The 69,098-nt window shown below is 43.1% G+C and overlaps 1 non-coding gene and 32 pseudogenes across 1 annotated transcript; all 33 read left to right on the top strand.

The window, feature by feature from the left end:
• The first annotated feature begins 28,779 nt into the window (after nt 1-28,779).
• LOC149721934 (5S ribosomal RNA) lies at nt 28,780-28,898 on the top strand (annotated as a pseudogene).
• Nucleotides 28,899-29,277: 379 nt separating this feature from the next.
• On the top strand, nt 29,278-29,396 carry LOC149721933 (5S ribosomal RNA; annotated as a pseudogene).
• A 581-nt stretch (nt 29,397-29,977) lies between these two features.
• LOC149721932 (5S ribosomal RNA) lies at nt 29,978-30,096 on the top strand (annotated as a pseudogene).
• A 601-nt stretch (nt 30,097-30,697) lies between these two features.
• Nucleotides 30,698-30,816, top strand: LOC149721931 (5S ribosomal RNA; annotated as a pseudogene).
• A 123-nt stretch (nt 30,817-30,939) lies between these two features.
• On the top strand, nt 30,940-31,058 carry LOC149721930 (5S ribosomal RNA; annotated as a pseudogene).
• A 342-nt stretch (nt 31,059-31,400) lies between these two features.
• Nucleotides 31,401-31,519, top strand: LOC149721929 (5S ribosomal RNA; annotated as a pseudogene).
• A 360-nt stretch (nt 31,520-31,879) lies between these two features.
• On the top strand, nt 31,880-31,998 carry LOC149721928 (5S ribosomal RNA; annotated as a pseudogene).
• A 134-nt stretch (nt 31,999-32,132) lies between these two features.
• LOC149721927 (5S ribosomal RNA) lies at nt 32,133-32,251 on the top strand (annotated as a pseudogene).
• Nucleotides 32,252-32,388: 137 nt separating this feature from the next.
• On the top strand, nt 32,389-32,507 carry LOC149721926 (5S ribosomal RNA; annotated as a pseudogene).
• Nucleotides 32,508-32,630: 123 nt separating this feature from the next.
• LOC149721925 (5S ribosomal RNA) lies at nt 32,631-32,749 on the top strand (annotated as a pseudogene).
• A 377-nt stretch (nt 32,750-33,126) lies between these two features.
• Nucleotides 33,127-33,244, top strand: LOC149721924 (5S ribosomal RNA; annotated as a pseudogene).
• A 123-nt stretch (nt 33,245-33,367) lies between these two features.
• Nucleotides 33,368-33,486, top strand: LOC149721923 (5S ribosomal RNA). The gene has a single exon (XR_016381422.1). It is a non-coding gene; the product is annotated as a 5S ribosomal RNA (ribosomal RNA).
• Nucleotides 33,487-34,085: 599 nt separating this feature from the next.
• LOC149721922 (5S ribosomal RNA) lies at nt 34,086-34,204 on the top strand (annotated as a pseudogene).
• Nucleotides 34,205-34,566: 362 nt separating this feature from the next.
• LOC149721921 (5S ribosomal RNA) lies at nt 34,567-34,685 on the top strand (annotated as a pseudogene).
• A 137-nt stretch (nt 34,686-34,822) lies between these two features.
• Nucleotides 34,823-34,941, top strand: LOC149721920 (5S ribosomal RNA; annotated as a pseudogene).
• A 347-nt stretch (nt 34,942-35,288) lies between these two features.
• Nucleotides 35,289-35,407, top strand: LOC149721919 (5S ribosomal RNA; annotated as a pseudogene).
• Nucleotides 35,408-35,767: 360 nt separating this feature from the next.
• Nucleotides 35,768-35,886, top strand: LOC149721918 (5S ribosomal RNA; annotated as a pseudogene).
• Nucleotides 35,887-36,020: 134 nt separating this feature from the next.
• Nucleotides 36,021-36,123, top strand: LOC149721917 (5S ribosomal RNA; annotated as a pseudogene).
• Nucleotides 36,124-36,246: 123 nt separating this feature from the next.
• On the top strand, nt 36,247-36,365 carry LOC149721916 (5S ribosomal RNA; annotated as a pseudogene).
• A 137-nt stretch (nt 36,366-36,502) lies between these two features.
• On the top strand, nt 36,503-36,621 carry LOC149721915 (5S ribosomal RNA; annotated as a pseudogene).
• Nucleotides 36,622-36,744: 123 nt separating this feature from the next.
• Nucleotides 36,745-36,863, top strand: LOC149721914 (5S ribosomal RNA; annotated as a pseudogene).
• Nucleotides 36,864-39,454: 2,591 nt separating this feature from the next.
• LOC149721913 (5S ribosomal RNA) lies at nt 39,455-39,573 on the top strand (annotated as a pseudogene).
• A 361-nt stretch (nt 39,574-39,934) lies between these two features.
• LOC149721912 (5S ribosomal RNA) lies at nt 39,935-40,053 on the top strand (annotated as a pseudogene).
• A 137-nt stretch (nt 40,054-40,190) lies between these two features.
• Nucleotides 40,191-40,309, top strand: LOC149721911 (5S ribosomal RNA; annotated as a pseudogene).
• A 134-nt stretch (nt 40,310-40,443) lies between these two features.
• On the top strand, nt 40,444-40,546 carry LOC149721910 (5S ribosomal RNA; annotated as a pseudogene).
• A 122-nt stretch (nt 40,547-40,668) lies between these two features.
• LOC149721909 (5S ribosomal RNA) lies at nt 40,669-40,786 on the top strand (annotated as a pseudogene).
• Nucleotides 40,787-40,921: 135 nt separating this feature from the next.
• LOC149721908 (5S ribosomal RNA) lies at nt 40,922-41,024 on the top strand (annotated as a pseudogene).
• A 123-nt stretch (nt 41,025-41,147) lies between these two features.
• LOC149721907 (5S ribosomal RNA) lies at nt 41,148-41,266 on the top strand (annotated as a pseudogene).
• A 361-nt stretch (nt 41,267-41,627) lies between these two features.
• Nucleotides 41,628-41,746, top strand: LOC149721906 (5S ribosomal RNA; annotated as a pseudogene).
• A 137-nt stretch (nt 41,747-41,883) lies between these two features.
• Nucleotides 41,884-42,002, top strand: LOC149721905 (5S ribosomal RNA; annotated as a pseudogene).
• A 134-nt stretch (nt 42,003-42,136) lies between these two features.
• LOC149721904 (5S ribosomal RNA) lies at nt 42,137-42,239 on the top strand (annotated as a pseudogene).
• A 346-nt stretch (nt 42,240-42,585) lies between these two features.
• On the top strand, nt 42,586-42,704 carry LOC149721903 (5S ribosomal RNA; annotated as a pseudogene).
• A 4,908-nt stretch (nt 42,705-47,612) lies between these two features.
• On the top strand, nt 47,613-47,731 carry LOC149721902 (5S ribosomal RNA; annotated as a pseudogene).
• Nucleotides 47,732-69,098: the final 21,367 nt, after the last annotated feature.

Raw genomic sequence — 69,098 nt, 5'->3', positions numbered from 1 at the left:
CGTGAAACGTCGATTTTGAAAATGTTATTAAAAATCGAGGTACATTTTTATTTATTGTCCTGACGAACATTTAATTTTTGGGCTTCCGTGGCTCAATGTTAGCGCGTTCGGCTGTTAATCGAAAGGTTGGTGGTTCGAGCCCATCCGGGAGCGGTGTTTTGGGATCTCAAATGTAACGTAAATAGCCAAAGTTTTTCCACAATACCTGACGACCATTTAATTTTTGGGCGTCCGTGGCGCAATGGTTAGCGCGTTCGGCTGTTAACCGAAAGGTGGTGGTTCGAGCCCAGCCGGGATCGGTGTTGTTAGGTCTCAGATGTGAAGTAAAAAGACAAAGTTTTACCTCAATACCTGACGACCATTTAATATTTGGGCTTCCGTTGCGCAATGGTTAGCGCGTTCGGCTGTTAACCGAAAGGTTGGTGGTTCGAGCCCACCCGGGAGCGGTGTTGTGGGATCTCTAATGTAACGTAAAAAGCCAAAGTTTTTCCACAATACCTGACGACCATTTTTTTTTGGGCGTCCGTGGCGCAATGATTAGCGCGTTCGTCTGTTAACCGAAAGGTTGGTGGTTCGAGCCCATCCGGGAGCGGTGTTGTGACGTCTCAGATGTTACGTAAAATGTCAGAGTTTTTCCACAATACCTGACGAACATTTAATTTTTGGGCTTCCGTGGCGCAATAATTAGCGCGTCCAGCTGTTAATCGAAAGGTTGGTGGTTCGAGCCCACCCGGGAGCGGTGTTGTGGGATCTAAAATGTAACGTAGAAAGCCAAAGTTTTTCCACAATACCTGACTACCATTTAATTTTTGGGCTTCCTTGGCGCAATGGTTAGCGCGTTCGGCTGTTAACCGAAAAGATGGTGGTTCGAGCCCACCTGGGAGAGGTGTTGTAGGGTCTCAGATGTAACGTAAAAAGTCATAACTTATTGTTGTGTGTTTGTACGACTACACAGGAGTTGATACTTTAAAACTATGGTTTTATTTACAATGATTTATACATGATCGAGGTCCGAGATAGACTGAATTTTTAACACAGAGAGGGGGCCTTTTTATACACGAGAGATTAGATAAATAATAGACATTAAGCTAATATGGGGCTGTTCATAAACTGGCCTACTAATAATACAAAGCATAATGTCACATCCCCTTTTTTTATACAAATAAGAATGCGTTTTATAAATTTAACTTAGTCGATGGCTTTGAGATTCTTCCGGATCGTGTTACTGTCCCTTTGTCGTCTTTTGGCAATTTGCTTCTTGTCTTTCTCTTATTCGTACTTTCCGGTGACCTCGTGGTATTGGACTCAGATGGATCAGCTCGCAAGTTCTCTCTGTCGGTATCTTGAATGTTTTCAGCATTGCATGGATGATTGTCGTGGGCTGGCTCAGAGACAGGTTCCTCTCGATCAATGATGTTTGGTGGATCTATGACGTCCTCTGGGCCAATACTTGATTCCGGAGTGAAAGACTTGATTCCGTGATTTTGATGACTGTCCGGTAGGGGAACTAGATGGAACCGGTTTCTTCGAATCCTTCCTTTAGACGTCTCGATTATATATGATCGGGGCTCCTCTGCTTTCTCGACAACGGTTCCTTCTTTGCGTAAATCGGTTATCCATACCCTTTTCCCAAGATCTAATTTGTGTAGCTCTCTGACTCTATGGCGTTGGTCGTAATTTCGTTTCTGAGTTTTTTTCTGCGTTAGTGATGTTTCTTTGATACGTTCTGCTGATAAGATCGTCGGGACAAGCATGTTTGACGGTAATGGGAGCGTTGTTCGGAGATGGCGACTCATAAGCATTTGTGCTGGACTGAAACCATTGGACGTCGGTGTAGATCGGTACGCCAAGAGTGCCAAAGGGATGTTGTCAGATTTCTTTAAAATGGATTTCGCTGTCTTTACTGCTGCTTCTGCGAACCCATTACTTTGAGGATATCTTGGGCTGCTCGAAATCCATATTTCTTGGAGGATGCGATGAATTCCAAGGTTCTTGTCGCTGATAAATTAGTGCCATTATCGTTGCGGACCACCTCTGGAATTCCGTGTCGTGCAAATATATCTTCGATGATCTCGATGACAGTTTTTGTAGTTTGATCTTTCATTCGAGCCAATTCCAGATATTTTGAGTAGTAGTCCATCATGACCAGGTACCATTTTCCCCCATGATGTAGCATATCTATGGCAACTGCTTGCCATGGTCGTTCGAGTAAGCTTGTTGGCTTTAAGGGCTCATGAAAGTTGACTGATTCTTTGAGACATCGTTCGCATCTTTTCACCTTATCTTCGATTTCCCGTGAAATTCCAGGCCACCAGACGGATTGTTTGGCTTTTTCTCGACATTTGACGATTCCCATGTGACCTTGATGAATTCGATCCATTATTTCTGGACGCATGGAACTTGGAATGAGCAGTCTGCTGCCTTTCATGATGATTCCGTCTTGGATGGTGATTTCATGCCTGTAGCTGAAGTAGTCATTACAACTACTGTGTACGCGTTTTTTCTCCGGCCATCCATGTTCGAGGTAACGTTGTAATGTTCTGCATGTAGCATCTTCCTGTTGTTTATGAAGAATTTCCGCAAGCTTTGGATCTGTAGTGGGTAGGTTCATCATTACTAACTGTACGTGAGCAGAAATTTCTTGTTGTAGCTCGTTGTCGTCAACGTCTATCAACGGAGCTCTAGACAATGTATCAGCGGCAACTAAGGATTTTCCAGGCACGTAGGAGACCTTGTACGAGTATCGCATCATGCGTAGACGTAGCCTTTGCAGTCTCGGAGATAAATCGTCCAGTTGTTTCGAATGCAATATGGAAACAAGGGGCTGATGATCAGTTTCTAGCTTTATTGTTATACCCGTTATGAAATCCTCAAATCGCTGGCATGCCCACGTTAATGCTTACGCCTCCTTCTCGATCTGCGCATAGCGTTGTTCTGTCGAGGATAACGTCTTCGAGGCATAGGCAATGACTTTGTAAGTTCCATTGGCTTGTTCTTGTCGAAGTATTGCTCCAATCCCATAGCTTGACGCATCGGCGGATACTACTGTTGGCTTCCTCAGATCGAAGATACCCAAAACAGGCTTGCTTGTGAGCGTCGTCTTGAGGTATTTGAAGGCCATTTCTTGACTTGGGCCCCAAATCCAGCTGTTCTTGGTGCTCAATAGACTACTTAGTGGTTTAAGCTGCTCGGCCATTCGGGGAATGAACTTTCCAAGATAATTTACCATTCCTAATAGACGACGTAGCTCTGCGACATCAGATGGTGATTTCATCGCGACTATGGCTCGAACCTTCTCCTCGTCTGGACTGATCCCGGCACTGTCTATTACGTGCCCCAAAAACTTGATCCTTTTGACTCCAAAGAGGCATTTGCTTTCATTGAGCGTGACTCCTTGGTCTTTCAATCTTTCGAGAACTTCCTTTAGGTTTTCATCATGTTCGGCCATGTCCTTGCCCCATACTAGAATGTCGTCCTGATGACAAACTGTGTTCTTGACGCCTTCAATATACGAAGACATTTGGCTTTGGTAGTGCTCGGATGCAGATGTTAAACCAAAGGGCAGGCAATTGCAGCAATATCTTCCAAATGGCGTCATGAAAGTCGTTAGTAATATGGAGTCCGGATGTAGCGGTATCTGCCAATAACCGGAATTACAATCAAGTTTTGAGAAGATCTCGGCTCCAGCCAGTCGTCCAAGCGTATGGTCTACAGCCGGTATCTGGTACCGTTCACGTTGTACGTAGTTATTCAGTTGCGTATAATCCACGCATATCCTTAATTCGCCAGAATCCTTTCTCACGACCACCATGGGAACGCACCAGTCTGTGGGGTCCTCGACTCTCCGGATTACTCCCAAGTCCACCATTCGTTTCAATTCAGCTTCGACTTGTGACATCAAAGGAATCGCAACTCGACGTGGAGTCGTCACTGCATACGGTACTGCGTTCGGTTTCAGCTTCAGTTTGTAGCTTCGTTTGACTCGTCCTAAGCCGGTAAATAGTTGAGGATAATGGTCCTTTGGTCTTATACTCGTCTCCGTGAGTTGCAGCTCATCGATTCTTTGAACTATTTTCAGGTCTTCACTTGCTCTGAGGCTTAGAAGTGGAACTTGCAATTGGTCGATGACATAGACCTTGTCATGGATGGTGGTATCTCTACTTGACAGGTAGGCTTCAATGAAACCTTTGCAGTTAATCAAGGTCTTCCCTGGTCCAAACAGACGTCCGTCAGATTTATTCAGTGCTAAGTCTTGAAATTTCGCCTTGTACAGCGAGTCTGGTAATACGCAAACGTCCGCGCCGGTATCTATCTTGAATTGAACTTGTTTTGCATTAATCCTAATGTTTACCATCCAACGATCTTGTATCTCGTCGCTGCTGACTTTTCCCAAGAACGTATCCATTGGCGTTGAGTCATCATCATCCACAGAGATCATTTGCGATGTGACCTCACGATTGTAGTTGGTGGTTGACCTTTGACACACACACTCGTAGTGGCCAATCTTCTTACACTTCCTGCAAACTGCTCTATATGCTGGGCATCGCTCTCGATTGTGTTTCTCGAACATTCCGCATTTCTTGCAGGTATCTGAAGTAACCTTTTGATCGCGTTGAATTGGTCTTGAAGGATGAGTTGCTCTTGGTCGCCTGTTCTCCTTCGTCTGAGAGATGTTTCGAGAGCCAAGCTTTTCGACAACAGCCGGAGTTCCGTTTTTATAACTTCCTGCGTTTAATTCTTGTTGTTGTCGGCGAACTTCTTCGGCATGGCGGGCGGTTGAGATCGCTTTCTCCAGTGTAAGGTTTCCGTCTAATTGCATTTTTTCCGACAGGGCTTTGTCTCGCACCCCGACTACTATTCGGTCTCTCAGCAATTCGTCTTGGAGAGTTCCGTAGGCACATTTCTCAATCTGGGCTCGACACGCGGTGATAAACTCTTCTACCGGTTCGCCATCTTGCTGAACTCGTGAGTTGAAGGTTGCTCGCTCGTAGATAACGTTCCTCCGGAGAATGAAATGTCCTTCGAATTTATTCATAACGACATTGAAGTCAGACTTCTCTGCATCGGTGGCAAACGTAAATGACAAGAATACGTCATCAGCTTTGTCGCCCATCATGTATATTAACGCGTTGACTTGTTCCTCTCCTGTCTTGGAACTAAGACCGGACGCGGATCTGAATATATCGAACCTCCTCCTCCATCGGGGCCACTCATTGGAATTCGAAAAGTTGAATTGGCAAGGCGGTTGCACTTGAAAGGCTGCGGCATTCTGCATTTTCCGTGTCGAGGTAGACCGCAAATCTAGTCGATTACTGATTAACGAATTAAAGCTAACCGTGATATCGCGCGACTAAATACCAAATTAACGAACTTCTGACACCATGTTGTGTGTTTGTACGACTACACAGGAGTTGATACTTTAAAACTATGGTTTTATTTACAATGATTTATACGTGATCGAGGTCCGAGATAGACTGAATTTTTAACACAGAGAGGGGGCCTTTTTATACACGAGAGATTAGATAAATAATAGACATTAAGCTAATATGGGGCTGTTCATAAACTGGCCTACTAATAATACAAAGCATAATGTCACACTTATCCACAAAACCTAACAACCATTTAATTTCTGAGCTTCTGTGGCTCAATGGTTAGCGCGTTCGGCTGTTAACCAATTGGTTGGTGGTTCGAGCCTATCCGGGAGAAGTGTTGTGACGTCTCAGATGTAACGTAAAATGTCAGAGTTTTTCCACAATACCTGACGACCATTTAATTTTTGGGCTTCCGTGGCGCAATGGTTAGCGCGTTCAGCTGTTAACCGAAAGGTTGGTGGTTCGAGCCCAAAAGAGAGGTTTTGTGGGGTCTCAGATGTAGCGTGAAAAGTCGTAACTTTTCAACAAAACCTGACAACCATTTAATTTTTGGGCGTCCATGGCGCAATGGCTAGCGCGTTCGGCTGTTAACCGAAAGGTTGGTGGTTCGAGCCCATCCGGGAGCGGTGTTGTGACGTCTCAGATGTTACGTAAAATGTCAGAGTTTTTCCACAATTCCTGACGAACATTTAATTTTTGGCCTTCCGTGGCGCAATAATTAGCGCGTCGAGCACTTAATCGAAAGGTTGGTGGTTCGAGCCCACCGGAAGAGGTGTTGTGGGGTCTCAGATGTAGCGTTAAAAGTCAAAACTTTTCCACAATACGTGACAACCATTTAATTTCTGATCTTCCGTGGCTCAATGGTTAGCGCGTTCGGCTGTTAACCAATAGGTTGGTGGTTCGAGCCCACCCGGGAGCGGTGTTTTTGGATCTCAAATGTAACGTAAATAGCCAATGTTTGTCCACAATACCTGACGACCATTTAATTTTTGGGCGTCCGTGGCGAATGGTTAGCGCGTTCGGCTGTTAACCAATTGGTTGGTGGTTCGAGCCTATCCGGGAGAAGTGTTGTGACGTCTCAGATGTAACGTAAAATGTCAGAGTTTTTCCACGATACCTGACGAACATTTAATTTTTGGGCTTGCGTGGCGCAATGGTTAGCGCGATCAGCTGTTAATCGAAAGGTTGATGGTTCGAGCCCACCCGGGAGAGGTGTTGTTGGGTCTCATATGTAGCGTAAAAAGACAAAACTTTTCCACAATACGTGACAACCATTTATTTTCTGAGCTTTCGTGGCTCAATGGTTAGCGCGTTCGGCTGTTAACCAATAGGTTGGTGGTTCGAGCCCACCCGGGAGCGGTGTTTTTGGATCTCAAATGTAACATAAATAGCCAAAGTTTTTCCACAATACCTGACGACCATTTAATTTTTGGGCGTCCGTGGCGAATGGTTAGCGCGTTCGGCTGTTAACCGAAAGGTTGGTGGTTCGAGCCCATCCGGGAGCGGTGTTGTGAGGCCTCAGATGTGAAGTAAAAAGTCAAAGTTTTACCTCAATACCTGACGAAAATTTAATTTTTGGGCTTCAGTGGCGCAATGGTTAGCGCGTTCGGCTATTAACCAATAGGTTGGTGGTTCGAGCCCATCCGGGAGAAGTGTTGTGACGTCTCAGATGTAACGTAAAATGTCAGAGTTTTTCCACAATACCTGACGAACATTTAAATTTTGGGCGTCCGTGGCGAATGGTTAGCGCGTTCGGCTGTTAACCGAAAGGTTGGTGGTTCGAGCCCTCCCGGGAGCGGTGTTGTGACGTCTCAGATGTAACGTAAAATGTCAGAGTTTTTCCACAATACCTGACGAGCATTTAATATTTGGGCTTCCGTGGCGCAATGGTTAGCGCGTTCAGCTGTTAATCGAAAGGTTGGTGGTTCGAGCCCACCCGGAAGAGGTGTTGTGAGGTCTCAGATGTAGCGTGAAAAGTCAAACCTTTTCCATAATACGTGATAACCATTTATTTTCTGATCTTTCGTGGCTCAATGGTTAGCGCGTTCGGCTGTTAACCAATAGCTTGGTGGTTCGAGCCCACCCGGGAGCGGTGTTTTTGGATCTCAAATGTAACGTAAATAGCCAAAGTTTTTCCGCAATACCTGACGACCATTTTTTTTGGGCGTCCGTGGCGCAATGGTTAGCGCGTTCGGCTGTTAACCGAAAGGTTGGTGGTTCGAGCCCATCCGGGAGCGGTGTTGTGAGGCCTCAGATGTGAAGTAAAAAGTCAAAGTTTTACCTCAATACCTGACGAAAATTTAATTTTTGGGCTTCAGTTGCGCAATGGTCAGCGCGTTCAGCTGTTAACCGAAAGGTTGGTGGTTCGAGCCCTCCCGGGAGCGGTGTTGTGACGTCTCAGATGTAACGTAAATTGTCAGAGTTTTTCCAAAATACCTGACGAGCATTTAATTTTTGGGCTTCCGTGGCGCAATGGTTAGCGCGTTCAGCTGTTAATCGAAAGGTTGGTGGTTCGAGCCCACCCGGAAGAGGTGATGTGGGGTCTCAGATGTAGCGTAAAAAGTCAAAACGTTTCCACAATACGTGACAACCATTTAATTTCTGAGCTTCCGTGGCTCAATGGTTAGCGCGTTCGGCTGTTCATCGAAAGGTTGGTGGTTCGAGCCCACCCGGGAGAGGTGTTGTGAGGTCTCAGATGTAGCGTGAAAAGTCAAACTTTTTCCATAATACGTGATAACCATTTATTTTCTGATCTTTCGTGGCTCAATGGTTAGCGCGTTCGGCTGTTAACCAATAGCTTGGTGGTTCGAGCCCACCCGGGAGCGGTGTTTTTGGATCTCAAATGTAACGTAAATAGCCAAAGTTTTTCCGCAATACCTGACGACCATTTTTTTTGGGCGTCCGTGGCGCAATGGTTAGCGCGTTCGGCTGTTAACCGAAAGGTTGGTGGTTCGAGCCCATCCGGGAGCGGTGTTGTGAGGCCTCAGATGTAACGTAAAATGTCAGAGTTTTTCCAAAATACCTGACGAGCATTTAATTTTTGGGCTTCCGTGGCGCAATGGTTAGCGCGTTCAGCTGTTAATCGAAAGGTTGGTGGTTCGATCCCACCCGGAAGAGGTGTTGTGGGGTCTCAGATGTAGCGTAAAAAGTCAAAGTTTTACCTCAATACCTGACGAAAATTTAATTTTTGGGCTTCAGTGGCGCAATGGTCAGCGCGTTCAGCTGTTAACCGAAAGGTTGGTGGTTCGAGCCCTCCCGGGAGCGGTGTTGTGACGTCTCAGATGTAACGTAAAATGTCAGAGTTTTTCCAAAATACCTGACGAGCATTTAATTTTTGGGCTTCCGTGGCGCAATGGTTAGCGCGTTCAGCTGTTAATCGAAAGGTTGGTGGTTCGAGCCCACCCGGAAGAGGTGTTGTGGGGTCTCAGATGTAGCGTAAAAATTCAAAACTTTTCCACAATACGTGACAACCATTTAATTTCTGAGCTTCCGTGGCTCAATGGTTAGCGCGTTCGGCTGTTAATCGAAAGGTTGGTGGTTCGAGCCCATCCGGGAGCGGTGTTGTGAGGTCTCGGATGTGAAGTAAAAAGTCAAAGTTTTACCTCAATACCTGACGAAAATTTAATTTTTGGGCTTCAGTGGCGCAATGGTCAGCGCGTTCAGCTGTTAACCGAAAGGTTGGTGGTTCGAGCCCTCCCGGGAGCGGTGTTGTGTCGTCTCAGATGTAACGTAAAATGTCAGAGTTTTTCCACAATACCTGACGAGCATTTAATTTTTGGGCTTCCGTGGCGCAATGGTTAGCGCGTTCAGCTGTTAATCGAAAGGTTGGTGGTTCGAGCCCACCCGGGAGAGGTGTTGTGAGGTCTCAGATGTAGCGTGAAAAGTCAAACTTTTCCACAATACGTGACAACCATTTAATTTCTGATCTTCCGTGGCTCAATGGTTAGCGCGTTCGGCTGTTAACCAATAGGTTGGTGGTTCGAGCCCACCCGGGAGCGGTGTTTTTGGATCTCAAATGTAACGTAAATAGCCAATGTTTGTCCACAATACCTGACGACCATTTAATTTTTGGGCGTCCGTGGCGAATGGTTAGCGCGTTCGGCTGTTAACCAATTGGTTGGTGGTTCGAGCCTATCCGGGAGAAGTGTTGTGACGTCTCAGATGTAACGTAAAATGTCAGAGTTTTTCCACGATACCTGACGAACATTTAATTTTTGGGCTTGCGTGGCGCAATGGTTAGCGCGATCAGCTGTTAATCGAAAGGTTGATGGTTCGAGCCCACCCGGGAGAGGTGTTGTTGGGTCTCATATGTAGCGTAAAAAGACAAAACTTTTCCACAATACGTGACAACCATTTATTTTCTGAGCTTTCGTGGCTCAATGGTTAGCGCGTTCGGCTGTTAACCAATAGGTTGGTGGTTCGAGCCCACCCGGGAGCGGTGTTTTTGGATCTCAAATGTAACATAAATAGCCAAAGTTTTTCCACAATACCTGACGACCATTTAATTTTTGGGCGTCCGTGGCGAATGGTTAGCGCGTTCGGCTGTTAACCGAAAGGTTGGTGGTTCGAGCCCATCCGGGAGCGGTGTTGTGAGGCCTCAGATGTGAAGTAAAAAGTCAAAGTTTTACCTCAATACCTGACGAAAATTTAATTTTTGGGCTTCAGTGGCGCAATGGTTAGCGCGTTCGGCTATTAACCAATAGGTTGGTGGTTCGAGCCCATCCGGGAGAAGTGTTGTGACGTCTCAGATGTAACGTAAAATGTCAGAGTTTTTCCACAATACCTGACGAGCATTTAATATTTGGGCTTCCGTGGCGCAATGGTTAGCGCGTTCAGCTGTTAATCGAAAGGTTGGTGGTTCGAGCCCACCCGGAAGAGGTGTTGTGAGGTCTCAGATGTAGCGTGAAAAGTCAAACCTTTTCCATAATACGTGATAACCATTTATTTTCTGATCTTTCGTGGCTCAATGGTTAGCGCGTTCGGCTGTTAACCAATAGCTTGGTGGTTCGAGCCCACCCGGGAGCGGTGTTTTTGGATCTCAAATGTAACGTAAATAGCCAAAGTTTTTCCGCAATACCTGACGACCATTTTTTTTGGGCGTCCGTGGCGCAATGGTTAGCGCGTTCGGCTGTTAACCGAAAGGTTGGTGGTTCGAGCCCATCCGGGAGCGGTGTTGTGAGGCCTCAGATGTAACGTAAAATGTCAGAGTTTTTCCAAAATACCTGACGAGCATTTAATTTTTGGGCTTCCGTGGCGCAATGGTTAGCGCGTTCAGCTGTTAATCGAAAGGTTGGTGGTTCGATCCCACCCGGAAGAGGTGTTGTGGGGTCTCAGATGTAGCGTAAAAAGTCAAAGTTTTACCTCAATACCTGACGAAAATTTAATTTTTGGGCTTCAGTGGCGCAATGGTCAGCGCGTTCAGCTGTTAACCGAAAGGTTGGTGGTTCGAGCCCTCCCGGGAGCGGTGTTGTGACGTCTCAGATGTAACGTAAAATGTCAGAGTTTTTCCAAAATACCTGACGAGCATTTAATTTTTGGGCTTCCGTGGCGCAATGGTTAGCGCGTTCAGCTGTTAATCGAAAGGTTGGTGGTTCGAGCCCACCCGGAAGAGGTGTTGTGGGGTCTCAGATGTAGCGTAAAAAGTCAAAACTTTTCCACAATACGTGACAACCATTTAATTTCTGAGCTTCCGTGGCTCAATGGTTAGCGCGTTCGGCTGTTAATCGAAAGGTTGGTGGTTCGAGCCCATCCGGGAGCGGTGTTGTGAGGTCTCGGATGTGAAGTAAAAAGTCAAAGTTTTACCTCAATACCTGACGAAAATTTAATTTTTGGGCTTCAGTGGCGCAATGGTCAGCGCGTTCAGCTGTTAACCGAAAGGTTGGTGGTTCGAGCCCTCCCGGGAGCGGTGTTGTGTCGTCTCAGATGTAACGTAAAATGTCAGAGTTTTTCCACAATACCTGACGAGCATTTAATTTTTGGGCTTCCGTGGCGCAATGGTTAGCGCGTTCAGCTGTTAATCGAAAGGTTGGTGGTTCGAGCCCACCCGGGAGAGGTGTTGTGAGGTCTCAGATGTAGCGTGAAAAGTCAAACTTTTTCCATAATACGTGATAACCATTTATTTTCTTATCTTTCGTGGCTCAATGGTTAGCGCGTTCGGCTGTTAACCAATAGCTTGGTGGTTCGAGCCCACCCGGGAGCGGTGTTTTTGGATCTCAAATAAAACGTAAATAGCCAAAGTTTTTCTACAATACCTGACGACCATTTAATTTTTGGGCTTCCGTGGCGCAATGGTTAGTGCAATCAGCTGTTAACCGAAAGGTTGGTGGATCGAGCCCAAACGAGAGAGGATTTGTGGGGTCTCAGATGTAGCGAGAAAAGTCGTAACTTTTCAACAATACCTGACAACCATTTAATTTCTGGGCGTCCGTGGCGCAATGGCTAGCGCGTTCGGCTGTTAACCGAAAGGTTGGTGGTTCGAGCCCATCCGGGAGCGGTGTTTTGACGTCTCAGATGTTACGTAAAATGTCAGAGTTTTTCCACAATACCTGACGAACATTTAATTTTTGGGCTTCCGTGGCGCAGTAATTAGCGCGTCCAGCTCTTAATCGAAAGGTTGGTGGTTTGAGCCCACCCGGAAGAGGTGTTGTGGGGTCTCAGATGTTGCGTTAAAAGTCAAAACTTTTCCACAATACGTGACAACCATTTAATTTCTGATCTTCCTTGGCTCAATGGTTAGCGCGTTCGGCTGTTAACCAATAGGTTGGTGGTTCGTGCCCACCCGGGAGCGGTGTTTTTGAATCTCAAATGTAACGTAAATAGCCAAAGTTTTTCCACAATACCTGACGAAAATTTAATTTTTGGGCTTCAGTGGCGCAATGGTCAGCGCGTTCAGCTGTTAACCGAAAGGTTGGTGGTTCGAGCCCTCCCGGGAGCGGTGTTGTGTCGTCTCAGATGTAACGTAAAATGTCAGAGTTTTTCCACAATACCTGACGAGCATTTAATTTTTGGGCTTCCGTGGCGCAATGGTTAGCGCGTTCAGCTGTTAATCGAAAGGTTGGTGGTTCGAGCCCACCCGGGAGAGGTGTTGTGAGGTCTCAGATGTAGCGTGAAAAGTCAAACTTTTTCCATAATACGTGATAACCATTTATTTTCTTATCTTTCGTGGCTCAATGGTTAGCGCGTTCGGCTGTTAACCAATAGCTTGGTGGTTCGAGCCCACCCGGGAGCGGTGTTTTTGGATCTCAAATAAAACGTAAATAGCCAAAGTTTTTCTACAATACCTGACGACCATTTAATTTTTGGGCTTCCGTGGCGCAATGGTTAGTGCAATCAGCTGTTAACCGAAAGGTTGGTGGATCGAGCCCAAACGAGAGAGGATTTGTGGGGTCTCAGATGTAGCGAGAAAAGTCGTAACTTTTCAACAATACCTGACAACCATTTAATTTCTGGGCGTCCGTGGCGCAATGGCTAGCGCGTTCGGCTGTTAACCGAAAGGTTGGTGGTTCGAGCCCATCCGGGAGCGGTGTTGTGACGTCTCAGATGTTACGTAAAATATCAGAGTTTTTCCACAATACCTGACGAACATTTAATTTTTGGGCTTCCGTGGCGCAGTAATTAGCGCGTCCAGCTCTTAATCGAAAGGTTGGTGGTTCGAGCCCACCCGGAAGAGGTGTTGTGGGGTCTCAGATGTTGCGTTAAAAGTCAAAACTTTTCCACAATACGTGACAACCATTTAATTTCTGATCTTCCTTGGCTCAATGGTTAGCGCGTTCGGCTGTTAACCAATAGGTTGGTGGTTCGTGCCCACCCGGGAGCGGTGTTTTTGGATCTCAAATGTAACGTAAATAGCCAAAGTTTTTCCACAATACCTGACGAAAATTTAATTTTTGGGCTTCAGTGGCGCAATGGTCAGCGCGTTCAGCTGTTAACCGAAAGGTTGGTGGTTCGAGCCCTCCCGGGAGCGGTGTTGTGACGTCTCAGATGTAACGTAAAATGTCAGAGTTTTTCCACAACACCTGACGAACATTTAACTTTTGGGCTTCCGTAGCGCAATGGTTAGCGCGTTCAGCTGTTAATCGAAAGGTTGGTGGTTCGAGCCCGCCCGGAAGAGGTATTGTGTGGTCTCAGATGTAGCGTAAAAAGTCAAAACTTTTCCACAATACGTGACAACAATTTAATTTCTGAGCTTCCGTGGCTCAATGGTTAGCGCGTTCGGCTGTTAATCGAAAGGTTGGTGGTTCGAGCCCATCTGGGAGCGGTGTTGTGAGGTCTCAGATGTAGCGTGAAAAGTCAAACTTTTTCCATAATACGTGATAACCATTTATTTTCTGAGCTTCGGTGGCTCAATGGTTAGCGCGTTCGGCTGTTATCCAATAGGTTGGTGGTTCGAGTTCACCCGGGAGCGGTGTTTTGGGATCTCAAATGTAACGTAAATAGCCAAAGTTTTTCCACAATACCTGACGACCATTTAATTTTTGGGCCTCAGTGGCGCAATGGTTAGCGCGTTCAGCTGTTAACCGAAAGGTTGGTGGTTCGAGCCCAAACGAGAGAGGATTTGTGGGGTCTCAGAAGTAGCGTGAAAAGTCGTAACTTTTCAACAATACCTGACAACCATTTAATTTTTGGGCGTCCGTGGCGCAATGGTTAGCGCGTTCGGCTGTTAACCGAAAGGTTGGTGGTTCGAGCCCATCCAGGAGCGGTGTTGTGACGTCTCAGATGTGACGTAAAAAGTCAAGGTTTTTACACGATACCTGACGAGCATTTAACTTTTGGGCTTCCGTGGCGCAATGGTTAGCGCGTTCGGCTGTTAACCAATAGGTTGGTGGTTCGAGCCCATCCGGGAGCGGTGTTGTGAGGTCTCAGATGTGACGTAAAAAGTCAAGGTTTTTACACAATATCTGACGAGCATCTAATTTTTGGGCTTCCGTGGCGCAATGGTTAGCGCGTTCAGCTGTTAATCGAAAGGTTGGTGGTTCGAGCCCACCCGGGAGAGGTGTTGTGGGGTCTCAAATGTAACGTAGAAAGCCAAAGTTTTTCCACAATACCTGACAACCGTTTAATTTCTGAGCTTCCGTGGCTCAATGGTTAGCGCGTTCGGCTGTTAACCAATAGGTTGGTGGTTCGAGCCCACCCGGGAGCGGTGTTGTGGGATCTGAAATGTAACGTAGAAAGCCAAAGTTTTTGCACAATGACGACCATTTAATTTTTGGGCTTCCGTGGCGCAATGGTTAGCGCGTTCGGCTGTTAACCAATAGGTTGGTGGTTCGACCCCATCCGGGAGCGGTGTTGTGAGGTCTCAGATGTGACGTAAAAAGTCAAGGTTTTTACATAATACCTGACGAGCATTTAACTTTTGGGCTTCCGTGTCGCAATGGTTAGCGCGTTCGGCTGTTAACCAATAGGTTGGTGGTTCGAGCCCATCCGGGAGCGGTGTTGTGAGGTCTCGGATGTGACGTAAAAAGTCAAGGTTTTTACACAATACCTAACGAGCATTTAACTTTTGGGCTTCCGTGGCGCAATGGTTTGCGCGTTCGGCTGTTAACCAATAGGTTGGTGGTTCGAGCCCATCCGGGAGCGGTGTTGTGAGGTCTCAGATGTGACGTAGAAAGCCAAAGTTTTTCCACAATACCTGACAACCGTTTAATTACTGAGCTTCCGTTTCTCAATGGTTAGCGCGTTCAGCTGTTAACCAATAGGTTGGTTTTTCGAGCCCACCCGGGAGCGGTGTTGTGTGATCTCAAATGTAACGTAGAAAGCCAAAGTTTTTACACAATACCTGACGACCATTTAATTTTTGGGATTCCGTGGCACAATGGTTAGTGCAATCAGCTATTAACCGAAAGGTTGGTGGTTCGAGCCCAAACGAGAGAGGATTTGTGGGGTCTCAGATGTAGCGAGAAAAGTCGTAACTTTTCAACAATACCTGACAACCATTTAATTTTTGGGCGTCCGTGGCGCAATGGTTAGCGCGTTCGGCTGTTAACCGAAAGGTTGGTGGTTCGAGCCCATCCAAAAGCGGTGTTGTGACGTCTCAGATGTGACGTAAAAAGTCAAGGTTTTTACACGATACCTGACGAGCATTTAACTTTTGGGCTTCCGTGGCGCAATGGTTAGCGCGTTCGGCTGTTAACCAATAGGTTGGTGGTTCGAGCCCACCCGGGAGAGGTGTTGTGGGGTCTCAAATGTAACGTAGAAAGCCAAAGTTTTTCCACAATACCTGACAACCGTTTAATTTCTGAGCTTCCGTGGCTCAATGGTTAGCGCGTTCAGCTGTTAACCAATAGGTTGGTGGTTCGAGCCCACCCCAGAGCGGTGTTGTGTGATCTCAAATGTAACGTAGAAAGCCAAAGTTTTTCCACAATACCTGACGACCATTTAACTTTTGGGCTTCCGTGGCGCAATGGTTAGCGCGTTCGGCTGTTAACCAATAGGTTGGTGGTTCGAGCCCATCCGGGAGCGGTGTTGTGAGGTCTCAGATGTGACGTAAAAAGTCAAGGTTTTCCACAATACCTGACAACCATTTAATTTCTGAGCTTCCGTGGCTCAATGGTTAGCGCGTTCGGCTGTTAACCAATAGGTTGGTGGTTCGAGCCCACCCGGGAGCGGTGTTGTGGGATCTGAAATGTAACGTAGAAAGCCAAAGTTTTTGCACAATAAATGACGACCATTTAATTTTTGGGCTTCCGTGGCGCAATGGTTAGCGCGTTCGGCTGTTAACCAATAGGTTGGTGGTTCGAGCCCAAACGAGAGAGGATTTGTGAGGTCTCAGATGTGACGTAAAAAGTCGTAACTTTTCAACAATACCTGACAACCATTTAACTTTTGGGCTTCCGTGTCGCAATGGTTAGCGCGTTCGGCTGTTAACCAATAGGTTGGTGGTTCGAGCCCATCCAGGAGCGGTGTTGTGACGTCTCAGATGTGACGTAAAAAGTCAAGGTTTTTACACGATACCTGACGAGCATTTAACTTTTGGGCTTCCGTGGCGCAATGGTTTGCGCGTTCGGCTGTTAACCAATAGGTTGGTGGTTCGAGCCCATCCGGGAGCGGTGTTGTGAGGTCTCAGATGTGACGTAAAAAGTCAAGGTTTTTACACAATATCTGACGAGCATCTAATTTTTGGGCTTCCGTGGCGCAATGGTTACCGCGTTCAGCTGTTAATCGAAAGGTTGGTGGTTGGAGCCCACCCGGGAGAGGTGTTGTGGGGTCTCAAATGTAACGTAGAAAGCCAAAGTTTTTCCACAATACCTGACAGCCGTTTAATTTCTGAGCTTCCGTTTCTCAATGGTTAGCGCGTTCAGCTGTTAACCAATAGGTTGGTGGTTCGAGCCCACCCGGGAGCGGTGTTGTGTGATCTCAAATGTAACGTAGAAAGCCAAAGTTTTTCCACAATACCTGACGACCATTTAACTTTTGGGCTTCCGTGGCGCAATGGTTAGCGCGTTCGGCTGTTAACCAATAGGTTGGTGGTTCGAGCCCATCCGGGAGCGGTGTTGTGAGGTCTCAGATGTGACGTAAAAAGTCAAGGTTTTTACACAATACCTGACGAGCATTTAATTTTTGGGCTTCCGTGGCACAATGGTTAGTGCAATCAGCTGTTAACCGAAAGGTTGGTGGTTCGAGCCCAAACGAGAGAGGATTTGTGGGGTCTCAGATGTAGCGAGAAAAGTCGTAACTTTTCAACAATACCTGACAACCATTTAATTTCTGGGCGTCCGTGGCGCAATGGTTAGCGCGTTCGGCTGTTAACCGAAAGGTTGGTGGTTCGAGCCCATCCGGGAGCGGTGTTGTGACGTCTCAGATGTTACGTAAAATGTCAGAGTTTTTCCACAATACCTGACGAACATTTAATTTTTGGGCTTCCGTGGGCGCAGTAATTAGCGCGTCCAGCTCTTAATCGAAAGGTTGGTGGTTCGAGCCCACCCAGAAGAGGTGTTGTGGGGTCTCAGATGTTGCGTTAAAAGTCAAAACTTTTCCACAATACGTGACAACCATTTAATTTCTGATCTTCCTTGGCTCAATGGTTAGCGCGTTCGGCTGTTAACCAATAGGTTGGTGGTTCGTGCCCACCCGGGAGCGGTGTTTTTGGATCTCAAATGTAACGTAAATAGCCAAAGTTTTTCCACAATACCTGACGAAAATTTAATTTTTGGGCTTCAGTGGCGCAATGGTCAGCGCGTTCAGCTGTTAACCGAAAGGTTGGTGGTTCGAGCCCTCCCGGGAGCGGTGTTGTGACGTCTCAGATGTAACGTAAAATGTCAGAGTTTTTCCACAACACCTGACGAACATTTAACTTTTGGGCTTCCGTGGCGCAATGGTTAGCGCGTTCAGCTGTTAATCGAAAGGTTGGTGGTTCGAGCCCGCCCGGAAGAGGTATTGTGTGGTCTCAGATGTAGCGTAAAAAGTCAAAACTTTTCCACAATACGTGACAACCATTTAATTTCTGAGCTTCCGTGGCTCAATGGTTAGCGCGTTCGGCTGTTAATCGAAAGGTTGGTGGTTCGAGCCCATCCGGGAGCGGTGTTGTGAGGTCTCAGATGTAGCGTGAAAAGTCAAACTTTTTCCATAATACGTGATAACCATTTATTTTCTGAGCTTCCGTGGCTCAATGGTTAGCGCGTTCGGCTGTTATCCAATAGGTTGGTGGTTCGAGCCCACCCGGGAGCGGTGTTTTGGGATCTCAAATGTAACGTAAATAGCCAAAGTTTTTCCACAATACCTGACGACCATTTAATTTTTGGGCCTCAGTGGCGCAATGGTTAGCGCGTTCAGCTGTTAACCGAAAGGTTGGTGGTTCGAGCCCAAACGAGAGAGGATTTGTGGGGTCTCAGAAGTAGCGTGAAAAGTCGTAACTTTTCAACAATACCTGACAACCATTTAATTTTTGGGCGTCCGTGGCGCAATGGTTAGCGCGTTCGGCTGTTAACCGAAAGGTTGGTGGTTCGAGCCCATCCAAGAGCGGTGTTGTGACGTCTCAGATGTGACGTAAAAAGTCAAGGTTTTTACACGATACCTGACGAGCATTTAACTTTTGGGCTTCCGTGGCGCAATGGTTAGCGCGTTCGGCTGTTAACTAATAGGTTAGTGGTTCGAGCCCATCCGGGAGCGGTGTTGTGAGGTCTCAGATGTGACGTAAAAAGTCAAGGTTTTTACATAATACCTGACGAGCATTTAACTTTTGGGCTTCCGTGTCGCAATGGTTAGCGCGTTCGGCTGTTAACCAATAGGTTGGTGGTTCGAGCCCATCCGGGAGCGGTGTTGTGAGGTCTCGGATGTGACGTGAAAAGTCAAGGTTTTTACACAATACCTAACGAGCATTTAACTTTTGGGCTTCCGTGGCGCAATGGTTTGCGCGTTCGGCTGTTAACCAATAGGTTGGTGGTTCGAGCCCATCCGGGAGCGGTGTTGTGAGGTCTCAGATGTGACGTAAAAAGTCAAGGTTTTTACACAATATCTGACGAGCATCTAATTTTTGGGCTTCCGTGGCGCAATGGTTACCGCGTTCAGCTGTTAATCGAAAGGTTGGTGGTTGGAGCCCACCCGGGAGAGGTGTTGTGGGGTCTCAAATGTAACGTAGAAAGCCAAAGTTTTTCCACAATACCTGACAACCGTTTAATTTCTGAGCTTCCGTTTCTCAATGGTTAGCGCGTTCAGCTGTTAACCAATAGGTTGGTGGTTCGAGCCCACCCGGGAGCGGTGTTGTGTGATCTCAAATGTAACGTAGAAAGCCAAAGTTTTTCCACAATACCTGACGACCATTTAACTTTTGGGCTTCCGTGGCGCAATGGTTAGCGCGTTCGGCTGTTAACCAATAGGTTGGTGGTTCGAGCCCATCCGGGAGCGGTGTTGTGAGGTCTCAGATGTGACGTAAAAAGTCAAGGTTTTTACACAATACCTGACGAGCATTTAATTTTTGGGCTTCCGTGGCACAATGGTTAGTGCAATCAGCTGTTAACCGAAAGGTTGGTGGTTCGAGCCCAAACGAGAGAGGATTTGTGGGGTCTCAGATGTAGCGAGAAAAGTCGTAACTTTTCAACAATACCTGACAACCATTTAATTTCTGGGCGTCCGTGGCGCAATGGTTAGCGCGTTCGGCTGTTAACCGAAAGGTTGGTGGTTCGAGCCCATCCGGGAGCGGTGTTGTGACGTCTCAGATGTTACGTAAAATGTCAGAGTTTTTCCACAATACCTGACGAACATTTAATTTTTGGGCTTCCGTGGCGCAGTAATTAGCGCGTCCAGCTCTTAATCGAAAGGTTGGTGGTTCGAGCCCACCCAGAAGAGGTGTTGTGGGGTCTCAGATGTTGCGTTAAAAGTCAAAACTTTTCCACAATACGTGACAACCATTTAATTTCTGATCTTCCTTGGCTCAATGGTTAGCGCGTTCGGCTGTTAACCAATAGGTTGGTGGTTCGTGCCCACCCGGGAGCGGTGTTTTTGGATCTCAAATGTAACGTAAATAGCCAAAGTTTTTCCACAATACCTGACGAAAATTTAATTTTTGGGCTTCAGTGGCGCAATGGTCAGCGCGTTCAGCTGTTAACCGAAAGGTTGGTGGTTCGAGCCCTCCCGGGAGCGGTGTTGTGACGTCTCAGATGTAACGTAAAATGTCAGAGTTTTTCCACAACACCTGACGAAGATTTAACTTTTGGGCTTCCGTGGCGCAATGGTTAGCGCGTTCAGCTGTTAATCGAAAGGTTGGTGGTTCGAGCCCGCCCGGAAGAGGTATTGTGTGGTCTCAGATGTAGCGTAAAAAGTCAAAACTTTTCCACAATACGTGACAACCATTTAATTTCTGAGCTTCCGTGGCTCAATGGTTAGCGCGTTCGGCTGTTAATCGAAAGGTTGGTGGTTCGAGCCCATCCGGGAGCGGTGTTGTGAGGTCTCAGATGTAGCGTGAAAAGTCAAACTTTTTCCATAATACGTGATAACCATTTATTTTCTGAGCTTCCGTGGCTCAATGGTTAGCGCGTTCGGCTGTTATCCAATAGGTTGGTGGTTCGAGCCCACCCGGGAGCGGTGTTTTGGGATCTCAAATGTAACGTAAATAGCCAAAGTTTTTCCACAATACCTGACGACCATTTAATTTTTGGGCCTCAGTGGCGCAATGGTTAGCGCGTTCAGCTGTTAACCGAAAGGTTGGTGGTTCGAGCCCAAACGAGAGAGGATTTGTGGGGTCTCAGAAGTAGCGTGAAAAGTCGTAACTTTTCAACAATACCTGACAACCATTTAATTTTTGGGCGTCCGTGGCGCAATGGTTAGCGCGTTCGGCTGTTAACCGAAAGGTTGGTGGTTCGAGCCCATCCAAGAGCGGTGTTGTGACGTCTCAGATGTGACGTAAAAAGTCAAGGTTTTTACACGATACCTGACGAGCATTTAACTTTTGGGCTTCCGTGGCGCAATGGTTAGCGCGTTCGGCTGTTAACCAATAGGTTAGTGGTTCGAGCCCATCCGGGAGCGGTGTTGTGAGGTCTCAGATGTGACGTAAAAAGTCAAGGTTTTTACACAATATCTGACGAGCATCTAATTTTTGGGCTTCCGTGGCGCAATGGTTAGCGCGTTCAGCTGTTAATCGAAAGGTTGGTGGTTCGAGCCCACCCGGGAGAGGTGTTGTGGGTTCTCAAATGTAACGTAGAAAGCCAAAGTTTTTCCACAATACCTGACAACCGTTTAATTTCTGAGCTTCCGTGGCTCAATGGTTAGCGCGTTCAGCTGTTAACCAATGGGTTGGTGGTTCGAGCCCACCCGGGAGCGGTGTTGTGTGATCTCAAATGTAACGTAGAAAGCCAAAGTTTTTCCACAATACCTGACGACCATTTAAATTTTGGGCTTCCGTGGCGCAATGGATAGCGCGTTCGGCTGTTAACCAATAGGTTGGTGGTTCGAGCCCATCCGGGAGCGGTGTTGTGAGGTCTCAGATGTGACGTAAAAAGTCAAGGTTTTCCACAATACCTGACAACCATTTAATTTCTGAGCTTCTGTGGCTCAATGGTTAGCGCGTTCGGCTGTTAACCAATAGGCTGGTGGTTCGAGCCCACCCGGGAGCGGTGTTGTGGGATCTGAAATGTAACGTAGAAAGCCAAAGTTTTTGCACAATAAATGACGACCATTTAATTTTTGGGCTTCCGTGGCGCAATGGTTAGCGCGTTCGGCTGTTAACCAATAGGTTGGTGGTTCGACCCCATCCGGGAGCGGTGTTGTGAGGTCTCAGATGTGACGTAAAAAGTCAAGGTTTTTACATAATACCTGACGAGCATTTAACTTTTGGGCTTCCGTGTCGCAATGGTTAGCGCGTTCGGCTGTTAACCAATAGGTTGGTGGTTCGAGCCCATCCGGGAGCGGTGTTGTGAGGTCTCGGATGTGACGTAAAAAGTCAAGGTTTTTATACAATACCTAACGAGCATTTAACTTTTGGGCTTCCGTGGCGCAATGGTTTGCGCGTTCGGCTGTTAACCAATAGGTTGGTGGTTCGAGCCCATCCGGGAGCGGTGTTGTGAGGTCTCAGATGTGACGTAAAAAGTCAAGGTTTTTACACAATATCTGACGAGCATCGAATTTTTGGGCTTCCGTGGCGCAATGGTTAGCGCGTTCAGCTGTTAATCGAAAGGTTGGTGGTTCGAGCCCACCCGGGAGAGGTGTTGTGGGGTCTCAAATGTAACGTAGAAAGCCAAAGTTTTTCCACAATACCTGACAACCGTTTAATTTTTTTTTTTTTTTTTTTTTTTTTTTTTTTTATTTTATTGATGCATTATTTTTGTTTTTTTAGTTACAACTATATGAGGCATCCTCCCAATGTGCCACATGAGCAATATTGCTCGTGCGTGGCTGGGAGCAGTAGCTTAAGAGATTTAACTTATTTAATTTATATACATAACAAATACTATTTCAAAATACTGGATTAGTAGACTCCGTACAATTTTAAATGAATTTGTTTAAATTATCTAATCCAAGGTCAATTATCCAAGAAGTTACTAATTTTTTAAATATTTGTGGCGTTGTGCATTTTTTTATATGGATATCAATTTGGTTATATAATTTCGGTCCCAAGTATGTGACATGTTTTTGTCCCAAAGACTTGTTCATTTTGTCCCCTAATATGTTAAGATTTTCAATATTCCTAGTATTATAAGTTATATTTGGTGGAAGAATAGAGTCTCTTATTGTAAAGGTATATATTAAGATTGTTTTTGCATATATTTGTCTAATTGATAATACTTTGAAATCTGCATATAAAACTAATCGTGATTCCATATAATTTCTTTTTAGACAAATTCTTAGAATTTTTCTTTGTATTATTTCTAATCGTTCAATATATATATCATACGTTCCGCCCCAACCTATAATACCATACGATACCACTGATTGTACAATTGCAAAGTAAACATTTCTTAACCATGGCAATGATAGAAAATTGCGTAACTCATAGAATCTTGGTAAACACATTCTTAGTTTTTTTGCAACACTTAAAATATGGCTATTCCATTTAAGGTGTTCATCTACAATTATACCAAGGTATTTTATTTCAGATACCCTTTCAAGTTTCAAACAGCCATTATCACACTTTATACAGTGTTTATCTTTATGAATTAAGAGATTACAATTAATTTCAGAAGTAGGTCTAGCCGAAAAACATAAATATTTAGTCTTTTCTATATTTAATGTCAGAAGATTATTATTCAGCATGTCATACACCCTCATCAATCCAGACTGCGCCTTCGCGTAAACCTCCTCCCAAGTATTTCCGAAGAAAAGTAAAGTAGTGTCATCAGCGAAAGATAACATTCTTCCATTTATACTGATTTCACATAGGTCATTAATATAGACTAAAAACAATAATGGACCGACAACTGTACCTTGGGGGATTCCGAAGGTTAGTAATTCTGGATCACTAATTAAGTTATTTATTTTAACGAAGGTGTATCGGTCTGACAAATAGCTTCTGAACCAATTTAGTGGTAATCCTCTAATCCCTGCACGTTCTAATTTTATTAACAATTTTGTGTGCGATACTGTATCAAAAGCCTTTTTAAGGTCCAAGAACACGCCTAAGGCCTTTTTGTTCTTATCGATGGCCGAATACAATTCCCGTGTCAAATCCAAGATGGCATCATTGGTACTTAAACCTGATCTAAATCCGTATTGATTTTTGGAGAAGTAATTACATTTTTCTAAGAACTTGACTAGTTGATTTTTTATATATTTTTCTATTATTTTCGCTATATTACTCAGCAGTGATATAGGTCTATAGTTTCCTAAGACCTTTTTATCTCCGGATTTATGGACAGGTTTAATAATAGCTTTTTTGAAAACCGTGGGGAAGGTCCCTGTAGATAATGAAAGGTTAATAATATGAGTCAGAGGCAGGGAAATGTAGTGCTTTAAGAGCTTAAGGGTTTTGACATTAATTTTATCGTGGCCGCTTGAGTTGAGATTTTTCAATTCATTGATAATTTTTTCGACATCCTTTCGTGTTATTGGTACGAAAAAAAGGCTTTTATCGTTATTTTTCAAATTGCTACCAGAGTATTTGTTTAAATTTTGGATATTTGAGGCTAGGCGAGAGCCTACCGTTGCGAAGTATTTATTAAATGTGTTGGCCATTTCTTTAGGATTATTTTTTAGTGTTAAAATTTTATCTTCATGTTTGATTTCTTCTATCAAGTCCAACTTATTTGATTTTTTTGTTGTTTCATTAATTATTTTCCAAACGTACTTAGGATCATTATTAGCTTGGGAGATCTTATCTTTGAAATAATTATATTTTACGGTCCTAATTAATGAGTAAAGCTTGTTTCTATATAGTTTAGCGAATTTCTTAAGATTTTCATTAAACGGTTGGTTTTTTACTTTTTTAGCTAATTCATCTCGTTTTCTTATTGAAACTATTAACGCCGTTGTTATCCACGGTTTCAACTTTTGTTTTCTATGTGAATAAGAAACAGGATATTCTACTGTGGCTGCGCACAAGTGTTTTTGCAAGATACTAACAAAATGTTCAGATGCTAGGTTACAATCATTCTCGCAGAGTACATTATTCCACCTTTCTAATTGCACATCACTACTTAACTTTTTGAAGTCTGTATAGCTCTTAGTTTCTGAGCTTCCGTGGCTCAATGGTTAGCGCGTTCAGCTGTTAACCAATAGGTTGGTGGTTCGAGCCCACCCGGGAGCGGTGTTGTGTGATCTCAAATGTAACGTAGAAAGCCAAAGTTTTTACACAATACCTGACGACCATTTAATTTTTGGGCTTCCGTGGCGCAATGGTTAGCGCGTTCGGCTGTTAACCAATAAGTTGGTGGTTCGAGCCCGTCCGGGAGCGGTGTTGTGAGGTCTCAGATGTGACGTAAAAAGTCAAGGTTTTTACATAATACCTGACGAGCATTTAATTTTTGGGCTTCCGTGGCACAATGGTTAGCGCGTTCAGCTGTTAATCGAAAGGTTGGTGGTTCGAGCCCACCCGGGAGAGGTGTTGTGGGGTCTCAATAGTAACGTAGAAAGCCAAAGTTTTTCCACAATACCTGACAACAATTTAATTTCTGAGCTTCCGTGGCTCAATGGTTAGCGCGTTCGGCTGTTAACCAATAGGTTGGTGGTTCGACCCCATCCGAGAGCGGTGTTGTGAGGTCTCAGATGTGACGTAAAAAGTCAAGGTTTTTACACAATACCTAACGAGCATTTAACTTTTGGGCTTCCGTGGCGCAATGGTTAGCGCGTTCGGCTGTTAACCAATAGGTTGGTGGTTCGAGCCATCCGGGAGCGGTGTTGTGAGGTCTCAGATGTGACGTAAAAAGTCAAGGTTTTTACACAATACCTGACGAGCATTTAACTTTTGGGCTTCCGTGGCGCAATGGTTAGCGCGTTCGGCTGTTAACCAATAGGTTGGTGGTTCGAGCCCATCCGGGAGCGGTGTTGTGAGGTCTCAGATGTGACGTAAGAAGTCAAGGTTTTTACACAATACCTGACGAGTATTTAACTTTTGGGCTTCCGTGGCGCAATGGTTAGCGCGTTCGGCTGTTAATCAATAGGTTGGTGGTTCGAGCCCATCCGGGAGCGGTGTTGTGAGGTCTCAGATGTGACGTAAAAAGTCAAGATTTTTACACAATACCTGACGAGCATTTAATTTTTGGGATTCCGTGGCGCAATGGTTAGCGCGTTCAGCTGTTAAGGCGGATGCCCACTGGCGTCGCGTGTAAGTTTCACGCGAAAATTTCGCGCGTGCGCATGCGCAAATCGGTGGAGAGTTGTCGCGCGAGAATTTCTACGCGTTCATGCGACGACTTGCGAAATTTGAGCAGCTTCCTATTTTCGTAAGTTCGCGCGCGAAAATTTAAGCGACAGATGGCGTGGAATAATTGGTTAAAGTTGCGTTTTTCCGCGTTTTTCGGTCTGTTAAAACTGACAAATCATTCAGTAGCCTTCGTCGATACCTGATTTCGGATTAAAATGGATTTTAACGTAAAATTAATTTAAGAATTGATAATTTTAAACATCAAAATAACCGCAAAAGAGAAGTGCATCGGAATTCATGGCGATCCATTGCTTTGGCAATGAATACGGATAGTGAGTGAATATTATTTACTAAAAGTCTTTGGATAGAGTTGTATTGAACTAATTACTGTTAAATTATAAGTACAAAAATTTTCTATCAACATTCGGGCTTGATCATTATGAGCCATTGAATACGATGACCTTCTCGGCTTAAGCCTTTGCAAAATCTAGCCCTGTGATCGGAAATCTTGAGATCCACTAACAAATTATGAAAGTCCCCTTGTTGCTTTCTTTTCAGAAAAATTACTCGAACCCATTTTGACCGTTAGTTTTTCTTGCTTTTTTTTTTATTCAAAACTAAAATTACACTTTTTTCACGCGACTCCAGCGGGAAGCAAAATTCCGGTGTGAATGGTTTTCGCGTGAAACGTTTGAAATACATCCGCGTTAATGCGTTTTAAGCGAACGCGAAATTTCGAGCGACCCCAGTGGGCATCCGCCTTTAATCGAAAGGTTAGTGGTTCGAGCCCACGCTGGAGAGGTGTTGTGGGGTCTCAAATGTAACGTAGAAAGCCAAAGTTTTTCCACAACACCTGACAACCATTTAATTTCTGAGCTTCCGTGGCTCAATGGTTAGCGCGTTCGGCTGTTAACCAATAGGTTGGTGGTTCGAGCCCATCCGGGAGCGGTGTTGTGAGGTCTCAGATGTGACGTAAAAAGTCAAGGTTTTTACACAATACCTGACGAGCATTTAACTTTTGGGCTTCCGTGGCGCAATGGTTAGCGCGTTCGGCTGTTAACCAATAGGTTGGTGGTTCGAGCCCATCCGGGAGCGGTGTTGTGAGGTCTCAGATGTGACGTACAAAGTCAAGGTTTTTACACAATACCTGACGAGCATTTAATTTTTGGGCTTCCGTGGCACAATGGTTAGCGCGTTCAGCTGTTAATCGAAAGGTTGGTGGTTCGAGCCCACCCGGGAGAGGTGTTGTGGGGTCTCAAATGTAACGTAGAAAGCCAAAGTTTTTCCACAATACCTGACAACAATTTAATTTCTGAGCTTCCGTGGCTCAATTGTTAGCGCGTTCGGCTGTTAACCAATAGGTTGGTGGTTCGACCCCATCCGGGAGCGGTGTTGTGAGGTCTCAGATGTGACGTTAAAAGTCAAGGTTTTTACATAATACCTGACGAGCATTTAACTTTTGGGCTTCCGTGTCGCAATGGTTAGCGCGTTCGGCTGTTAACCAATAGGTTGGTGGTTCGAGCCCATCCGGGAGCGGTGTTGTGAGGTCTCAGATGTGACGTAAAAAGTCAAGGTTTTAACACAATACCTAACGAGCATTTAACTTTTGGGCTTCCGTGGCGCAATGGTTAGCGCGTTCGGCTGTTAACCAATAGGTTGGTGGTTCGAGCCCATCCGGGAGCGGTGTTGTGAGGTCTCAGATGTGACGTAAAAAGTCAAGTTTTTTACACAATACCTGACGAGCATTTAACTTTTGGGCTTCCGTGGCGCAATGGTAAGCGCGTTCGGCTGTTAACCAATAGGTTGGTGGTTCGAGCCCATCCGGGAGCGGTGTTGTGAGGTCTCAGATGTGACGTAAGAAGTCAAGGTTTTTACACAATACCTGACGAGTATTTAACTTTTGGGCTTCCGTGGCGCAATGGTTAGCGCGTTCGGCTGTTAATCAATAGGTTGGTGGTTCGAGCCCATCCGGGAGCGGTGTTGTGAGGTCTCAGATGTGACGTAAAAAGTCAAGGTTTTTACACAATACCTGACGAGCATTTAATTTTTTGGATTCCGTGGCGCAATGGTTAGCGCGTTCAGCTGTTAATCGAAAGGTTAGTGGTTCGAGCCCACGCGGGAGAGGTGTTGTGGGGTCTCAAATGTAACGTAGAAAGCCAAAGTTTTTCCACAACACCTGACAACCATTTAATTTCTGAGCTTCCGTGGCTCAATGGTTAGCGCGTTCGGCTGTTAACCAATAGGTTGGTGGTTCGAGCCCATCCGGGAGCGGTGTTGTGAGGTCTCAGATGTGACGTAAAAAGTCAAGGTTTTTACACAATACCTGACGAGCATTTAACTTTTGGGCTTCCGTGGCGCAATGGTTAGCGCGTTCGGCGGTTAACCATTAGGTTGGTGGTTCGAGCCCATCCGGGAGCGGTGTTGTGAGGTCTCAGATGTGACGTAAAAAGTCAAGTTTTTTGCACAATACCTGACGAGCATTTAGCTTTTGGGCTTCCGTGGCGCAATGGTTAACGCGTTCGGCTGTTAAGCAATAGGTTGGTGGTTCGAGCCCATCCGGGAGCGATGTTGTGAGGTCTCAGATGTGACGTAAAAAGTCAAGGTTTTTACACAATACCTGACGAGCATTTAAATTTTGGGCTTCCTTGGCGCAATGGTTAGCGCGTTCGGCTGTTAACCAATAGGTTGGTGGTTCGAGCCCACCCGGGAGCGGTGTTGTGGGATCTGAAATGTAACGTAGAAAGCCAAAGTTTTTGCACAATAAATGACGACCATTTAATTTTTGGGCTTCCGTGGCGCAATGGTTAGCGCGTTCGGCTGTTAACCAATAGGTTGGTGGTTGGACCCCATCCGGGAGCGGTGTTGTGAGGTCTTAGATGTGACGTAAAAAGTCAAGGTTATAAAGATGAAGGTTAATTTGTCTCACTTAATTTAAATTCGAATTTTTAACTAGCACTCTCGGCAACGGCCATATCACGCTGAGAACACCGGTTCTCGTCCGATCGCCGACGTTAGCAGCGTCGAGCGCAGTCAGTACTTGGGAATACTGCGTGCCGTTGGCTTTTCACTTTTGTTTCCTCTATTAAATTCCACCCGATTTGAAAAAAGCACACATATCTTCTTTTTGTTAGTGTTTTATAAAGATGAAAGTTAATTAAATTCAAATTATTAACTAGCACTCTCGGCAACGGCCATATCACGCTGAATACACCGGTGTTCGTCCGAAAACCGAAGTTAAGCAGCGTCGAGCGTAGTCACTACTTGGGAGGGAGACCACTTAGGTACACTGCGTGCCGTTGGCTTTTTCACTTTTTTTTCCTCTTTTAAATTCCAATCGATTTGAAAAGAGCAAACTTATTTTCTTTTTGTTATTGTTTTAAAAAGATGATGGTTAATTTGTCTCACTTAATTTTAATTCGAATTATTAACTAGCACTCTCGGCAACGACCATATCACGCTGAAAAAAGCGGTTCTCGTCCGATCACCGAAGTTAAGCAGCGTCGAGCGCAGTCAGGACTTGGGATGGAGACCACTTAGGAACACTGCGAGCCGTTGGGTTTTTCACTTTTTTTTCCTCTTTTAAATTTTAATAGATATGAAAAAAGCAAACATATATTCTTTTTTGTTATTGTTTTATAAAGATGAAAGTTAATTAAATTCAAATTATTAACTAGCACTCTCGGCAACGGCCACATCACGCTGAATACACCGGTTCTCGTCCGATAACCGAAGTTAAGCAGCGTCGAGCGCAGTCAGTACTTGGGAGGGAGACCACTTAGGAACACTGCGTGACGTTGATTTTTTCACTTTTTTTTTCCTCTTATAAATTTTAATAGATATGAAAAAAGCAAACATGTTTTTTTTGTTATTGTTTTAAAATGATGAAGGTTAATTTGTCTCACTTAATTTAAATTCGAATTATTAACAAGCACTCTCGGCAACGGCCATATCACGCTGAAAACACCGGTTTTCGTCCGATCACCGAAGTTAAGCAGCGTCGAGCGCATACAGTACTTGGGAATACTGGGTTCCGTTGGTTTTTCACTTTTGTTTCCTCTTTTAAATTCCACCCGATATGAAAGAAGCAAACATATCTTCTTTTTGTTATTGTTTTATAAAGATGAAAGTTAATTAAATTCAAATTATTAACTAGCACTCTCGGCAACGGCCGTATCACGCTGAATACACCGGTTCTCGTCCGATAACCGAAGTTAAGCAGCGTCGAGCGCAGTCAGTACTTGGGAACACTGCATGCCGATGGCTTTTTCACTTTTGTTTCCTCTTAAATTCCACCAGATATGAAAAAACAAACATATCTTCTTATTGTTATTTTTTATAAAGATGAAGGTTAATTAAGTTCAAATTATTAACTAGCACTCTCGGCAACGGCCATATCACGCTGAATACACCGGTTCTCGTCCGATAACTGAAGTTAAGCAGCGTCGAGCGCAGTCACTACTTGGGAGGGCGACAACTTAGGAACACTGCGTGCCGTTAGCTTTTTCACTTTTTTTTCCTCTTTTAAATTCCAATAGATATGAAAAAAGCAAACATATTTTCTTGTTTTTATTGTTTTAAAAAGATGAAGGTTAATTTGTCTCACTTAATTTAAATTCGAATTATTATCTAGCACTCTCGGAAACGGCCATATCACGCTGAGAACACCGGTTCTCGTCCGATCGCCGACGTTAGCAGCGTCGAGCGCAGTCAGTACTTGGGAATACTGCGTGCCGTTGGCTTTTTCACTTTTGTTTCCTCTTTTAAATTCCACCCGATATGAAAAAAGCAAATATATCTTCTTTTTTTTATTGTTTTATAAAGATGAAGGTTAATTTGTCTCACTTAATTTAAATTCGAATTATTACCTAGCACTCTTGGCAACGGCCATATCACGCTGAATACACCGGTTCTCGTCCGATAACCGAAGTTAAGCAGCGTCGAGCGCATACAGTACTTGGGAATACTGCGTGCCGTTTGCTTTTTCACTTTTGTTTCCTCTTTCAAATTCCACCAAATATGAAAAAAGCAAACATATCTTCTTTTTGTTATTGTTTTATAAAGATGAAAGTTAATTAAATTAAGATTATTAACTAGCACTCTCGGCAACGGCCATATCACGCTGAATGCACCGGTTCTCGTCCGATAACTGAAGTTAAGCAGCGTCGAGCGCAGTCACTACTTAGGATGGAGACCACTTAGGAACACTGCGTGCCGTTGGCTTTTTCACTTTTTTTTCCTCTTTTAAATTTTAATAGATATGAAAAAAGCAAACATATCTTCATTTTTGTTATTGTTTTATAAAGATGAAAGTTAATTAAATTCAAATTATTAACTTGCACTCTCGGCAACGGCCATATCACGCTGAATACACCGGTTCTCGTCCGATAACCGAAGTTAAGCAGCGTCGAGCGCAGTCAGTACTTGGGAGGGAGACCACTTAGGAACACTGCGTGCCGTTTTTTCACTTTTTTTCCCTCTTATAAATTTTAATAGATATGAAAAAGCAAACATATCTTCTTTTTTGTTATTGTTTTATAAAGATGAAAGTTAATTAAATTCAAATTATTAACTAGCACTCTCGGCAACGGCCATATCACGCTGAATACACCGGTTCTCGTCCGATAACCGAAGTTAAGCAGCGTCGAGCGCATACAGTACTTGGGAATACTGCGTTCCGTTGGTTTTTCACTTTTGTTTCCTCTTTTAAATTCCACCCGATATGAAAGAAGCAAACATATCTTCTTTTTGTTATTGTTTTATAAAGATGAAAGTTAATTAAATTCAAATTATTAACTAGCACTCTCGGCAACGGCCATATCACGCTGAATACACCGGTTCTCGTCCGATCACCGAAGTTAAGAAGCGTCGAGCGCAGTCAGTACTTGGGAGGGCGACCACTTAGGAACACTGCGTGCCTCTAGCTTTTTCACTTTTTTTTCCTCTTTTAAATTCCAATAGATATAAAAAAGCAAACATATTTTCTTTTTGTTATTGTTTTAAAAAGATGAAGGTTAATTAGTCTCACTTAATTTAAGTTCGAATTATTATCTAGCACTCTCGGCAACGGCCATATCACGCTGAGAACACCGGTTCTCGTCCGATCGCCGACGTTAGCAGCGTCGAGCGCAGTCAGTACTTGGGAATACTGCGTGCCGTTGGCTTTTTCACTTTTGTTTCCTCTTTTAAATTCCACCCGATATGAAAAAAGCAAACATATCTTCTTTTTGTTATTGTTTTATAAAGATGAAAGTTGATTTAGTTCAAATTATTAACTAGCATTCTCGGCAACGGCCATAACACGCTGAATACACCGGTTCTCGTCCGATCACCGAAGTTAAGCAGCGTCGAGCGCAGTCAGTACTTGGGAGGGAGACCACTTAGGAACACTGCGTGCCGTTGGGTTTTTCACTTTTTTTCCTCTTTTAAATTTTAATAGATATGAAAAAAGCAAACATGTTTTTTTTGTTATTGTTTTAAAATTATGAAGGTTAATTTGTCTCACTTAATTTAAATTCGAATTATTATCTAGCACTCTAGGCAACGGCCATATCACGCTGAACACACCGGTTTTCGTCCGATCACCGAAGTTAAGCAGCGTCGAGCGCAGTCACTACTTGGGAGGGAGACCACTTAGGAACACTGCGTGCCGTTGGCTTTTTCACTTTTTTTTCCTCTTTTAAATTTTAATTGATATGAAAAAAGCAAACATGTTTTCATTTTGTTATTGTTTTAAAATGATGAAGGTTAATTTGTCTCACTTAATTTAAATTCGAATTATTAACTAGCACTCTCGGCAACGAGCATATCACGCTGAATACAGCGGTTCTCGTCCGATCACCGAAGTTAAGCAGCGTCGAGCGCAGTCAGTACTTGGGATGGAGACCACTTAAGAACACTGCGTGCCGTTGGCTTTTTCACTTTTTTTTCCTCTTTTAAATTTTAATAGATATGAAAAAAGGAAACATATCTTCTTTTTTGTTATTGTTTTATAAAGATGAAAGTAAATTAAATTCAAATTATTAACTAGCACTCTCGGCAAAGGCCATATCACGCTGAATACACCGGTTCTCGTCCGATCACCGAAGTTAAGCAGCGTCGAGCGCAGTCAGTACTTGGGAGGGCGACCACTTAGGAACACTGCGTGCCGTTAGCTTTTTCACTTTTTTTTTCCTCTTTTAAATTCCACCCGATATGAAAAAAGCAAACATATCTTCTTTTTGTTATTGTTTTATAAAGATGAAGGTTAATTTGTCTAACTTAATTTAAATTCGAATTTTTAACTAGCACTCTCGGCAACGGCCATATCACGCTGAGAACACCGGTTCTCGTCCGATCGCCGACGTTAGCAGCGTCGAGCGCAGTCAGTACTTGGGAATACTGCGTGCTGTTGGCTTTTTCACTTTTGTTTCCTCTTTTAAATTCCACCCGATATGAAAAAAGCAAACATATCTTCTTTTTGTTATTGTTTTATAAAGATGAAGGTTAATTTGTCTCACTTAATTTAAATTCGAATTTTTAACTAGCACTCTCGGCAACGGCCAAATCACGCTGAGAACACCGGTTCTCGTCCGATCGCCGACGATAGCAGCGTCGAGCGCAGTCAGTACTTGGGATGGAGACCACTTAGGAACACTGCGTGCCGTTGGCTTTTTCACTTTTTTTTCCTCTTTTAAATTTTAATAGATATGAAAAAAGCAAACATATCTTCTTTTTTGTTATTGTTTTATAAAAATGAAAGTTAATTAAATTCAAATTATTAACTAGCACTCTCGGCAACGGCCATATCACGCTGAATACACCGGTTCTCGTCCGATCACCGAAGTTAAGCAGCGTCGAGCGCAGTCAGTACTTGGGAGGGCGACCACTTAGGAACACTGCGTGCCGTTAGCTTTTTCACTTTTTTTTCCGCTTTTAAATTCCAATAGATATGAAAAAAGCAAACATATTTTCTTTTTGTTATTGTTTTAAAAAGATGAAGGTTAATTTGTCTCACTTAATTTAAATTCGAATTATTATCTAGCACTCTCGGCAACGGCCATATCACGCTGAGAACACCGGTTCTCGTCCGATCGCCGACGTTAGCAGCGTCGAGCGCAGTCAGTACTTGGGAATACTGCGTGCCGTTGGCTTTTTCACTTTTGTTTCCTCTTTTAAATTCCACCCGATATGAAAAAAGCAAACATATCTTCTTTTTGTTATTGTTTTATAAAGATGAAGGTTAATTTGTCTCACTTAATTTAAATTCGAATTTTTAACTAGCACTCTCGGCAACGGGCAAATCACGCTGAGAACACCGGTTCTCGTCCGATCGCCGACGATAGCAGCGTCGAGCGCAGTCAGTACTTGGGAATACTGCGTGCCGTTGGTTTTTCACTTTTGTTTCCTCTTTTAAATTCCACCCGATTTGAAAAAAGCACACATATCTTCTTTTTGTTATTGTTTTATAAAGATGAAAGTTAATTAAATTCAAATTATTAACTAGCACTCTCGGCAACGGCCATATCACGCTGAATACACCGGTTTTCGTCCGAAAACCGAAGTTAAGCAGCGTCGAGCGCAGTCACTACTTGGGAGGGAGAGCACTTAGGTACACTGCGTGCCGTTGGCTTTTTCACTTTTTTTTCCTCTTTTAAATTCCAATAGATTTGAAAAAGGCAAACTTATTTTCTTTTTGTTTTTGTTTTAAAAAGATGATGGTTAATTTGTCTCACTTAATTTAAATTCGAATTATTACCTAGCACTCTTGGCAACGGCCATATCACGCTGAATACACCGGTTCTCGTCCGATAACCGAAGTTAAGCAGCGTCGAGCGCATACAGTACTTGGGAATACTGCGTGCCGTTTGCTTTTTCACTTTTGTTTCCTCTTTCAAATTCCACCAAATATGAAAAAAGCAAACATATCTTCTTTTTGTTATTGTTTTATAAAGATGAAAGTTAATTAAATTAAGATTATTAACTAGCACTCTCGGCAACGGCCATATCACGCTGAATACACCGGTTCTCGTCCGATAACTGAAGTTAAGCAGCGTCGAGCGCAGTCACTACTTGGGAGGGAGACCACTTAGGAACACTGCGTGCCGTTGGCTTTTTCACTTTTTTTTCCTCTTTTAAATTTTAATAGATATGAAAAAAGCAAACATGTTTTCATTTTGTTATTGTTTTAAAATGATGAAGGTTAATTTGTCTCACTTAATTTAAATTCGAATTATTAACTAGCACTCTCGGCAACGACCATATCACGCTGAATACAGCGGTTCTCGTCCGATCACCGAAGTTAAGCAGCGTCGAGCGCAGTCAGTACTTGGGATGGAGACCACTTAGGAACACTGCGTGCCGTTGGCTTTTTCACTTCTTTTTCCTCTTTTAAATTTTAATAGATATGAAAAAAGCAAACATATCTTCATTTTTGTTATTGTTTTATAAAGATGAAAGTTAATTAAATTCAAATTATTAACTTGCACTCTCGGCAACGGCCATATCACGCTGAATACACCGGTTCTCGTCCGATAACCGAAGTTAAGCAGCGTCGAGCGCATACAGTACTTGGGAATAGTGCGTTCCGTTGGTTTTTCACTTTTGTTTCCTCTTTTAAATTCCACTCGATATGAAAGAAGCAAACATATCTTCTTTTTGTTATTGTTTTATAAAGATGAAAGTTAATTAAATTCAAATTATTAACTAGCACTCTCGGCAACGGCCATATCACGCTGAATACACCGGTTCTCGTCCGATCACCGAAGTTAAGAAGCGTCGAGCGCAGTCAGTACTTGGGAGGGCGACCACTTAGGAACACTGCGTGCCGTTAGCTTTTTCACTTTTTTTTCCTCTTTTAAATTCCAATAGATATAAAAAAGCAAACATATTTTCTTTTTGTTATTGTTTTAAAAAGATGAAGGTTAATTTGTCTCACTTAATTTAAGTTCGAATTATTATCTAGCACTCTCGGCAACGGCCATATCACGCTGAGAACACCGGTTCTCGTCCGATCGCCGATGTTAGCAGCGTCGAGCGCAGTCAGTACTTGGGAATACTGCGTGCCGTTGGCTTTTTCACTTTTGTTCCCTCTTTTAAATTCCACCCGATATGAAAAAAGCAAACATATCTTCTTTTTGTTATTGTTTTATAAAGATGAAAGTTGATTTAGTTCAAATTATTAACTAGCATTCTCGGCAATGGCCATAACACGCTGAATACACCGGTTTTCGTCCGATCACCGAAGTTAAGCAGCGTCGAGCGCAGTCAGTACTTGGGAGGGAGACCACTTAGGAACACTGCGTGCCGTTGGGTTTTTCACTTTTTTTCCTCTTTTAAATTTTAATAGATATGAAAAAAGCAAACATGTTTTTTTTGTTATTGTTTTAAAATTATGAAGGTTAATTTGTCTCACTTAATTTAAATTCGAATTATTAACTAGCACTCTCGGCAACGGCCATATCACGCTGAAAACACCGGTTCTCGTCCGATCACCGAAGTTAAGCAGCGTCGAGCGCATACAGTACTTGGGAATACTGCGTGCCGTTGGCTTTTTCACTTTTGTTTCCTCTTTCAAATTCCACCAGATATGAAAAAAAGCAAACATATCTTCTTTCTGTTATTGTTTTATAAAGATGAAAGTTAATTTAAATCAAATTATTAACTAGCACTATCGGCAACGGCCATAACACGCTGAATACACCGGTTCTCGTCCGATAACTGAAGTTAAGCAGCGTCGAGCGCAGTCACTACTTGGGAGGGAGACCACTTAGGAACACTGCGTGCCGTTGGCTTTTTCACTTTTTTTTCCTCTTTTAAATTTTAATAGATATGAAAAAAGCAAACATGTTTTCATTTTGTTATTGTTTTAAAATGATGAAGGTTAATTTGTCTCACTTAATTTAAATTCGAATTATTAACTAGCACTCTCGGCAACGACCATATCACGCTGAATACAGCGGTTCTCGTCCGATCACCGAAGTTAAGCAGCGTCGAGCGCAGTCAGTACTTGGGATGGAGACCACTTAGGAACACTGCGTGCCGTTGGCTTTTTCACTTTTTTTTCCTCTTTTAAATTTTAATAGATATGAAAAAAGCAAACATATCTTCTTTTTTGTTATTGTTTTATAAAGATGAAAGTTAATTAAATTCAAATTATTAACTAGCACTCTCCGCAACGGCCATATCACGCTGAATACACCGGTTCTCGTCCGATAACCGAAGTTAAGCAGCGTTGAGCGCAGTCAGTACTTGGGAGGGAGACCACTTAGGAACACTGCGTGCCGTTTTTTCACTTTTTACCTCTCCGAGTGACGTATGTCACGGAGAGGTTCTAATTTCGACGTGTCTGTGTGTGTGTGTGTGTGTGTGTGGGTGTGTGTGTGTGTGTGTCTGTCTGTTGTTATACCCACGTGACCGCGTTCGCAGTTTGCAAATCGGAGCAAACGTGTTCTCAATTTCCGGAAATTTCGAAAATTGTATTACACTTACAGGCTATTACTCCATTGCCTGTCTAACATCACCAGCCTCTGGTCTTTGTCCATCCCACATGGACACCAGTCTGTACACACTGGCTTCTAATCACAATCGTCTGCTGCTCTTTGTCCATCCCACATGGACACCAGTCTGTACACACTGGCTTCTAATCCCCACCCTCTTGTGGTCTTTGTCCATCCCACATGGACACCAGTCTGTACACACTGGCTTCTAATCACCACCGTCATCTGCTCTTTGTCCATCCCACATGGACACCAGTCTGTACACCTGGCTTCTAACACCACCATCTTCTGGTCTTTGTTTTTGTCCATCCCACATGGACACCAGTCTGTACACTTGGCTTCTAACACCACCATCTTCTGGTCTTTGTTTTTTGTCCATCCCACCTGGACACCAGTCTGTACACCTGGCTTCTACTCCATCATCATCGTTAAGGTTAAGACATACGCGGCGATCGGCCAGGGCTACGAGAAACGTCCGGCCTTCCTAAGGTGTGGCTTCCACCAAAGGTTCACGCAATTGCGCTGTTCTTATCCATAGCTGCGATTCGACACCCTTATATACTACCTATTTGAGTAAGGCGACGCAACCGGCGTATGCTTCATTTCAAACGCCAATATTAGTCAAGTCTCTCAAGAATGTTTAATTATTCTTTTTCAAAACGATGTAACGCTCAATAAGGCGAACAACTATCGAAGAAAATATTTAATATTAATTATATTTATTTTAATATTTAAGATAATCATGTCTCTAAACTCAAAATTAATACGTAAAGGGTAAAACAGTAGTCTATGTGTTTGTCTATATGTGTCCGTCCGTTGTTACCCTAGTGCGCTGCGTTAGAAGTTCGTTTTTGTTTTGATGTGTAAAGAAATCCTTCAGAACCTTAATATTCCCGTTTTCCATAATATAAAATGAATATGTGGAAATATTTTTCGTAATTATGATGCATTTAGTACTTTTGTAGCTTTAAAGCTCTATTTCATTTTGATATTCCAAAGATTTTTTTTAATATTATTATTTAAAATGGATGTTTATATATTACTTAAGCTATACTACATCTGTTTATAGCATAATCCTTCCTAAAGTGAATAAAGCGCAACGCTACAATGTTGGTCAAATGAACTTATATTTGTTAATAGGCCTAGTGAACCAAAAAGTAAACGCTTGGGTTTGGTTTTCGTTTCTGTAATGCAGAGACAATAACGGTTCAGAGTGAGCCGAAAGTTAAATACACTATTAAATAATTAGGCTTAGATTATATAATCATGGTGGAAATCTGGGCCGCGTTCAGCAGAGCCCAGCGCTGTTAGCAGTGTCCTACATAACGGGATTTTGTTTTTGAATTTTGACGTCACGGTGCTTAGCGCTGAGCTAGCGCGGTCTTCAAAGAAAATAGTCGGCTTTTTGGATAACGTGACGTAAAACGTGTAGATCTCAGCTTGGCGAAAAAACCATGGATGAATCAATACAAATAGCTCTATGGGACTATAGCTATTTAATTGGCGTGAAACCAGTTGATCACGCGAGAATTTTAAGAGATATGTTAGTTTCTAATTTTAATTATAAAAGTTGTTATCTATCTCTATAAATATGTTATCATACAATTTTTGTTAAGCCTTGGTACCTTGCACGCTTTATTGCGCTAGCGTCATTTATAAAACGCCGATGACCGGAGAAAAGCTATGACGACAGAGCTCACCGGTAAACATTTCCAAAATCCGCTGTCTTTTTTGGTGAGCTCTGCTGAACGCAGCCCAGACCAGTGAAAGGTCTGATCGTAATCGGATAATAGCTTCGTGTTTTCATGCTTTTCATAGTACGCATTTACTTTCAGTGTGTGTAGCCACAAATAAGCTTTGGTGTTATGTAACGTTAACAGTCATGTTGACAAACTAAGAAAATCGTTGAGGTTAAACGAGAGGATAGTGTTTATATGGCAACCCTGTTGTGAATATGGCTTTGAACATAGAGGTAGAGGGTATACAGTTGAGGAGTAGAAAATTGGGCCTTTACAAACACGTAAAGGTAGTATCCCTCCAAAGTTGTATCTCTTCATTTCCCGTTTCTCCCCCATCGGATGATTTTAATGTGTACAAGTATATCATTATTGGATGTAAAATGTCGTCTGATTTACAGTATATTTGCTATGCTTTGTATACTGCTTTAATATTTCATAAATTTTAACTTAAGAAACATTTCCATATCTGGGTAAATAAGTTTGTAAGTAGTCGTCTTGACTCGGAGAGGTAATATTTTGGTTTTCCCAACTTGTTTTCCCTCTTATTAATTTTAATAGATATGAAAATGCAAACATATCTTCTTTTTTGTTATTGTTTTATAAAGATGAAAGTTAATTAAATTCAAATTATTAACTAGCACTCTCGGCAACGGCCATATCACGCTGAATACACCGGTTCTCGTCCGATCACCGAAGTTAAGCAGCGTCGAGCGCAGTCAGTATTTGGGAGGGCGACCACTTAGGAACACTGCGTGCCGTTAGCTTTTTCACTTTTTTTTCCTCTTTTAAATTCCAATAGATATGAAAAAAGCAAACATATTTTCTTTTTGTTATTGTTTTAAAAAGATGAAGGTTAATTTGTCTCACTTAATTTAAATTCGAATTATTATCTAGCACTCTCGGCAACGGCCATATCACGCTGAGATCAACGGTTCTCGTCCGATCGCCGACGTTAGCAGCGTCGAGCGCAGTCAGTACTTGGGAATACTGCGTGTCGTTGGCTTTTTCACTTTTGTTTCCTCTTTTAAATTCCACCCGATATGAAAAAAGCAAACATATCTTCTTTTTGTTATTGTTTTATAAAGATGAAAGTTAATTAAATTAAAATTATTAACCAGCACTCTCAGCAACGGCCATATCACGCTGAATACACCGGTTCTCGTCCGATAACCGATGTTAAGCAGCGTCGAGCGCAGTCACTACTTGGGAGGGAGACCACTTAGGAACACTGCGTGCCGTTGGCTTTTTCACTTTTTTTTCCTCTTTTAAATTTTAATAGATATGAAAAAAGCAAACATGTTTTCATTTTGTTATTGTTTTAAAATGATGAAGGTTAATTTGTCTCACTTAATTTAAATTCGAATTATTAACTAGCACTCTCGGCAACGACCATATCACGCTGAATACAGCGGTTCTCGTCCGATCACCGAAGTTAAGCAGCGCCGAGCGCAGTCAGTACTTGGGAGGGAGAACACTTAGGAACACTGCGTGCCGTTGGCTTTTTCACTTTTGTTTCATCTTTTAAATTTTAATAGATATGAAAAAAGCAAACATGTTTTTTTGTTATTGTTTTAAAATGATGAAGGTTAATTTGTCTCACTTAATTTAAATTCGAATTATTAACTAGCACTCTCGGCAACGGCCATATCACGCTGAAAACACCGGTTCTCGTCCGATCATCGAAGTTAAGCAGCGTCGAGCGCATACAGTACTTGGGAATACTGCGTGCCGTTGGCTTTTTCACTTTTATTTCCTCTTTCAAATTCCACCAGATATGAAAAAAGCAAACATATCTTCTTTTTGTTATTGTTTTATAAAGATGAAAGTTAATTTAATTCAAATTATTAACTAGCACTCTCGGCAACGGCCATATCACGCTGAGAACACCGGTTCTCGTCCGATCGCCGACGTTAGCAGCGTCGAGCGCAGTCAGTACTTGGGAGGGAGACCACTTAGGAACACTGCGTGCCGTTGGATTTTTCACTTTTTTTCCTCATTTAAATTTTAATAGATATGAAAAAAGCAAACATGTTTTTTTTTGTTATTGTTTTAAAATTATGAAGGTTAATTTGTCTCACTTAATTTAAATTCGAATTATTAACTAGCACTCTCGGCAACGGCCATATCACGCTGAAAACACCGGTTCTCGTCCGATCACCGAAGTTAAGCAGCGTCGAGCGCATACAGTACTTGGGAATACTGCGTGCCGTTGGCTTTTTCACTTTTGTTTCCTCTTTCAAATTCCACCAGATATGAAAAAAAGCGAACATATCTTCTTTCTGTTATTGTTTTATAAAGATGAAAGTTAATTTAAATCAAATTATTAACTAGCACTATCGGCAACGGCCATAACACGCTGAATACACCGGTTCTCGTACGATAACCGTAGTTAAGCAGCGTCGTGCGCAGTCAGTATTTGGGAGGGCGACCACTTAGGAACACTGCGTGCCGTTAGCTTTTTCACTTTTTTTTCCTCTTTTAAATTCCAATAGATATGAAAAAAGCAAACATATTTTCTTTTTGTTATTGTTTTAAAAAGATGAAGGTTAATTTGTCTCACTTAATTTAAATTCGAATTATTATCTAGCACTCTCGGCAACGGCCATATCACGCTGAGATCAACGGTTCTCGTCCGATCGCCGACGTTAGCAGCGTCGAGCGCAGTCAGTACTTGGGAATACTGCGTGTCGTTGGCTTTTTCACTTTTGTTTCCTCTTTTAAATTCCACCCGATATGAAAAAAGCAAACATATCTTCTTTTTGTTATTGTTTTATAAAGATGAAAGTTAATTAAATTAAAATTATTAACCAGCACTCTCAGCAACGGCCATATCACGCCGAATACACCGGTTCTCGTCCGATAACCGATGTTAAGCAGCGTCGAGCGCAGTCACTACTTGGGAGGGAGACCACTTAGGAACACTGCGTGCCGTTGGCTTTTTCACTTTTTTTTCCTCTTTTAAATTTTAATAGATATGAAAAAAGCAAACATGTTTTCATTTTGTTATTGTTTTAAAATGATGAAGGTTAATTTGTCTCACTTAATTTAAATTCGAATTATTAACTAGCACTCTCGGCAACGACCATATCACGCTGAATACAGCGGTTCTCGTCCGATCACCGAAGTTAAGCAGCGTCGAGCGCAGTCAGTACTTGGGAGGGAGAACACTTAGGAACACTGCGTGCCGTTGGCTTTTTCACTTTTGTTTCATCTTTTAAATTTTAATAGATATGAAAAAAGCAAACATGTTTTTTTGTTATTGTTTTAAAATGATGAAGGTTAATTTGTCTCACTTAATTTAAATTCGAATTATTAACTAGCACTCTCGGCAACGGCCATATCACGCTGAAAACACCGGTTCTCGTCCGATCATCGAAGTTAAGCAGCGTCGAGCGCATACAGTACTTGGGAATACTGCGTGCCGTTGGCTTTTTCACTTTTATTTCCTCTTTCAAATTCCACCAGATATGAAAAAAGCAAACATATCTTCTTTTTGTTATTGTTTTATAAAGATGAAAGTTAATTTAATTCAAATTATTAACTAGCACTCTCGGCAACGGCCATATCACGCTGAGAACACCGGTTCTCGTCCGATCGCCGACGTTAGCAGCGTCGAGCGCAGTCAGTACTTGGGAATACTGCGTGCCGTTGGCTTTTTCACTTTTGTTTCCTCTTTTAAATTCCACCCGAATTGAAAAAAGCACACATATCTTCTTTTTGTTATTGTTTTATAAAGATGAAAGTTAATTTAATTCAAATTATTAACTAGCACTATCGGCAACGGCCATAACACGCTGAATACACCGGTTCTCGTACGATAACCGAAGTTAAGAAGCGTCGAGCGCAGTCAGTATTTGGGAGGGCGACCACTTAGGAACACTGCGTGCCGTTAGCTTTTTCACTTTTTTTTCCTCTTTTAAATTCCAATAGATATGAAAAAAGCAAACATATTTTCTTTTTGTTATTGTTTTAAAAAGATGAAGGTTAATTTGTCTCACTTAATTTAAATTCGAATTATTATCTAGCACTCTCGGCAACGGCCATATCACGCTGAGAACACCGGTTCTCGTCCGATCGCCGACGTTAGCAGCGTCGAGCGCAGTCAGTACAGACTGTTAAAAAAGTCTTTGCGCGTTGCGTTTTTCGCACATATTTTACAATATTTCAAAAACTATTCAAGCTAGCGCTCTGGAATAAAGTGCGTTATAAAAGTTTTGCATTTCTCTTTCATATTTTACCCGTTACAAAGTTGTCCTTTGCATACTTATACCGGAAACCGGAAATGTCAAAATTATCAACTTTGAAAATATTGGATTCTCGAGGATATAAATGCTATTTTCGGAATCCTTGGGGTCGATTCATATTTGAAAAGTGTTCACCAAATTCAATTCGGATGAATAGGTCACGAGTAATCAGCCTTTATTCAAAATCTGGCAAACTTGGTTAGATTGGCGATAATTCATAATCGAGTATCGAATCTTTGTCGTAATAATGCTTGTTAGATGTTATGACACTTTATGCATATATATATGATTGGTCTTTTGGCGCAATACTTTGAAACAAATCAGACGTTCATTAAAGGGATGGTGAAGTGGAAAATAAAGTAATTTTTCGTTAATTCTTCTATAAGACCAATCTGCATCGTGAAACATCCAGGAAATAACACCGAACGATTTTTAAACGACAATTAGTTTGAAATTTCATGGATAATTTTAAATAGGGATCTCCGACCAATCGCGTAGCGCCCCGCCTTTTTATCAACAATTTTCTCTTGGCACGCTCCGTGTTGAATAAATTTATCGCGAGACTTGAAAAAATTTGCACGATGTGATAATTGTGGCGCGAGACATGGAGTGTGCCACGAAAATTTTGTTAACGCAAAGGCACGGCGTTACGGGATTGGTCGGAGTTCCTTTTTTGAAATTATTCTTAAAATCTTAACCTAATTTGAATATTAAAATCAATGGGAGGTATTTTCTGAATTTTTCATTATGCATACTGGTAGAAGAATCAATAAAAAAATCACTTTATTTTCCACTTCCCACTCCCTTTAAGAGAAAACTCGCGTCTTTTGAAGAGGAGAAGCGGTTTGAAAATTTTGTTATTAGGGCCATGATATCATAATATTTAGAACTCATATTAATTACGTCTAGGTCTTCAGCAAGATTCATTGCAGCCTAGAGAAAATCTCAAAAGACAGTCACTTTCAGTTTCAATTGTTGCTTTTATTGGACATCCCCTAGTCGTTAAAGGAAGGATGAAGAGGAAAAATAAAGTGATTTTTTGATCGATTTTTCTTATTATGAGACCATTATATGCACAGTGAAACATCCAGGAAATACAGTCTCCGAATGATTTTAAAATTCAAATTAGGTTCAGATTTTAAAGATAATTTGAAGTAAGCACCACTGACTAATAGCTTAACGCCCTGCCTTCCTGTTAACAAAATTTCCGTTGCACGCTCTATATCTCACGCCACGATAGTCACATCGCAAGCAACTTTTATTAAATCTAGCGATAAATTTCATTCGGCATGGAGCGTGCCACGAGAATTTTGTCAATAGGAAGGCAGGGCGTTACGCGATGAGTCGGAGGTCATTATTTCAAATTTTCCGTAAAATCTGAACCTAATTGGAGTTTCAAAACCATTCGGAGATATTTTCTGGATGTTTCACTATGCAGAATGGTGTTATAATTAGTAGAAGAATCGATAAAAAATTATTTGATTTTTCATTTCACCCTCCCATTAAACACATTCTTAATCGTACTATAATAGACAGACAAACTCTAATGAAATTAGGAGGTAAAGAATTGTAATATTAAAAATAGAGATGCGCCCTGTTCGCTGGTATTTTTTTTCTCCGTATGAGTAACCAGCCCACGTCGTGACCGGTATTAATATTAATAACCTGATAGTTATTCTTGACTAACTTAAAACATTGTTTTAGTGTATGGTTTCAGGCTCAGCAGGACAATTGTCCAACCCATACGTCCCGACTCGTTGCAAGATTTTTGGAGAACGAAGGAATTAACGCTTTGGATTGGCCCGACTTGAACCCGATTTAGCGTTTATGTCTGTCATTTAATAAAAGATTAAAAATGTGTTTAAGGGCTACGGGAGGTTAAGTAAAATATTAAGCTACAATTGAAACTGAAAGTGACAGTCTTGTTTGAAACAGATAGTTCAAGAACGCAGACGGTATTTCCTGGATGTTTCACTATGCAAAATGGTCTTATAATTAGAAGAAGAATCGATAAAAAAATCACTTTATTGTCCTCTTCATCCTCCCTTCAAGGGCTAGGGGATGTCCAATAAAATATCAAGCAACAATTCAAGCTGAAAGTGACTGTCTTGTTTGTATAAAATAGTTCAATAAAGCACACGAGCATTCTTCAATTTGAAACTCGAAGGAAGTCTTGTTATTTTAAAATGTTCGTCCAAATTTTATAAATATTTACTATAACTAGTTATCAATAATGATATTAATAGTTATCCAAAATTTCTTTAAAAAGGCTAGTTATCTTTCCTACACAATAAAAGTCTTAAAACACAAAATGGCCTAATATCCCAATACCTCCCAAAGTTAGTATTTTTGCCATAGAAAATAAACGAAAGGAGTAGCAGACCAGCAGCGCAGAGATGCCAACTTCAAGTGTTTACCGTTCGGGTTCGTTTTAGCTGTTAGCTGTTATTTTCAGTTGTGATCATTCTTACCGGCATTCATTTTTTTTTCATTTAATTTTTAGGTTTTTCCATCGGTAGCTTTGAACGTCAGTTGTGAAATTCGCCTTTGCCCATGCTTTGGTTGTGGTCGGCTTTATTATTAAGCCTCAATAGAGATAGATTTAATTTTAGAAGCAGGATTCGAGAACGGTTAGTGTTTAATTCAGTCCGACTCATTGCCCAGTATAGAGCCCTCCTTCTAACGCGTGATGAAAAGTTTAAATTTTCGTATTGCTCAATTAAACTACGTTTTGCTGACGTTACTGACGGGATCGGCAAAAATTACGTTATTCCTTTTTACCTTTGTCGCTTTGACACGCCTCTTCTTTCATACCCCTCCTTTCCGTGGAAGGGGGTCCGGGAATTTGACGCGTTCCTAGATTACTCTATTCTCTATTCCCACTTCTAAAATTAAATCTATCCCTGGCCTCACATTTGCGCTAAACGCGGGAGGCTATAGCCAACCTCAGGCTCCGTTTAGCGAAGCTCAATCGCGTAGCGAACATTCCTAGCATAGAAGCCCTCTCCTCTGAAGTTGTTTCTTATTTGGAATAGTCGAATATGTCTATTTGAAGGGATCTCGTGAAGCGCATACGCCTACACGAATGAGATTTTCTCTAGGCTGCAATGAATCTTGCTGAAGACCTAGACGTAATTAATATGAGTTCTAAATATTATGATATCATGGCCCTAATAACAAAATTTTCAAACCGCTTCTCCTCTTCAAAAGACGCGAGTTTTCTCTTAAAGGGAGTGGGAAGTGGAAAATAAAGTGATTTTTTTATTGATTCTTCTACCAGTATGCATAATGAAAAATTCAGGAAATACCTCCCATTGATTTTAATATTCAAATTAGATTAAGATTTTAAGAATAATTTCAAAAAAGGAACTCCGACCAATCCCGTAACGCCGTGCCTTTGCGTTAACAAAATTTTCGTGGCACACTCCATGTCTCGCGCCACAATTATCACATCGTGCAAATTTTTTCAAGTCTCGCGATAAATTTATTCAACACGGAGCGTGCCAAGAGAAAATTGTTGATAAAAAGGCGGGGCGCTACGCGATTGGTCGGAGATCCCTATTTAAAATTATCCATGAAATTTCAAACTAATTGTCGTTTAAAAATCGTTCGGTGTTATTTCCTGGATGTTTCACGATGCAGATTGGTCTTATAGAAGAATTAATGAAAAATTACTTTATTTTCCACTTCACCATCCCTTTAATGAACGTCTGATTTGTTTCAAAGTATTGCGCCAAAAGACCAATCATATATATATGCATAAAGTGTCATAACATCTAACAAGCATTATTACGACAAAGATTCGATACTCGATTATGAATTATCGCCAATCTAACCAAGTTTGCCAGATTTTGAATAAAGGCTGATTACTCGTGACCTATTCATCCGAATTGAATTTGGTGAACACTTTTCAAATATGAGTCGACCCCAAGGATTCCGAAAATCGCATTTATATCCTCGAGAATCCAAATATTTTCAAAGTTGATAATTTTGACATTTCCGGTTTCCGGTATAAGTATGCAAAGGACAACTTTGTAACGGGTAAAATATGAAAGAGAAATGCAAAACTTTTATAACGCACTTTATTCCAGAGCGCTAGCTTGAATAGTTTTTGAAATATTGTAAAATATGTGCGAAAAACGTAACGCGCAAAGACTTTTTTAACAGTCTGTACTTGGGAATACTGCGAGCCGTTGGCTTTTTCACTTTTGTTTCCTCTTTTAAATTCCACCCGATATGAAAAAAGCAAACATATCTTCTTTTTGTTATTGTTTTAGAAAGATGAAGGTTAATTTGTCTCACTTAATTTAAATTCGAATTTTTAACTAGCACTCTCGGCAACGGCCATATCACGCTGAGAACACCGGTTCTCGTCCGATCGCCGACGTTAGCAGCGTCGAGCGCAGTCAGTACTTGGGAATATTGCGTGCCGTTGGTTTTTCACTTTTGTTTCCTCTTTTAAATTCCACCCGATTTGAAAAAAGCACACATATCTTCATTTTGTTATTGTTTTATAAAGATGAAAGTTAATTAAATTCAAATTATTAACTACCACTCTCGGCAACGGCCATATCACTCTGAATACACCGGTTCTCGTCCGATAACCGAAGTTAAGCAGCGTCGAGCGCAGTCACTACTTGGGAGGGAGACCACTTAGGAACACTGCGTGCCGTTGGCTTTTTCACTTTTTTTTCCTCTTTTAAATTCCAATAGATTTGAAAAAAGCAAACTTATTTTCTTTTTGTTATTGTTTTAAAAAGATGATGGTTAATTTGTCTCACTTAATTTAAATTCGAATTATTACCTAGCACTCTCGGCAACGGACATATCACGCTGAATACACCGGTTCTCGTCCGATAACCGAAGTTAAGCAGCGTCGAGCGCATACAGTACTTGGGAATACTGCGTGCCGTCGGTTTTTTCACTTTTGTTTCCTCTTTCAAATTCCACCAAATATGAAAAAAGCAAACATATCTTCTTTTTGTTATTGTTTTATAAAGATGAAAGTTTATTTAATTCAAATTATTAACTAGCACTCTCGAGAAACGGCCATAACACGCTGAATACACCGGTTCTCGTCCGATAACCGAAGTTAAGAAGCGTCGAGCGCAGTCAGTACTTGGGAGGGAGACCACTTTGAGTATTTCTTCACTATTTTCAAATATGATCACTGAAACCACTATTTTTATACTTTTTGCTTTAATTCAAGCAAATGTAACGATATTCAATCAAAAAACTGTTAAAATTAAATTTTTCAATAAGAAATCGTTGTCACGGATTTTGTATCTTGAAGAAGAAAAACATGCGATTTTTTCGGTACTTTTTTGAATGCATTTTTTTCTGGAGAAATTTTTGACCGAATTCAGCTTAATTCCCTATAAAACACTCATTTAAAGTGATTTCATCTCGATTGAACAATAAATAAAAACGTACCTCGATTTTTAATAACATTTTCAAAATCGACGTTTCACGGCCAAAGAAGCATATTTTGAGTATTTCTTCACTATTTTCAAATATGATCACTGAAACCATTATTTTTATACTTTTATAAAAAACTGTTAAAATTCAATTTTTCAATAAGAAATCGTTGTCACGGATTTTGTATCTTGAAGAAGAAAAACAAGCGATTTTTTCGGTACACTTTTGAATGCATTTTTTTGTGGAGAAATGTTTGACCGAATTCAGCTTAATTCCCTATAAAACACTCATTGAAAGTGATTTCATCTCGATTGAACAATAATTAAAAATTTACCTCGATTTTTAATAACATTTTCAAAATCGACGTTTCACGGCCAAAGAAGCATACTTTGAGTATTTCTTCACTATTTTCAAATATGATCACTGAAACCATTATTTTTATACTTTTATAAAAAACTGTTAAAATTCAATTTTTCAATAAGAAATCGTTGTCACGGATTTTGTATCTTGAAGAAGAAAAACATGCGATTTTTTCGGTACGCTTTTGAATGCATTTTTTTCTGGAGAAATGTTTGACCGAATTCAGCTTAATTCCCCATAAAACACTCATTGAAAGTGATTTCATCTCGATTGAACAATAATTAAAAATTTACCTCGATTTTTAATAACATTTTCAAAATCGACGTTTCACGGCCAAAGAAGCATACTTTGAGTATTTCTTCACTATTTTCAAATATGATCACTGAAACCATTATTTTTATACTTTTTGCTTTAATTCAAGCAAATGTAACGATATTCAATCAAAAAACTGTTAAAATTAAATTTTTCAATAAGAAATCGTTGTCACGGATTTTGTATCTTGATGAAGAAAAACATGCGATTTTTTCGGTACTTTTTTGAATGCATTTTTTTCTGGAGAAATTTTTGACCGAATTCAGCTTAATTCCCAATAAAACACTCATTAAAAGTGATTTCATCTCGATTGAACAATAAATAAAAATGTACCTCGATTTTTAATAACATTTTCAAAATCGACGTTTCACGGCCAAAGAAGCATATTTTGAGTATTTCTTCACTATTTTCAAATATAACCACTGAAACCATTATTTTTATACTTTTTGCTTTAATTCAAGCAAATGTAACGATATTCATTTAAAAAACTGTTAAAATTAAATTTTTCAATAAGAAATCGTTGTCACGGATTTTGTATCTTGAAGATGAAAAACATGCGATTTTTTCGGTACACTTTTGCTAGCATTTTTTTCTGGAGAAATGTTTGACCGAATTCAGCTTAATTCCCTATAAAACACCCATAAAAAGTGATTTCATCTCGATTGAACATAATTAAAAATTTACCTCGATTTTTAATAACATTTTCAAAATCGGCGTTTCACGGCCAAAGAAGCATATTTTGAGTAGTTCTTCTCTATTTTCAAATATAACCACTGAAACCATTATTTTTGTAATTTTTTGCGTTAATTCAAGCAAATGTAACGATATTCATTCAACAACCTGTTAAAATTCAATTTTAAATAAGAAATCGTTGTCACGGATTTTGTATCTTGAAGAGAAAAAACATGCGATTTTTTCGGTACACTTTTAAATGCATTTTTTTCTGGAGAAATGTTTGACCGAATTCAGCTTAATTCCCTATAAAACACTCATTAAAAGTGATTTCATCTCGATTGAACAATAATTAAAAATGTACCTCGATTTTTAATAACATTTTCAAAATCGACGTTTCACCGCCAACGAAGCATATTTTGAGTATTTCTTCACTATTTACAAATATATTCACTGAAACCATTATTTTTATACTTTTTGCTTTAATTCAAGCAAATGTAACGATATTCAATCAAAAAACTGTTAAAATTAAATTTTTCAATAAGAAATCGTTGTCACGGATTTTGTATCTTGAAGAAGAAAAACATGCGATTTTTTCGGTACTTTTTTGAATGCATTTTTTTCTGGAGAAATTTTTGACCGAATTCAGCTTAATTCCCTATAAAACACTCATTAAAAGTGATTTCATCTCGATTGAACAATAAATAAAAATGTACCTCGATTTTTAATAACATTTTCAAAATCGACGTTTCACGGCCAAAGAAGCATATTTTGAGTATTTCTTCACTATTTTCAAATATAACCACTGAAACCATTATTTTTATACTTTTTGCTTTAATTCAAGCAAATGTAACGATATTCATTCAAAAAACTGTTAAAATTCAATTTTTCAATAAGAAATCGTTGTCACGGATTTTGTATCTTGAAGAAGAAAAACATGCGATTTTTTCGGTACACTTTTGAATGCATTTTGACCGAATTCAGCTTAATTCCCTATAAAACACTCATTGAAAGTGATTTCATCTCGATTGAACAATAATTAAAAATGTACCTCGATTTTTAATAACATTTTCAAAATCGTTGAGCCCTCCCGGGAGCGGTGTTGTGACGTCTCAGATGTAACGTAAAATATCAGAGTTTTTCCACAATACCTGACGAACATTTAATTTTTGGGCTTCCGTGGCGCAATGGTTAGCGCGTTCAGCTGTTAATCGAAAGATTGGTGGTTCGAGCACACCCGGGAGAGGTGTTGTGTGGTCTCAGATGTAGCGTAAAAAGTCAAAACTTTTCCACAATACGTGACAACCATTTAATTTCTGAGCTTCCGTGGCTCAATGGTTAGCGCGTTCGGCTGTTAACAAATAGGTTGGTGGTTCGAGCCCATCCGGGAGCGGTGTTGTGACGTCTCAGATGTGACGTAAAAAGTCAAGGTTTTTCCAAAATACCTGACGACCATTTAATTTTTGGGCTTCCGTGGCGCAATGGTTAGCGCGTTCAGCTGTTAATCGAAAGGTTGGTGGTTCGAGCCCATCCGGGAGAGGTGTTGTGTGGTCTCAGATGTAGCGTAAAAAGTCAAAACTTTTCCACAATACTTGACAACCATTTAATTTCAGAGCTTCCGTGGCTCAATGGTTAGCGCGTTCGGCTGTTAACAAATAGGTTGGTGGTTCGAGACCATCCGGGAGCGGTGTTGTGACGTCTCAAGACGACGTCAAAAGTCAAGGTTTTTCCACAATACCTGACGACCATTTAATTTTTGGGCTTCCGTGGCGCAATGGTTAGCAAGTTCAGCTGCTATTCAAAAGACTGGTGGTTTGAGCCCACCCGGGAGCGGTGTTGTGACGTCTCAGATGTAACGTAAAATGTTAGAGTTTTTCCAAAATACCTGACGAACATTTAATTTTTGGGCGTCCGTGGCTCAATGGTTAGCGCGTTCGGCTGTTAACCGAAAGATTGGTGGTTCGAGCCCATCCGGGAGAGGTGTTGTGACGTCTCAAGATGACGTCAAAAGTCAAGGTTTTTCCACAATACCTGACGACCAATTAATTTTTGGGCTTCCGTGGCGCAATGGTTAGCGCGTTCAGCTGCTATCTGGGTGCACGGCAGTGCACCCGCCAAGTTGTCGTGCACTACCAGCAATCCTTTACCCGAAACATTTCAGCCTCATTTTGACCCCCTCTTAACTCGGTACTGGGGAATAGTACACCACTCATATTTGCACCTCAAGGGCACAGTGTTAATCCTAGGAAGTCCTCCAACTTCCAGTTTTCTAACTCATTTGGGTTCTGTGATAATCCTATGTGAAAATGACACATTATGAGACTGACTGACTGACTGACTGACTGACACATCATCAAAACCTCTAGGGCATTTCCGGTGGTGCTAGAATGATGAAATTTGGCATACCTGTACCACTAAGCATACAAGCAAAGGGAAAAGTCCCAAAAGCGGGAGTTTCCCCCTTTTAGCCCCTGAAATGGGGGTTTAAAATTAGATTCATCATCTAAACCTCTAGGGCATTTCCGGTGGTGCTAGAATGATGAAATTTGGCATACTTTTACCACTAAGCATACAAGCAAAGGGAAAAGTCCCAAAAGCGGGAGTTTCCCCCTTTTAGCCCCTGAAATGGGGGTTTAAAATTAGAGTCATCATCTAAACCTCTAGGGCATTTCCGGTGGTGCTAGAATGATGAAATTTGGCATACTTGTACCACTAAGCATACAAGCAAAGGGAAAAGTCCCAAAAGCGGGAGTTTCCCCCTTTTAGCCCCTGAAATGGGGGTTTAAAATTAGAGTCATCATCTAAACCTCTACGGCATTTCCGGTGGTGCTAGAATGATGAAATTTGGCATACTTGTACCACTAAGCATACAAGCAAGGGGAAAAGTCCCAAAAGCGGGAGTTTCCCCCTTTTAGCCCCTGAAATGGGGGTTTAAAATTAGAGTCATCATCTAAACCTCTAGGGCATTTCCGGTGGTGCTAGAATGATGAAATTTGGCATACTTGTACCACTAAGCATACAAGCAAAGGGAAAAGTCCCAAAAGCGGGAGTTTCCCCCTTTTAGCCCCTGAAATGGGGGTTTAAAATTAGAGTCATCATCTAAACCTCTAGGGCATTTCCGGTGGTGCTAGAATGATGAAATTTGGCATACTTGTACCACTAAGCATACAAGCAAAGGGAAAAGTCCCAAAAGCGGGAGTTTCCCCCTTTTAGCCCCTGAAATGGGGGATTAAATTTAGAGTCATCATCTAAACCTCTAGGGCACTTCCGGTGTTGCGGGAATGATAAAATTTGGCATACAAGTAGGACTTAGCATACAAAGAAAGGAAAAAGTCCCAAAAGCGGGAATTTTCCCCTGTTAGCCCCTGAAATGGGGGTTTTATAATTTATATCCCCTCGTAATAGGACATTATAATTTAATTTTTTCGTCTTTTAATATTAATATTTTTTACTAATATGATTCTTTCGTATTATTGCAAAATTTATGTTTTTTACATAATGTTTTAGTAATTAAATTTTTTACTCACTTCCTTTTCATTTCGTCTGAAATGGTTCTAAGCGTGTTTTGATTCATTTACTTTTTCTTAAATCTATTCTGTTGATTAAAAGTGTTACTTGCCACAATATTGTGTTCTTCGAATAGAAATACGGTTAACAATTATCACAGCTTGAGAAAAAAAAAGAAAGTTGAATGCAAAAAAGTTGAAAAAGGCAAAGCCAAGTAAAACTCTTGGAAAGAACAAATAAAAATCTAAAAGTACAAATGTTTATTTCACTTCATAATCCTACTTCTATAAATCTACAAGAACATGCACGTACAAAAAGGAGTGAAATCTCACCAAAAACATCTCTGTAAAAATATGCCAAGTTGTTTGGCCGTAAAAAGAAGTGAGATCTAAAATACGGCCAAGTTATTATCTCCAGGTGAACCAACATTTTATTCGACTTAAGTTAAAACTTCTCAAGAATGTTTTTCTGACTTGGCCATTAGCATTCCAAACTTGCATCCTTCTTCTTTGCACCCGTGAAGGTTAATAACGGAAATTACAAGTTTAACCACAAAGGCTTATCAAGAATATTTAACCAATTTGATTTAATATTTTAATTTCGATCCATATCTGGATTTAAACGAATCCTTGATATGCAAATGGCCAAGTCAGAAAAACATTCTTGAGAAGTTTTAACTTAAGTCGAATAAAATGTTGGTTCACCTGGAGATAATAACTTGGCCGTATTTTAGATCTCACTTCTTTTTACGGCCAAACAACTTGGCATATTTTTACAGAGATGTTTTTGGTGAGATTCAAAAGACTGGTGGTTTGCGCCCACCCGGGAGCGGTGTTGTGACGTCTCAGATGTAACGTAAAATGTTAGTTTTTCCAAAATACCTGACGAACATTTAATTTTTGGGCGTCCGTGGTGCAATTGGTTAGCGCGTTCAGCTGTTAATCGAAAATTTGGTGGTTCGAGCCCACCCAGGAGAGGTGTTGTGGGGTCTCAGATGTAGCGTAAAAAGTCAAAACATTTCCACAATACGTGACAACCATTTAATTTCTGAGCTTCAGTGGCTCAATGGTTAGCGCGTTCGGCCTACCCAGGAGCGGTGTTGTGGGGTCTCAAATGTAACGTAGAAAGCCAAAGTTTTTCCACAATACCTGACGACCATTTCATTTTTGGGCTTCCGTGGCGCAATGGTTAGCGCGTTCAGCTGTTAATCGAAAGATTGTTGGTTCGAGCCCAACCGGGAGAGGTGTTGTGTGGTCTCAGATGTAGCGCAAAAAGTCAAAACTTTTACACATTACGTGACAACCATTTAATTTCTGAGCTTCCGTGGCTCAATGGTTAGCGCGTTCGGCTGTTAACCGAAAGGTTGGTGGTTCGAGCCCACCCGGGAGAGATGTTGTAGGGTCTCAGATGTAACGTAAAAAGTCATAACATTTCCACAATACCTGACAAACATTTAATTTCTGAGCTTCCGTGGCTCAATGGTTAGCGCGTTTGGCTGTTAACCAATAGGTTGGTGGTTCGAGCCCATCCGGGAGCGGTGTTGTGAGGTCTCAGATGTGACGTAAAAAGTCAAGGTTTTTACACAATACCTGACGAGCATTTAACTTTTGTGCTTCCGTGGCGCAATGGTTAGCGCGTTCAGCTGTTAATCGAAAGGTTGGTGGATCGAACCCACCCGGGAAAGGTGTTGTGGGGTCTCAAATGTAACGTAGAAAGCCAAAGTTTTTGCACAATAAATGACGACCATTTAATTTTTGGGCTTCCGTGGCGCAATAGTTAGCGCGTTCGGCTGTTAACCAATAGGTTGGTGGTTCGACCCCATCCGGGAGCGGTGTTGTGAGGTCTCAGATGTGACGTAAAAAGTCAAGGTTTTTACATAATACCTGACGAGCATTTAAGTTGTGGGCTTCCGTGGCGCAATGGTTAGCGCGTTCGGCTGTTAACCAATAGGTTGGTGGTTCGAGCCCATCCGGGAGCGGTGTTGTGAGGTCTCAGATGTGACGTAAAAAGTCAAGGTTTTTACACAATACCTAACGAGCATTTAACTTTTGGGCTTCCGTGGCGCAATGGTTAGCGCGTTCGGCTGTTAACCAATAGGTTGGTGGTTCGAGCCCATCCGGGAGCGGTGTTGTGAGGTCTCAGATGTGACGTAAGAAGTCAAGGTTTTTACACAATACCTGACGAGTATTTAACTTTTGGGCTTCCGTGGCGCAATGGTTAGCGCGTTCGGCTGTTAACCAATAGGTTGGTGGTTCGAGCCCATCTGGGAGCGGTGTTGTGAGGTCTCAGATGTGACGTAAAAAGTCAAGTTTTTTGCACAATACCTGACGAGCATTTAGGTTTTGGGCTTCCGTGGCGCAATGGTTAGCGCGTTCGGCTGTTAAGCAATAGGTTGGTGGTTCGAGCCCATCCGGGAGCGGTGTTGTGAGGTCTCAGATGTGACGTAAAAAGTCAAGGTTTTTACACAATACCTGACGAGCATTTAAATTTTGGGCTTCCTTGGCGCAATGGTTAGCGCGTTTGGCTGTTAACCAATAGGTTGGTGGTTCGAGCCCACCCGGGAGCGGTGTTGTGTGATCTCAAATGTAACGTAGAAAGCCAAAGTTTTTCCACAATACCTGACGACCATTTAATTTTTGGGCTTCCGTGGCGCAATGGTTAGCACGTTCGGCTGTTAACCAATAGGTTGGTGGTTCGAGCCCACCCGGGAGCGGTGTTGTGGGATCTGAAATGTAACGTAGAAAGCCAAAGTTTTTGCACAATAAATGACGACCATTTAATTTTTGGGCTTCCGTGGCGCAATAGTTAGCGCGTTCGGCTGTTAACCAATAGGTTGGTGGTTCGACCCCATCCGGGAGCGGTGTTGTGAGGTCTCAGATGTGACGTAAAAAGTCAAGGTTTTTACATAATACCTGACGAGCATTTAAGTTGTGGGCTTCCGTGGCGCAATGGTTAGCGCGTTCGGCTGTTAACCAATAGGTTGGTGGTTCGAGCCCATCCGGGAGCGGTGTTGTGAGGTCTCAGATGTGACGTAAAAAGTCAAGGTTTTTACACAATACCTAACGAGCATTTAACTTTTGGGCTTCCGTGGCGCAATGGTTAGCGCGTTCGGCTGTTAACCAATAGGTTGGTGGTTCGAGCCCATCCGGGAGCGGTGTTGTGAGGTCTCAGATGTGACGTAAAAAGTCAAGGTTTTTACACAATACCTGACGAGCATTTAACTTTTGTGCTTCCGTGGCGCAATGGTTAGCGCGTTCAGCTGTTAATCGAAAGGTTGGTGGTTCGAGCCCACCCGGGAAAGGTGTTGTGGGGTCTCAAATGTAACGTAGAAAGCCAAAGTTTTTCCACAACACCTGACAACCATTTAATTTCTGAGCTTCCGTGGCTCAATGGTTAGCGCGTTCGGCTGTTAACCAATAGGTTGGTGGTTCGAGCCCATCCGGGAGCGGTGTTGTGAGGTCTCAGATGTGACGTAAAAAGTCAAGGTTTTTACACAATACCTGACGAGCATTTAACTTTTGGGCTTCCGTGGTGCAATGGTTAGCGCGTTCGGCTGTTAACCAATAGGTTGGTGGTTCGAGCCCATCCGGGAGCGGTGTTGTGAGGTCTCAGATGTGACGTAAGAAGTCAAGGTTTTTACACAATACCTGACGAGTATTTAACTTTTGGGCTTCCGTGGCGCAATGGTTAGCGCGTTCGGCTGTTAACCAATAGGTTGGTGGTTCGAGCCCATCTGGGAGCGGTGTTGTGAGGTCTCAGATGTGACGTAAAAAGTCAAGTTTTTTGCACAATACCTGACGAGCATTTAGGTTTTGGGCTTCCGTGGCGCAATGGTTAGCGCGTTCGGCTGTTAAGCAATAGGTTGGTGGTTCGCGCCCATCCGGGAGCGGTGTTGTGAGGTCTCAGATGTGACGTAAAAAGTCAAGGTTTTTACACAATACCTGACGAGCATTTAAATTTTGGGCTTCCTTGGCGCAATGGTTAGCGCGTTCGGCTGTTAACCAATAGGTTGGTGGTTCAAGCCCACCCGGGAGCGGTGTTGTGTGATCTCAAATGTAACGTAGAAAGCCAAAGTTTTTCCACAATACCTGACGACCATTTAATTTTTGGGCTTCCGTGGCGCAATGGTTAGCACGTTCGGCTGTTAACCAATAGGTTGGTGGTTCGAGCCCATCCGGGAGCGGTGTTGTGAGGTCTCAGATGTGACGTAAGAAGTCAAGGTTTTTACACAATACCTGACGAGTATTTAACTTTTGGGCTTCCGTGGCGCAATGGTTAGCGCGTTCGGCTGTTAACCAATAGGTTGGTGGTTCGAGCCCATCCGGGAAAGGTGTTATGGGGTCTCAAATGTAACGTACAAAGCCAAAGTTTTTCCACAATACCTGACAACCATTTAATTTCTGAGCTTCCGTGGATCAATGGTTAGCGCGTTCGGCTGTTAACCAATAGGTTGGTGGTTCGAGCCCATCCGGGAGCGGTGTTGTGTGATCTCTAATGTAACGTAGAAAGCCAAAGTTTTTCCACAATACCTGACGACCATTTAATTTTTGGGCTTCCGTGGCGCAATGGTTAGCAAGTTCGGCTGTTAACCAATAGGTTGGTGGTTCGAGCCCATCCGGGAGCGGTGTTGTGAGGTCTCAAATGTAACGTAGAAAGCCAAAGTTTTTCCACAACACCTGAAAACCATTAAATTTCTGAGCTTCCGTGGCTCAATGGTTAGCGCGTTCGGCTGTTAACCAATAGGTTGGTGGTTCGAGCCCATCCGGGAGCGGTGTTGTGAGGTCTCAGATGTGACGTAAAAAGTCAAGGTTTTTACACAATACCTGACGAGCACTTAACTTTTGGGCTTCCGTGGCGCAATGGTTAGCGCGTTCGGCTGTTAACCAATAGGTTGGTGTATCGAGCCCATCCGGGAGCGGTGTTGTGAGGTCTCAGATGTGACGTAAGAAGTCAAGGTTTTTACACAATACCTGACGAGTATTTAACTTTTGGGCTTCCGTGGCGCAATGGTTAGCGCGTTCGGCTGTTAACCAATAGGTTGGTGGTTCGACCCCATCCGGGAGCGGTGTTGTGAGGTCTCAGATGTGACGTAAAAAGTCAAGTTTTTTGCACGATACCTGACGAGCATTTAGGTTTTGGGCTTCCGTGGCGCAATGGTTAGCGCGTTTGGCTGTTAAGCAATAGGTTGGTGGTTCGAGCCCATCCGGGAGCGGTGTTGTGAGGTCTCAGATGTGACGTAAAAAGTCAAGGTTTTTACACAATACCTGACGAGCATTTAAATTTTGGGCTTCCTTGGCGCAATGGTTAGCGCGTTCGGCTGTTAACCAATAGGTTGGTGGTTCGAGCCCACCCGGGAGCGGTGTTGTGTGATCTCAAATGTAACGTAGAAAGCCAATGTTTTTCCACAATACCTGACGACCATTTAATTTTTGGGCTTCCGTGGCGCAATGGTTAGCACGTTCGGCTGTTAACCAATAGGTTGGTGGTTCGAGCTCATCCGGGAGCGGTGTTGTGAGGTCTCAGATGTGACGTAAAAAGTCAAGGTTTTCCACAATACCTGACAACCATTTAATTTCTGAGCTTCCGTGGCTCAATGGTTAGCGCGTTCGGCTGTTAACCAAAAGGTTGGTGGTTCGAGCCCACCCGGGAGCGGTGTTGTGGGATCTGAAATGTAACGTAGAAAGCCAAAGTTTTTGCACAATAAATGACGACCATTTAATTTTTGGGCTTCCGTGGCGCAATGGTTAGCGCGTTCGGCTGTTAACCCATAGGGTGGTGGTTCGACCCCATCCGGGAGCGGTGTTGTGAGGTCTCAGATGTGACGTAAAAAATCAAGGTTTTTACATAATACCTGACGAGCGTTTAACTTTTGGGCTTCCGTGGCGCAATGGTTAGCGCGTTCGGCTGTTAACCAATAGGTTGGTGGTTCGAGCCCATCTGGGAGCGGTGTTGTGATGTCTCAGATGTGACGTAAAAAGTCAAGGTTTTTACACAATACCTGACGAGCATTTAACTTTTGGGCTTCCTTGGCGCAACGGTTAGCGCGTTCGGCTGTTAACCAATAGGTTGGTGGTTCGAGCCCATCCGGGAGCGGTGTTGTGAGGTCTCAGATGTGACGTAAAAAGTCAAGGTTTTTACACAATACCTGACGAGCATTTAACTTTTGGGCTTCCGTGGCGCAATGGTTAGCGCGTTCGGCTGTTAACCAATAGGTTGGTGGTTCGAGCCCATCCGGGAGCGGTGTTGTGAGGTCTCAGATGTGACGTAAAAAGTCAAGTTTTTTGCACAATACCTGACGAGCATTTAGCTTTTGGGCTTCCGTGGCGCAATGGTTAGCGCGTTCGGCTGTTAACCAATAGGTTGGTGGTTCGAGCCCATCCGGGAGCGGTGTTGTGAGGTCTCAGATGTGACGTAAAAAGTCAAGGTTTTTACACAATACCTGACGAGCATTTAACTTTTGGGCTTCCGTGGCGCAATGGTTAGCGCGTTCGGCTGTTAACCAATAGGTTGGTGGTTCGAGCCCATCCGGGAGCGGTGTTGTGAGGTCTCAGATGTGACGTAAAAAGTCAAGGTTTTTACACAATACCTGACGAGCATTTAACTTTTGGGCTTCCGTGGCGCAATGGTTAGCGCGTTCGGCTGTTAACCAATAGGTTGGTGGTTCGAGCCCATCCGGGAGCGGTGTTGTGGGATCTCAAATGTAACGTAGAAAGCCAAAGTTTTTGCACAATAAATGACGACCATTTAATTTTTGGGCTTCCGTGGCGCAATGGTTAGCGCGTTCGGCTGTTAACCAATAGGTTGGTGGTTCGAGCTCATCCGGGAGCGGTGTTGTGAGGTCTCAGATGTGACGTAAAAAGTCAAGGTTTTCCACAATACCTGACAACCATTTAATTTCTGAGCTTCCGTGGCTCAATGGTTAGCGCGTTCGGCTGTTAACCAATAGGTTGGTGGTTCGAGCCCACCCGGGAGCGGTGTTGTGGGATCTGAAATGTAACGTAGAAAGCCAAAGTTTTTGCACAATAAATGACGACCATTTAATTTTTGGGCTTCCGTGGCGCAATGGTTAGCGCGTTCGGCTGTTAACCCATAGGGTGGTGGTTCGACCCCATCCGGGAGCGGTGTTGTGAGGTCTCAGATGTGACGTAAAAAGTCACGTTTTTTGCACAATACCTGACGAGCATTTAGCTTTTGGGCTTCCGTGGCGCAATGGTTAGCGCGTTCGGCTGTTAACCAATAGGTTGGTGGTTCGAGCCCATCCGGGAGCGGTGTTGTAAGGTCTCAGATGTGACGTAAAAAGTCAAGGTTTTTACACAATACCTGACGAGCATTTAACTTTTGGGCTTCCGTGGCGCAATGGTTAGCGCGTTCGGCTGTTAACCAATAGGTTGGTGGTTCGAGCCCATCCGGGAGCGGTGTTGTGAGGTCTCAGATGTGACGTAAAAAGTCAAGGTTTTTACACAATACCTGACGAGCATTTAACTTTTGGGCTTCCGTGGCGCAATGGTTAGCGCGTTCGGCTGTTAACCAATAGGTTGGTGGTTCGAGCCCATCCGGGAGCGGTGTTGTGAGGTCTCAGATGTGACGTAAAAAGTCATGGTTTTTGCACAATACCTGACGGGCATTTAGCTTTTGTGCTTCCGTGGCGCAATGGTTAGCGCATTCGGCTGTTAACCAATACGTTGGTGGTTCGAGCCCATCCGGGAGCGGTGTTGTGGGATCTCAAATGTAACGCAGAAAGCCAAAGTTTTTCCACAATACGTGACGACCATTTAATTTCTGAGCTTTCGTGGCTCAATGGTTAGCGCGTTCGGCTGTTAACCAATAGGTTGGTGGTTCGAGCCCATCCGGGAGCGGTGTTGTCAGGTCTCAGAAGTGACGTAAAAAGTCAAGGTTTTTCCACAATACCTGACGAACATTTAATGTTTGGGCTTCCTTGGCGCAATGGTTAGCGCGTTCGGCTGTTAACCGAAAGGTTGGTGGTTCGAGCCCAACCGGGAGAGGTGTTGTAGGGTCTCTGATTGAACGTAATAAGTCATAACTTATCCACAATACCTGACAACCATTTAATTTCTGAGCTTCCGTGGCTCAATGGTTAGCGCGTTCGGCTGTTAATCAATAAGTTGGTGGTTCGAGCCCATCCGGGAGCGGTGTTGTGACGTCTCAGATGTAACGTAAAATGTCAGAGTTTTTCCACAATACCTGACGAACATTTAATTTTTGGGCTTCCTTGGCGCAATTGTTAGTGCGTTCGGCTGTTAACCGAAAGGTTGGTGGTTCGAGCCCAACCGGAAGAGGTGTTGTAGGGTCTCAGATGTAACGTAAAAAGTCATAACTTATCTACAATACCTGACAACCATTTAATTTCTGAGCTTCCGTGGCTCAAAGGTTAGCGCGTTCGGCTGTTAACCAATAGGTGTGTGGTTCGAGCCCATCCGGGAGCGGTGTTGTGACGTCTCAGATGTGACGTAAAAAGTCAAGGTTTTTTCCACAACATCTGACGACCATTTAAATTTTGGGCTTCCGTGGCGCAATGGTTAGCGCGTTTGGCTGTTAACCAATAGGTTGGTGGTTCGAGCCCATCCGGGAGCGGTGTTGTGAGGTCTCAGATGTAACGTAAAATGTCAGAGTTTTTCCACAATACCTGACGAACATTTAATTTTTGGGCTTCCGTGGCGCAATGATTAGCGCGTTCAGCTGTTAATCGAAAGGTTGAAGGTTCGAGCCCACCCGGGAGAGGTGTTGTAGGGTCTCAGATGTAACGTAAAAAGTCATAACTTATCAACAATACCTGACAACCATTTAATTTCTGAGCTTCCGTGGCTCAAAGGTTAGCGCGTTCGGTTTTTAACCAATAGGTGTGTGGTTCGAGCCCATCCGGGAGCGGTGTTGAGACGTCTCAGATGTGACGTAAAAAATCAAGGTTTTTTCCACAACACCTGACGACCATTTAAATTCTGAGCTTCCGTGGCTCAATGGTTAGCGAATTCGGCTGTTAACAAATAGGTTGGTGGTTCGAGCCCACCCGGGAGCGGTGTTTTGGGATCTCAAATGTAACGTTGAAAGCCAAAATTTTTCCACAATACCTGACGACCATTTAATTTTTGGGCTTCCGTGGCGCAATGGTCAGCGCGTTCAGCTGTTAACCGAAAGGTTGGTGGTTCGAGCCCATCCGGGAGCGGTGTTGTGACGTCTCAGATGTAACGTAAAATGTCAGAGTTTTTCCACAATACCTGACGAACATTTAATTTTTGGGCTTCCGTGGCGCAATTATTAGCGCGTTCAACTGTTAATCGAAAGGCTGGTGGTTCAAGCGCACCCGGAAGAGGTGTTGTGGGGTCTCAGATGTAGCGTAAAAAGTCAAAACTTATCCACAATACGTGACAACCATTTAATTTCTGAGCTTCCGTGGCTCAATGGTTAGCGCGTTCGGCTGTTAACCAATAGGTTGGTGGTTCGAGCCCACCCGGGAGCGGTTGGTGTGGGATCTCAAATGTAACGTAGAAAGCCAAAGTTTTGCCACAATACCTGACGACCATTAAATTTTTGGGCTTCCTTGGCGCAATGGTTAGCGCGTTCGGCTGTTAACCGAAAGGTTGGTGGTTGGAGCCCAACCGGAAGAGGTGTTGTAGGGTCTCAGATGTAACGTAAAAAGTCATAACTTATCCCCAATACCTGACAACCATTTAATTTCTGAGCTTCCGTGGCTCAAAGGTTAGCGCGTTCGGCTGTTAACCAATAGGTGTGTGGCTCGAGCCCATCCGGGAGCGGTGTTGTGACGTCTCAGATGTGACGTAAAAAGTCAAGGTTTTTTCCACAACACCTGACGACCATTTAATTTTTGGGCTTCCGTGGCGCAATGGTCAGCGCGTTCAGCTGTTAACCGAAAGGTTGGTGGTTCGAGCCCATCCGGGAGCGGTGTTGTGAGGTCTCAGATGTGACGTAAAAAGTCAAGGTTTTTACACAATACCTGACGAGCATTTAACTTTGGGCTTCCGTGGCTCAATGGTTAGCGCGTTCGGCTGTTAACCAATAGGTTGGTGGTTCGAGCCCATCCGGGAGCGGTGTTGTGACGTCTCAGATGTAGCGTAAAAAGTCAAAACTTTTCCACAATACGTGACAACCATTTAATTTCTGAGCTTCCGTGGCTCAATGGTTAGCGCGTTCGGCTGTTAACCAATAGGTTGGTGGTTTGAGCCCACCCGGGAGCGGTGTTGTGGGATCTGAAATGTAACGTAGAAAGCCAAAGTTTTTGCACAATAAATGACGACCATTTAATTTCTGAGCTTCCGTGGCTCAAAGGTTAGCGCGTTCGGCTGTTAACCAATAGGTGTGTGGCTCGAGCCCATCCGGGAGCGGTGTTGTGAGGTCTCAGATGTAACGTAAAATGTCAGAGTTTTTCCACAATACCTGACGAACATTTAATTTTTGGGCTTCCGTGGCGCAATGATTAGCGCGTTCAGCTGTTAATCGAAAGGTTGAAGGTTCGAGCCCACCCGGGAGAGGTGTTGTGGGGTCTCAGATGTAGCGTGAAAAGTCAAAACCTTTCCACAATACGTGACAACCATTTAATTTCTGAGCTTCCGTGGCTCAATGGTTAGCGCGTTCGGCTGTTAACCAATAGGTTGGTGGTTCGAGCCCATCCGGGAGCGGTGTTGTGAGGTCTCAGATGTGACGTAAAAAGTCAAGGTTTTTACACAATACCTGACGAGCATTTAACTTTGGTCTTCCGTGGCTCAATGGTTAGCGCGTTCGGCTGTTAACCAATAGGTTGGTGGTTCGAGCCCATCCGGGAGCGGTGTTGTGACGTCTCAGATGTAGCGTAAAAAGTCAAAACTTTTCCACAATACGTGACAACCATTTAATTTCTGAGCTTCCGTGGCTCAATGGTTAGCGCGTTCGGCTGTTAACCAATTGGTTGGTGGTTCGAGCCCATCCGGGAGCGGTATTGTGACGTCTCAGACTGACGTTAAAAGTCAAGGTTTTTCCAAAATACCTGACGACCAATTAATTTTTGGGCTTCCGTGGCGCAATGGTTATCGCGTTCAGCTGCTATTCAAAAGACTGGTGGTTTGAGCCCTCCCGGGAGCGGTGTTGTGACGTCTCAAATGTAACATAAAATGTCAGAGTTTTTCCACAATACCTGTCGAACATTGAATTTTTGGGCTTCCGTGGCGCAATGGTTAGCGCGTTCAGCTGTTAATCGAAAGGTTGGTGGTACGAGCCCACCCGGGAGAGGTGTTGTGGGGTCTCAGATGTAGCGTAAAAAGTCAAAACTTTTCCACAATACGTGACAACCATTTAATTTCTGAGCTTCCGTGGCTCAATGATTAGCGCGTTCGGCTGTTAACCAATAGGTTGGTGGTTCGAGCCCACCCGGGAGCGGTGTTGTGGGATCTCAAATGTAACGTAAAAATTCAAGGTTTTTCCACAATACCTGACGAACATTTAATTTTTGGGGTTCCTTGGGGCAATGGATAGCGCGTTCGGCTGTTAACCAATAGGTTGGTGGTTCGAGCCCATCCGGGAGCGGTGTTGTGAGGTCTCAGATGTGACGTAAAAAGTCAAGTTTTTTGCACAATACCTGACGAGCATTTAGGTTTTGGGCTTCCGTGGCGCAATGGTTAGCGCGTTCGGCTGTTAAGCAATAGGTTGGTGGTTCGAGCCCATCCGGGAGCGGTGTTGTGAGGTCTCAGATGTGACGTAAGAAGTCAAGGTTTTTACACAATACCTGACGAGTATTTAACTTTTGGGCTTCCGTGGCGCAATGGTTATCGCGTTCGGCTGTTAACCAATAGGTTGGTGGTTCGAGCCCATCCGGGAGCGGTGTTGTGAGGTCTCAGATGTGACGTAAAAAGTCAAGGTTTTTACACAATACCTGACGAGCATTTAATTTTTGGGATTCCGTGGCGCAATGGTTAGCGCGTTCAGCTGTTAATCGAAAGGTTGGTGGTTCGAGCCCATCCGGGAGAGGTGTTGTGGGGTCTCAAATGTAACGTAGAAAGCCAAAGTTTTTCCACAACACCTGACAACCATATAATTTCTGAGCTTCCGTGGCTCAATGGTTAGCGCGTTCGGCTGTTAACCAATAGGTTGGTGGTTCGAGCCCATCCGGGAGCGGTGTTGTGAGGTCTCAGATGTGACGTAAGAAGTCAAGATTTTTACACAATACCTGACGAGTTATAACTTTTGGGCTTCCGTGGCGCAATGGTTAGCGCGTTCGGCTGTTAACCAATAGGTTGGTGGTTCGAGCCCATCCGGGAGCGGTGTTGTGAGGTCTCAGATGTGACGTAAGAAGTCAAGGTTTTTACACAATACCTGACGAGTTATAACTTTTGGGCTTCCGTGGCGCAATGGTTAGCGCGTTCGGCTGTTAACCAATAGGTTGGTGGTTCGAGCCCATCCGGGAAAGGTGTTGTGGGGTCTCAAATGTAACGTACAAAGCCAAAGTTATTCCACAATACCTGACAACCATTTAATTTCTGAGCTTCCGTGGATCAATGGTTAGCGCGTTCGGCTGTTAACCAATAGGTTGGTGGTTCGAGCCCATCCGGGAGCGGTGTTGTGTGATCTCTAATGTAACGTAGAAAGCCAAAGTTTTTCCACAATACCTGACGACCATTTAATTTCTGAGCTTCCGTGGCTCAATGGTTAGCGCGTTCGGCTGTTAACCAATAGGTTGGTGGTTCGACCCCATCCGGGAGCGGTGTTGTGAGGTCTCAGATGTGACGTAAAAAGTCAAGGTTTTTACATAATACCTGACGAGTTAGAACTTATGGGCTTCCGTGGCGCAATGGTTAGCACGTTCGGCTTTTAACCAATAGGTTGGTGGTTCGAGCCCTTCCGGGAGCGGTGTTGTGAGGTCTCAGATGTGACGTAAAAAGTCAAGGTTTTCCACAATACCTGACAACCATTTAATTTCTGAGCTTCCGTGGCTCAATGGTTAGCACGTTCGGCTGTTAACCAATAGGTTGGTGGTTCGACCCCATCCGGGAGTGGTGTTGTGAGGTCTCAGATGTGACGTAAAAAGTCAAGGTTTTTACATAATACCTGACGAGTTAGAACTTATGGGCTTCCGTGGCGCAATGGTTAGCACGTTCGGCTTTTAACCAATAGGTTGGTGGTTCGAGCCCTTCCGGGAGCGGTGTTGTGAGGTCTCAGATGTGACGTAAAAAGTCAAGGTTTTCCACAATACCTGACAACCATTTAATTTCTGAGCTTCCGTGGCTCAATGGTTAGCACGTTCGGCTGTTAACCAATAGGTTGGTGGTTCGACCCCATCCGGGAGCGGTGTTGTGAGGTCTCAGATGTGACGTAAAAAGTCAAGGTTTTTACATAATACCTGACGAGCATTTAACTTTTGGGCTTCCGTGGCGCAATGGTTAGCGCGTTCGGCTGTTAACCAATAGGTTGGTGGTTCGAGCTCATCCGGGAGCGGTGTTGTGAGGTCTCAGATGTGACGTAAAAAGTCAAGGTTTTTAAACAATACCTGACGAGCATTTTACTTTTGGGCTTCCGTGGCGCAATGGTTAGCGCGTTCGGCTGTTAACCAAAAGGTTGGTGGTTCGAGCCCACCCGGGAGCGGTGTTGTGGGATCTGAAATGTAACGTAGAAAGCCAAAGTTTTTGCACAATAAATGACGACCATTTAATTTTTGGGCTTCCGTGGCGCAATGGTTAGCGCGTTCGGCTGTTAACCCATAGGGTGGTGGTTCGACCCCATCCGGGAGCGGTGTTGTGAGGTCTTAGATGTGACGTAAAAAATCAAGGTTTTTACATAATACCTGACGAGCGTTTAACTTTTGGGCTTCCGTGGCGCAATGGTTAGCGCGTTCGGCTGTTAACCAATAGGTTGGTGGTTCGAGCCCATCTGGGAGCGGTGTTGTGAGGTCTCAGATGTGACGTAAAAAGTCAAGGTTTTTACACAATACCTGACGAGCATTTAACTTTTGGGCTTCCTTGGCGCAACGGTTAGCGCGTTCGGCTGTTAACCAATAGGTTGGTGGTTCGAGCCCATCCGGGAGCGGTGTTGTGAGGTCTCAGATGTGACGTAAAAAGTCAAGGTTTTTACACAATACCTGACGAGCATTTAACTTTCGGGCTTCCGTGGCGCAATGGTTAGCGCGTTCGGCTGTTAACCAATAGGTTGGTGGTTCGAGCCCATCCGGGAGCGGTGTTGTGAGGTCTCAGATGTGACGTAAAAAGTCAAGTTTTTTGCACAATACCTGACGAGCATTTAGCTTTTGGGCTTCCGTGGCGCAATGGTTAGCGCGTTCGGCTGTTAACCAATAGGTTGGTGGTTCGAGCTCATCCGGGAGCGGTGTTGTGAGGTCTCAGATGTGACGTAAAAAGTCAAGGTTTTCCACAATACCTGACAACCATTTAATTTCTGAGCTTCCGTGGCTCAATGGTTAGCGCGTTCGGCTGTTAACCAAAAGGTTGGTGGTTCGAGCCCACCCGGGAGCGGTGTTGTGGGATCTGAAATGTAACGTAGAAAGCCAAAGTTTTTGCACAATAAATGACGAGCATTTAGCTTTTGGGCTTCCGTGGCGCAATGTTTAGCGCGTTCGGCTGTTAACCAATAGGTTGGTGGTTCGACCCCATCCGGGAGCGGTGTTGTGAGGTCTCAGATGTGACGTAAAAAGTCAAGGTTTTTACACAATACCTGACGAGCATTTAACTTTTGGGCTTCCGTGGCGCAATGGTTAGCGCGTTCGGCTGTTAACCAATAGGTTGGTGGTTCGAGCCCATCCGGGAGCGGTGTTGTGGGATCTCAAATGTAACGTAGAAAGCCAAAGTTTTTGCACAATACCTGACGAGCATTTAACTTTTGGGCTTCCGTGGCGCAATGGTTAGCGCGTTCGGCTGTTAACCAGTAGGTTGGTGGTTCGACCCCATCCGGGAGCGGTGTTGTGAGGTCTCAGATGTGACGTAAAAAGTCAAGGTTTTTACACAATACCTGACGAGCATTTAAATTTTGGGCTTCCTTGGCGCAATGGTTAGCGCGTTCGGCTGTTAACCAATAGGTTGGTGGTTCGAGCCCACCCGGGATTGGTGTTGTGTGATCTCAAATGTAACGTAGAAAGCCAATGTTTTTCCACAATACCTGACGACCATTTAATTTTTGGGCTTCCGTGGCGCAATGGTTAGCACGTTCGGCTGTTAACCAATAGGTTGGTGGTTCGAGCTCATCCGGGAGCGGTGTTGTGAGGTCTCAGATGTGACGTAAAATGTCAAGGTTTTTACACAATACCTGACGAGCATTTAACTTTTGGGCTTCCGTGGCGCAATGGTTAGCGCGTTCGGCTGTTAACCAATAGGTTGGTGGTTCGAGCCCACCCGGGAGCGTTGTTGTGGGATCTGAAATGTAACGTAGAAAGTCAAGTTTTTTGCACAATACCTGACGAGCATTTAGCTTTTGGGCTTCCGTGGCGCAATGGTTAGCGCGTTCGGCTGTTAACCAATAGGTTGGTGATTCGAGCCCATCCGGGAGCGGTGTTGTGAGGTCTCAGATGTGACGTAAAAAGTCAAGGTTTTCCACAATACCTGACAACCATTTAATTTCTGAGCTTCCGTGGCTCAATGGTTAGCGCTTTCGGCTGTTAACCAAAAGGTTGGTGGTTCGAGCCCACCCGGGAGCGGTGTTGTGGGATCTGAAATGTAACGTAGAAAGCCAAAGTTTTTGCACAATAAATGCCGACCATTTAGCTTTTGGGCTTCCGTGGCGCAATGGTTAGCGCGTTCGGCTGTTAACCAATAGGTTGGTGGTTCGACCCC

Source organism: Phalangium opilio, unplaced genomic scaffold (genome assembly GCF_054372755.1).
Source record: "Phalangium opilio isolate 3A_F unplaced genomic scaffold, DU_Popi_V2 ptg000002l_1, whole genome shotgun sequence".
NCBI lineage: Eukaryota > Metazoa > Arthropoda > Arachnida > Opiliones > Phalangiidae > Phalangium > Phalangium opilio.
Note: the sequence above shows the minus strand (reverse complement) of the source record. Positions and strands in the feature narration are given on the sequence as shown.